The following is a 52395-nucleotide window of genomic DNA, read 5'->3' as shown; positions in this document are numbered from 1 at the left end:
ATGTGAGGAAGTTTTCCATAGCAGGAAGAATCACCTTGGCCCAATTAGTACTACTTTTCGTTCCTACTTATTTTATGCAGTCGATGTTGATATCAAAAGGAGTCTGTACAGAAATTGAAAGATTGGTCAGACAGTTTATTTGGGGTTGTGCTGATGGTCACCCAAAAATGTCGTTAGTGGGTTGGGACTCTATATGCCAGCCACGGTCTTGAGGTGGGCTTGGGTTTCGGCACTTGAGCGATCAAAACATGTCTTTTCTAATGATTATTGGATTCAATTTAGTCTCGAAGAGTAATGCCTACTGGGTTCACGTCCTTCGATCTAAGTATGGACGGAAAGAGTAGATCCTAGAGACTATTAATAGGAGTCAGTGCTCATATTCATGGTGGTCTCTTTCTGAGATATGACTGCTACTTCGTGAAAACTTAGCTTGGGCTATTGGAGATTGTGCAAGTGTTCATTGTTGGAAAGATTTTTGGATCCTAAGTATGGGCCCTTTACTCTAAAAAATTCCATCTTCTACTAACATTGATTCGGATTATTTTGTTAGGGAGTTGGTCAACTCTGATGGAAGCTGGAACTTGGATTTGTTTCGTGTCTGGCTGCCTGAAGATGTGATTAATAGAATTATCAGTATCCCTCCTCCTCATCTAGATTCAGGATCGGACAAGGTGATATTGGTTCGATCGACGTTAGACTCCTTTTTAGTTCGTAATGCTTTTTAGACTTTAAAAGAAGACACTAGGAGTTCTCAAGAGTAGAATTGGAAGACTATTTGGAAATATCAGGGTCCACAGAGAGTGAGATTTTTTCTTTGGCTTGCTTTTAAGTAGAGACTTCTTACTAATTCGGAGCGTACAAGGCAGGGGACTGGTCAAAGTAATTCTTGCATTGTGTGTGGACATGAGTTTGAGGATATGGTCCGTGTTCTTTGCGATTGTCCGACAATGAAAGATGTGTGGATGCATGTGCTTTCAAATCATCAAAAGCAAAGGTTCTTTTGTGACTCATTCCAGGTTTGGCTTTCATCTAACCTTTGTTGCCATGTGAGATTGTAGGATAGTGGAGTCACTTGGTCGTGCCTCTCTGGATTAATTGCTTGGTGTATCTAGAATAATAATAATCTTTTTATCTTTCAGAATATTTCTTGGTCAACAACTGAAGTGGTGAAAGTCTCTATTAGCTGGGCTCGCCAATTTGAATCATACTTTAGTGGATACAAAAGCAATGTTTCCAACTTGAACCCTATTAATATTTCTGATAATACATGGGTACTTTTGTCAACTGATGGTGTTGTGGTGAGAGAAACTGGTTATGCTGCAATAGGAGGCGTGGTACGAGATAGGGATGGAAATTTGATTATGGGATTCAGTCGCTATTTAGGTGTCTGTTCACCGTTTGAGGCTAAAGTTTGGGGTATCCTAGATGGGATCGTTATTTTACTTAATAAAGGATATAGAAGGACCATAATTCAGACTAATAACCTTGAAGTAGCCCACGCCTTGACCGATTTGGGATTGGAGGATCCAGGAATTACTGTGCTTAGAAAGACTCAACGTATCATGAAGTTTGAAGGACAGTGGAGGATCAATCACATACCGAGAGAGTAGAACTTGGTAGTAGATCGACTTGCTAAACTTAGCTTGAATTGGAAATCGACCTTGCAGGTCTTTGATGAAGCACCTAAAGAAATCTTAGAATTTTTACAAAAAGATAAAGTCAATGGTACTTTTATGTAATTGATGTAATTCATCTTATCTTTTCACCAAAAAAACGAAAATAATAACAGAAAAACCAAATCTTTGTGATTAAAAAGAGGGCTGCTGACTTCTGAGATGATAACTCCCACATCGCTAGGTGATGGCAGTGGAGCAAAATGCTGGAGTATAAATAAAAGGCAAGCTGCTACTTTACAACATACTTACCTGGACGGGGTTGATGGATGATCAGAAAGATCCATAGCCTAGGGTAGTGACCTCCATTGCACTTGGGAGGGGTGCTACCCTAAGGTCTCCCCAAGTTGGGAGAGCCTACGTCATAATTTGTGGCAGTGGGGGCCTGCGTTCGCGCGGCCCCTACCCAATTTCTAAGTATAAAGTTTTCATTGATGGCTCTGCTTAATGTCATTTGAGGGTATCTGTTTAAGAAGTTTGGTCTGGGTTTGTGGAATGATGTCCCAAATGTGCTGGATCTGCATGAGTTCGCAGTAGAAGCTGGAAAGATCCACCAATGTTCCAAATCTATAATATCCGAGTTGAGCACTTGCACCTAAAATATTACCAGGATTGAAGTAGGGATAAAGTGTACCATCTAGCAACAAAAGCTGCACTGCAGCATTATTGACCACTTAATAAATGTTGCAGTCGATTGAAAAGTCGTGCTTTGATTGTCTGGTATAGACCATTAAACCCTTCCAGGAAGCGTAACTGCTCCTACCCAATCATGTCTATCGTTTCGAGATCCTTCTTTTCCTTCCTTAACCTCCATAATGATGGCAGGTTCCTGTTGCAATCATGCTTATTTTCAACATGTTACTGTCCATATAAAAAAACAAGACAACTGGTAATTGATTCAACTGTATGTAACTACAATTCAAATTCATCGGTTCAACATGTTATTGTCAAAATTATAAACATGAATGCAATATGTGTATTGAACATCTCATGTTTAAACATAATATACAATATACTCGTTTCATTTTGGGCAGAATTAAATTGCAGATGGAATTTCTTTCCTTCTCTATTTCTAATTCTCTTCTTTCTTTTTCTCTTGCACAATATTGAGCCGCCACGCCACCCTCCCATTTTTTTCCTTTCTTTTATTTGTTCATTTCTTTTATTTAATTTTTGTTGAACCCTTTATACAAGTATCCATAATTTCATGAGTAGCTAAACTTCCCATCTAGCTTTAGGTCGATAGTCTATCTGGGAAAGAGTCATTAAAGATAGATACCGTCATTGATAGGCGTACAGTTGGAAGAGCTTTTTTTTTTTTTAAATCACAAAATTTCATCTTATTTGGCATATCTAAATTTGTAAATTGTTAATCCAATCACTTGAATTAGAACTCAACCCGAGTTGAACGCATGCTGTTAATGGACTTTTATTGTAACCTATTTTGCATCATGCGGATGAGCATCATCACTTTGATTAGGAGATTGAGCAGCTCAAGTGAAAGAAAATGTTAGTGGTTGTATTTCAACTATGCTTTATGATCAGTTTTCGTTTTCATTAATTCAGTCTAATTTTTCTTATGGACATTTTAGTGGTTGTATTTCAACTTCGGATACCTTCATTGCGTATTAGTAAAGGCTTCATTGATTTCATACATGGTTTGATACGTACTTGTATTATTAATGGCTCTCCTATAGAAAGATTTGGAATTAGCAAGGGATGAGTTTCACATAATAAATATTTTTAAAACCCAAACCAAATCCGTATTGATACACGCAAGTGTACGAGATTGTTGTACAGTGAAATGTCAAATATTCTTAACTAAAATCCCATTCCCATATACATAACAATTAGCTTGATCAATGCAAGCCCTTTTGTGACTACGCTGCAATAGAGGTTGGTGAGAGTGCAGAATGAGCTTTGATTGACACCCCAAATTAGCTTTCACTGCTTCCGATTCCATTACTAATAAATTACATTTCAATGCCAGTATTATGCACAACAAATTCTCTAGCTTCATTTGTTTTTGTTAAAATTATTTCTGATGTATTTTATAGTATTTCATATCTTTTTGTTAAAAATGGGATTAAAAATTTCAAGAAATACGTTTCTTATTCAATTTAAGAAAAAAAAATTATCCTTGAATTGGTAAAAATATGTCATAAGTCCCTGTACTTTTCAAGACTTTAGTCCCTCGACTTTTATTTCTAAGAATTTAGTCTCTACTTTTTAAATTTCAAAATTCAAATTCAATTGTTAACAATGTTAACTTTTTGTTGTTAAAATTGTTAGTGTGACATTTTGGAATAAAAAAAAATATCACTTGGTAGTTATGTAATTTTAAAAAATGATGATGTAATTAATCTGAATTTAACCAAAAAAAAACAGCATTAACAATTAGATCTAAATTCTTAAATCTGAAAAGGAAAGTGACTAAATTCCTAGAAATAAAAATATAGGGACTAAAATTTGAATTTTAGAACAGTACGAGGATTTATATAATGTAAAATCTTAACATGTTAATTATTTATATAAGTTGGCTACAACCATTGGCTACAGTCAAATCGAGTTGGATGCATCTCTAAGAGCTTGAAAAACGATCTCCCTCAGCGCTATGGCGTTCGATATAACCAGAAGGTTAACCTTAAAAATGCATAAGCAGAAAATCATTCATGTTTCGAAAACAAAGGGCATTGATGGGTGTTGAAACCAATAAAAATAATTCCTACAATAAAATAACTCTAAATAGTAGTAAAGAGTAGTAAGGTCGAGTCCACAAGGATTGGATATTATGATCAACTTCCGTGTTTTTCTTGTGAACAAAATTCGGGTCGAGCCGATAATCGTGACAATAATCATGCCCACGACTCCAAATAGACCTGCTGAAAAATAAATTAAATAAATTAAGGGAGTTAGAAATATCTAAAAATTAAATAATTGAGATAGTAAAAATAAGCAATTAAAGAAATCTAAAGTAAAATTAAACTAGAAAATGAATTTGGATTTTGTAAACAGAATTATAAAGCCTTAGCCCTAAACTCGGTGAAGTCCGGCCTCTAAATCAATCCTCGAAAATGAGTTCTCTCCTCCAAACAATAAGTTGGTTATAGTAGCTAAGAACGTCCTAACAACCAATTCTTTCAATCATAGTTGATCCTAGTACGCCCTGCAAACCAACCCTTACCGATTATCTAACCGCGATACAAGCGTTCGCGATTCAAGACTTCGGTAGCCTTGCATTCTGAAGAACCCAAATTGAATTAACGGCTTCAACTGCACAGGACGTTTTTATCTAATTAGTCTCCCTTCATGAAAATCCCACTAGTATGGACCCACCAGGATACTCCAATTTGTTCGTGAGAATCTAAATACAGCACATCTCGTCTTCCCAACTGTATGCTAAAACAACTCCAACCCAACGTGCACTTTGTGTTAAAATTGAGTCAACTTTAAGGGATGAATTTGTCAATCCAATATTCTGGAGAGATAATGAATACCACTATGAAAGATTTTTAGTGCGGATACATTTCTCACGATTCTTGACCTGAAAGAATACCGGCCTAAAGCTAAAGCATGATTTTATTGGTTTATGAAAATAGTTTAAATGAAAATGGTGGTAGATGAAAAGGGAAGGGACTTAGAAAGGAATTAAACAATTTTGTAAAGAAATAAGAAAATGGAATGGAATGACTGACGCATGAAATTGGAAGGGGAAAACATAATTTTATTCAATTTCAAGTGAATTTAAGGTGTTTTTTCAAGTCACCATACCACCTATTTATACATACACCATATACTAAATTTAGGCTAATCCCACCTACCCATTAATTACATGAAAAATATCAGATTTTATTTTCTAAATTTCGCTTTTACAAGGTCAAAAATCTGATTAGCCCTTAAATATCTCTAAATTTCTAATTTGACCCCTCTTCTATTGTTCATGCTCCACTTGAAACATTTCCTACTTGTTCTTTTTTTTTTTTTTTGCATTAAAGCATCCAAATTTTATTTCTGACAAGACTTAAACATAAAATTCATCAATTAGTAAGAATAATTCAAAAATAAATTGATTTGAGTACGTAAAATATACAAAATAAATATGCTATACCAGGCATATATACATTATTTGCATAAAATTTACATTTGCATGCCTCCAAACATCATTACTGCAACATTTCACAATCAAATCGAGCCCGGAGAAGGCGTTTTTAGCTATCATGACATGGTTGTCTTGAGTCCAATGCATGGAATTAAGTATGCATATATAGAGCCTAGAAAGGAGTCGAGCAGGTGTATGCGCTTTATGTGCTGAGCCACCATGCTCTGAAACAAGTTATCTCTTGGTTACCAGATAAGTAAGAAAAAATTGGTTGTCCGACGTTGAGTCAGCAACTAAAACTAATTTATTAATCTCATTGAATATATCTTTGCATTGATGATCAAATCCATGAATCAAACAAAATTTTACAATTGGCTAGAGATTTTCCCCATTAATTTTCTTTTCTTTTGTTTTATGATGTCTTTTTATTTTGTTATAATTATAATTTTAGTTTTTAAATTTAAACCCCTTTATTTTTATTTTTATTAAAGAAATAAAATTTTCAAGTTTTTATTTAAACCTCCATCAATTTGGAAAAGACATTACCAGTTGATAAAGTAATGGAAATTCCGAAAGAATAAAACATTGGTATGTTTATTTGATTTTATATGAATTTTGTTATTTAATTACTAACATTTCAATTTGTTATATATAGATACATTGGGTTTTGTTATTGATGTCAAACCTTGCATTAAAGGATATATTGGTAGGCGTCAAATTACAATTATGAACAACAAGTATTATACATTTTATATTAATATTTTCCTAATATAAGAAGATAGTCTATAGTAATATATGTACTTTTGCTCAAATTAAATATTTTTTTTATATAATTTTAGGATGACACCCCTGGTAGTAATGTTGTGGGAAAGCTTAGCAGAAATTGAAGGTCAATTACTTGAAGAAAAGAGAAAGGAAAGAGCAATTTAGCATTATTAGATTGCGAGGAAATACAAATCAAGGTAATTACTGACTTTTTCTATTTACTCTTACATAATAATGACTAAATTTTCTAAATCATTCTCTGTATTTCAGGACTATATCAACTAAATACATTGAGAATCTCATCCGTCATAATTGATCCTTCAATACATAAAGCAAAAAAATTAAGAAAATGAAGCAGCCATGGTGGAATTTATGTGAAGACAATCTTTCAAGGTGCTTTGGGCTACTTAATGAACTTGGACCATTGTGCTTGTAAATCTGGTAATGTTTATGGTATGGTTGAACATAATAATGGAATTCAATTAACTGCTGGGTTTTATCTCGTGCAATTGCAGTGCCAAATAATTGCATGGTTAAAGCTTAAAATAAAAGAAATGAACTGAGAACATGCTATTTGAAGCTTTTATCATGTTTGTTACTGTTGAATTCTATCTTGGGTAATTTCATTTCATGAAATAATGATACAATTCTTGAATTTCAAGTTGAGCATGAGTATACAAAAATGGAGGAAAGAATTAATATTTATTGTTCTAATGACTCTTAAAGTTCGTTTATTTTTGTTTGGTAAAGATATAAATCTAGATATATGGTCCAAAAACTTTGTTCACACAGTACAAAAACTTCCTATGTTTGCAAGGCTTTGTCCAGATAGTTTAATCCACTATACTTCAATGAGTACAAGCTCTGATATAAGCCTCGCACACTCACCAAATAGTAACCTCACTCTTATATTTTAAACTGAATCATCCTCCTAAAACTTTCCCATGAAAACTTAGATGTAACTAAGTGTCTCACAGTCAGTTTACTTACAATTTTGCATTCATTTAAACAGTTCTTATATGGACACCAAAAACTTTGTTCACGCAGTTCGGAATTTTCCTACTTCTGCGGGGCCTTACCCAAATAGTTAATCCACTATACTTCAACGAGTACAAGCTCTGATATAACTAAGTATCTCACATTCTATTTACTTACAATTTTGCATTCAATTAAATAGTTCCTATGAACAAATAAAGTGCTATCTAATCTCATATATTTTACCTAAAATAAGTTGTCCATCGCTTGTCAAATTACAATCACTTTCTCCTCACAAGTAGCCACATCAAAAGGTCTTCAATTACCTTCAGAATAGTAGCCACGTCAAGTAGCCAGCTATGCCTCAAGTTGCAACTTGCGTTGTAGCTGGGAGAAAAAACCAACACTAACAAACTGAATTAACCATACCTCACGAAGGAGTTTGTATAGCGCAATGAGACCGCCATAGCCATCAAGCTTGTGTTCTACATTCATGCTTCCTTTGGCAACAATTGTTGGAGATAATAACAATTTCTCAATTGTTGATGTTAATGGAGAATTCAATTCCTCGTCACTTGTATATGTTTTCCTCTGCCATCAAAGAGACCAAATAAGTAATGTTCTAATAGGTTATCATACTCCTTTATGATCGAATGGCCCATTAGCACGTCCTTTGGAAGCATTAGAAGATCACTAAGGGCATTAAGAAGAACGAAGGGTTCGTGATTTTAGGAATCGTCTTGATTGTTATGTCAGTTTTCTTTTAAAGCCTCGTACGTATCAGTCAGCCATCTTAGACCAATTTCCAACCTGCAAAAATAAGCATCCCTCTTTAAGACTTGAATATAAATGTTTTCCATTTAATATAACAAGTGCATGAATTATTGAGATTCACAACAGTGATCTCTTTTGGCAATAATACATACAGAGTCTTTTAGTTGAGCTTCATATCAGAAGCTAAGATCTCCGGCTGAAACTCAGGAGAACCTTGGAATCTACGATAGGATTGGATATGGGATCAGTTGGAATCTCGTTCTTCGACTCCCAAAGAATAGCATAGAACATTGCTACATCTAACCTTGCAACACACTGTTCCATTACCTGAAGAAGATACATCAATTAGCTCATCTCAATATAGTGTACATATATATAACCACATACCATACTTGCAATAACTGGCAAGCAACTACATTCATGGCTCCGGCTCTAACAGAGAAAGTTAGTTGAAAAGCATCTTCGAAAGCCATTTTTCGTAGATCAATCAAGAAGCTTTTTGTCGCCTGAGGCCGGCTCCAACAACTTTCCTAATGTTTTATCAGAACATGAACCCTCAACCTGAGGTTGCATATACATAGAAAGAGCCTGGAACAAGGGAAAAACACCAAATTGATTATCTTTTTTGTAATTTAGTGACAAGAAAACCAAAATTTATCAATTAGACCATCATTAGAAGGTTAACCTTGAAATTCACAAGTAGAAAATTACTTATATGTCAACAGCTAATGGCAACGTTATCTGTTTGTAGTTTACATACCTTGAAGCATCATTACAGCAGGATTTCGTAATCAAAATGAGCCCTGAGACAGTATTCTTAGTAATCATGGCTTGCTTGTCTCCACTCCAATGCTTGCAAGCATGTATATAGAGTCTAGAAAGGCACCAAGCATGTGTATGCACTTTATTTGCTGAACTAACCTGCTCCAGAATTACAGAATAAAGAGAAATCTCCAAGGCAGCCACTTCCCTCAGCTTGGCTTCAAGTTGCTCGATTCTTGCCGCCATCTCTTCTATCTTTTCACCTAAAGCTACCTCATCTTAAACTTGAAGTTCATCTTCATCATCCACAAGCTTATCGTTGCTTCCGGAACTTTGGGTTCCATTTGATGTCTCATCCAAAACATCAACTTTCAAGGAACTAATGGTAGCATCCTTAAAAGGTCCTCCATTAGAGTGTGCAGATTTCTATATGAGTACCGTTCACAGCTGAACTGTCGGAAGCTCCAGGAACAGTATCTTTCTTTGCATCCTCAGCTGCAAAACAGCATATAGTTTAAGCATATGAATTCAACATAGCATCACTAATAGAATCCCGAATATAAAAAGTTTGAGCATGGAGAAAAAAGGAAAGCAACATAAACACAGAGGAAACCAATAAAAATTGGCACAAGCATGCAATTCATTTGACAATACTGGGCATATAGCATCAGCCAAATTATTAGAGCTATAGTCTCTTTTGAATTCCAAAAGGTGTATGATGTGAATTGAAAGAGACAATTACACTCCTCCTTGTCATGAAACATCAGCATCACAAATTATAGCCATCAAGAAACTAACCTCAAGCCAAGCAACTAGTCCAATTATAAGTTAGATTTTTTGAACCTGAAACAAAGGAAAAAATGGTTAAAATTGTTGCAGTAATTAACTAACCAATTTACTAAATTAAAAAAGCTGAAGCAGATCTGTTGAAGTTCTTCACTACTTTTCGCCAATTTAGCCTTCAATGCATGCAAATTTTGAATACAATAAATATATAAGACTGATTTCTATTGCCATGTTGATCAGGAGGATAATCAGATACATCGTACAAAATAAAGCTATGAATGTGATAAATGTTTAAAATGCGTTTCACACCTGTGGTTTGACTGCAGAGAATCGATGCAAGATTTTGCTGCTCAAGTTTCACACTCGTTTGCCTTGAATAAACACAGAAGGTATGTGGGCAATCTTGGACCACTCTCGTCCTTTACCCCTACTGCACCCTTCTTCTAGCAACGGACAACCCCAGATATATAGACTATCAAGGGAGAGAAGCATATCTTTTTCCGGAAGAGATGTGAGCTTAGGACAAGCATAGAATCGCAATTTTCGAAGAGAGGTGAGGTGTTGAAAGCCCTTGGAGCACATGTATTCCAAATTCTTAAAATTTTCAATGCAGATAGATGTGAGAGAAGGAGGCAGCGTCATTCCTATCCCTTCTTCTGGAAACGACATGAGACTTGAGCAGCCTTCACCACTGATTTGGAGTTCTTGAAGAGAGGTGAATCTGTTTAATCCCCACTCAACAAGTGATGTATAAATTTTGGGTGCGTTTAAGATTTCAAGTGATGCGAGGTTGGTAGGGAAACCCTCTTCTGTAAAGGATAGGTCAGCCGAAGACTCCCGCACTTTTAATTCTCGAAGGGAGGTGAAGTTGTTGATGCACTTGGGAAGGGCTCTAAAATTTTCACAATGATCACTTAGGCACCCATCAACTTCAATCTCTTGAAGTAATGATTTAATATTTTCAGCATTAGAAATTCTAATACTTTCGAGATCAACAGTTTCATGGAAATTTTGGGCTATGCATTCCAACAACGGACAATCCAAAATAACTAGACGTTTAAGCATTACTGGTAACTTGGAATTTAAAAACAAGCTTCTCAGCTTTGAACCACTTTCAATTTCGAGATGCTGAAGCCGATTGCATATATCGCCCCTTGATGATAACCATATTAGAGATGGACAGTCTCGTATTTCCAAATGCTCGAGTAGACAAGTGTTGCTACTCATAATCTTATTATTTACGTTTTCATCAACCAAATATTGCAAATTCTCACATTCGCAAATCTCCAGCTCTTTTAAAGCAGGGGGAAAGTTCCTCTTTGCAAAACAAACCAAGCCTGGACAATTTTCAAGTTTTATTCTTGTAATGAATGGGAAAGCATGTAAGATTTCTGGTAGTCTATTGAGCCTTTCACAATCCCTTATTTCCAGAGATTCTACACCTGGAATCTTGTCAAGTTGCAAACTCTCCTCCTCCGTTTCCAAAGACACCAACTGGGGACAATCCGCAATCGCAATAAATCGATGCCCAACTAAGCTTTAACCCATTTTGCGATAAAGATTCCAACTCTTTCCAACCAGAGATGTCAAAAGCTTCCGAGTTTGCAAATCTCAGCATTGCCTTCTCTGCTGAAATATCGAACTTTGAAATATTTTTTAGAGTCACACTTTTCAAAGAGGTAACCTCTTGTACAGAAGATGAGCCTTCATCCACCAATTCTTCACACCCATAGATTCTTAAGTCACATAAGGACGAAAAACTTGAAATTGAAACTACCAGTCTCTTACACTCACAGATTATAAGTATCTGCAAGGATTGAAGAAGGGTTGGCAGCCTTCCCAACAATTTAGGACATTCTAGGATTGAAAGCTCACGAAGGCTGGGGAATTTCGAAGTTTGCTCATCACATTCACATGGGTCCCACTCCTCCCAATTTGGCAGATCGCAAAAATACAGAGTCTCTAATGATGCAAATGCATTCGATTGATTTGCTCCAAACAACTCAACACCGATTTTATGTACCTCGTCCAAACCACAAATTGAAAGATCTTTTAAAAATGATAACCTTGCAATCGATGGTAGAGATTTGCAATTTTTACAGTTGTGAAGCCCCAATGACACCATATTCTTGAAGGAAGAATCTGCAATCCAAGTAGAGAATTTTGCACCACCATAATTCTCAATGACGAGTTGCTCAAGCTTGATTGGAGGACAAAGAGAGTCCAACACCCGTTCTTCATCTTCTTTATTCCTTGAATCCTTCTCAAACTTTTTACTCCAATGCAATACCAATCTATCAATCCCCTTCTTCTCATTTAACTTGGCTTCCCTTGCATCTTGACAATTAACATTCTCCAAACCAGAAAGACGGAAATCACCTTTGAGATTTGACAAATATTTCAAATCTCTCATGTGACAACTATCACCTTCCCTTATGATAAAATCAGATAACCTTTGAAGATTAGTTAGTTTATCAAATCCAAAAGGCATCCTTTCTATTGAGTTAGCACCTCTGATATCAAGATCATGCAAGTTGACAAGATTTCCCATCTTTGAAGGTAACTTTTGAAGTTTGAAACACCCTTTTAATAGTAAAGTTTCCAAATGGTAAAGAGTGCACAGAGAATCAGGTAGGCATTTGATATCGGTGTTAGAAAAATTTAAGTAGCGAAGATGTTTTAAATTTTCAAAAACATCAGGCAACTCAAAGATCTCATACCCACTCAAAGAAAGCACCCTTAAGTAGCCAAGTCTTGGCAATAAATCAACCAAAAGAACATCGGTTAAATAAGGCCACCGAAAACATGACAACTGTAAAGGTAGAAAAGTACGTAATGATTTCACTTGATTAAATGCTTCAAATATGCCAAATCTGCCGACAATATAAGAAGAATGTCGAGTGCGATTTGAGAACCGTTGTTGCTTATCACCTTCCAATTTAGAGCATATATCTCCTGCAACTACTTGAGCTAAATCATTGATAAGGTCATGCATTACGAATCGAGACTTATCTTTACTGGATATCTGAAAAAATGACCTCGACACTAGATCTTGAAAATATTGATTTCCAATATCTTTAATTTGAGGCATAGCTTTTTGTTGCAAGAGACCTTCTGCTCTCCATAACAAGATTATTTCTTCTTCCTCAAATTCATAATCTTTAGGAAGTATGGAGCAATATGCAAAACATCGTTTCAAGTATGACGGAAGATGATGGTAGCTTAATCGCAATGCTGGAATTATGCCACACTGCTCTTCTGGTAAGTTCCATATCTCACTCTCATATATTCTTTCCCATTCTGCATAGTCTTTAACTGTGCGTAGCAAGCTTCCAATGGCTTTTGCAGCCAAAGGTAAGCCATTGCACCTTCTAACTGTTGATAAGTTAAATTAAAAAGGGGTTGAAAAGTCAAAAATGGTGGGAGGTGCAATTGGCACCGAAAGAAAAAAAATAGTTGGCAAGTTGTTTAAAGTTGAAAGGAATAATTACAATTTTGGTCCCTAATTTTTAGGCCATTTGCAAGTTAGTCCCTGAACCTCAACTATAAATAGGCCTAACCATTTCTCATTTCAACCATCCCAACCAATCTTTCTCTCTTAGTTTTCTCTCTTCTCCCATTTGAGAATTCTTAAGGAATTCTATTTGTTTGTAATATTTTGGAGATAGTAAAGTTATCATCTGGTGTTAGTGCCCGAGGACGTAGGTATAATTTACCGAACCTCGTTAAATCTCTTGTGTTCTTTCTTGTCCTATTTTTCTTTCATTATTTGAGGGTATAATAGTAGTATTTAATTGTGCTATTAAATTACTATAGAAGGGATATTTTGTCTAAGGAAAGACTTGGTATTTAAGAGATCCTTGTGATCCACCTCTCTTCCCTGGGAATTGAACTTTGTGTGATTTTTTAGTACAATAATTTACACGCTTCCGACCCTATTGGAATAACAAATGGTATCAAGAGCCGAAGGTTAATCGTAGTATGCTCTGTGGTTGCAGTTTAAACTGATCTTCCACATCAGAAAAGATTTCCTTAGGTATATTGAAAGATTATGGAGAAAACGGTCGGTGTAGGAGCTTCAACATCGTCCATGTGGACAAGACCGACAATTGCAAATGCAAGATTGGCCGTGGAGATCTTTGATGGCACGGGCCATTTTGGTATGTGGCAAAGTGAGGTTCTAGATGCCCTTTTTCAGCAGGGTCTAGACATTGCCATTGATGAAGAGAAACCAGATGATGTACAGGAGAAAGATTGGAAGGCGATCAATCGGTTGGCATGTGGCACAATTCGATCATGCCTTTCTCGAGAGCAGAGGTATGCTTTTTCAAAGGAGACTTCTGCAAATAAGTTGTGGGTGGCACTTGAAGAAAAATTTTTGAAGAAAAACAGTCAAAATAAGCTCCACTTGAAGAAAAGACTGTTTCGCTTCACATACGTCCCAAGTACCACAATGAATGATCACATCACCAAATTTAATCAGTTAGTCACTGATTTGCTGAATATGGATGAGACATTCAAAGATGAAGATTTGGCTTTGATGCTGTTGGGGTCACTTCCTGAGGAGTTTGAGTTCCTAGAAACTACTCTACTTCATGGCAGGAGTGATATATCTCTGAGCGAAGTCTGTGCGGCCTTATACAGTTATGAACAGAGAAAGAAGGACAAACAGAAAAACTCAATCAGAGATACAGAAGCTTTAGTAGTCCGAGGTCGTTCATACACTCGGAAGAAAACTCAAAAGGGGAGATCAAAGTCAAAGTCCAGACTCGGGAAAGATGAATGTGCTTTTTGTCATGAGAAAGGCCACTGGAAGAAAAATTGTCCAAAGCTGAAGAATAAGGGAAAAGCTGCTGTAGATGCTTGTGTTGCAAAGCATGATACTAGTGACTCTGAACTATCACTGGTTGCATCATCATCGTCGTTCCATTCAGATGAGTGGATATTGGATTCGGGTTGTACCTATCATATGTCCCCTAACCGGGAGTGGTTCTCTGATTTAGTAGAACTAAATGGAGGAGTTGTTTATATGGGCAATGACAATGCCTGTAAAACTGTTGGGATAGGTTCAATCCAATTAAAGAATAAAGATGGATCAACCAGAGTTCTGACTGATGTTCGGTACGTGCCCAGTTTGAAGAAAAATCTCATCTCATTGGGAGCCTTGGAATCCAATGGTTCAGTTGTTACTATGAGAGATGGGGTTTTGAAAGTGACATCTGGCGCACTTGTGATATTGAAGGGCATCAGGAAAAATAACTTGTATTACTACCAAGGTAGTACAGTTATTGGAGCAGTCGCTGCAGCTTCCGGTAACAAAGACTTGGACTCAATGCAGTTGTGGCATATGAAGTTGGGACATGCCAGCGAAAAATCCTTGCAAATTCTGGCAAAGCAAGGATTGCTGAAAGGTGCAAAGGCTTGCAAATTAAAATTTTGTGAGCATTGTGTTCTGGGAAAGCAAAAGAGAGTGAAATTCGGCACTGCTATCCATAATACAAAAGGTATTTTGGAATATATTCACTCAAATGTGTGGGGGCCTTCCAAAACACCTTCGTTGGGAGGAAAACACTACTTTGTTACTTTTGTTGATGACTTTTCCAGAAGAGTTTGGGTGTATACCATGAAAACTAAAGATGAAGTGCTTGGAGTTTTTCTTAAATGGAAAACTATGATCGAAAACCAGACTGGCAAGAAAATCAAGCGGCTTAGGACGGACAATGGAGGGGAATATAAAAGTGATCCGTTCTTCGATGTGTGCCAAGAGTATGGTATTGTTCGACACTTCACAGTTAGGGATACACCACAACAGAATGGAGTGGCAGAGCGTATGAATCGAACATTGCTGGAGAAAGTTCGATGTATGTTGTCCAATGCTGGGTTGGGCAAGCAATTTTGGGCTGAGGCTGTGACATACGCTGGCCATCTTGTTAATCGTTTGCCGTCATCTGCATTAGAAAGAAAAACTCCTATGGAGGTATGGTCTGGAAAACTGGCTACAGATTATGATTCCTTACATGTGTTTGGATCCACTGCATATTACCATGTGAAGGAGTCAAAGTTAGATCCGAGGGCAAAGAAAGCTCTCTTTATGGGAATCACTTCTGGAGTGAAGGGATTTCGTCTTTGGTGCTTAAGCACAAAGAAAATGATCTGTAGCAGAGATGTTACCTTTGATGAATCTGCCACATTGAAAAAGGTAGCAGATAAAGATATTCAGACGAGCAATACTCCACAGCAGGTGGAGTGTACTCCAAAACAGGTGGAGTTTGAGCAGATGGGGATTTGCCCAGTTAATAAGTCTAATTCTCCAGCCACAATGGAGGAATTAGAGGTTGAAGAGGTTCTGACCCAAGAACCACTAAGTACACCAGAACCAGTTGCAGTTGCAAGGCCACGGAGAGAAATTCGTAAACCTGCTCGATTTACTGATATGGTGGCCTACGCCCTTCCCATTGTTGATGATATTCCTATCACTTATCAAGAAGCAATGCAAAGCTTAGAAAGTGATAAATGGAAAAGCGCCATGGATGAAGAAATACAGTCTCTCCGGAAGAACAATACTTGGGAGTTGGCGCAATTACCGAAAGGTAAAAGGGCAATCGGATGCAAGTGGGTATTCGCAAAGAAAGATGGATCTCCTAGCAAGAAGGATATTCGCTACAAGGTAAGATTGGTAGCTAAAGGCTACGCTCAGAAGGAGGGAATTGACTACAATGATGTATTTTCCCCTGTTGTGAAGCATTCCTCCATTAGAATTTTGTTGGCCTTGGTAGCACAGTTGAATTTGGAGCTAGCTCAACTTGATGTTAAGACGGCTTTCTTGCATGGTGAGTTAGAAGAGGAGATCTATATGACTCAGCCAGAAGGATACACAGATGCTGGTGGTAGAAATTGGGTTTGTAAGCTGAACAAATCGCTATATGGATTGAAGCAATCCCCGAGGCAGTGGTACAAGCGATTTGATAGCTTTATGAGAAGGCAGAAGTACACAAGAAGCAAATATGACAATTGTGTATATTTGCAGAAGCTGCATGACGGATCTTTCATTTATCTACTCTTGTATGTTGATGATATGTTAATCGCTTCGAAGAGCCAAAATGAGATAGATAAGCTGAAGGCTCAGTTGAATCAAGAGTTCGAGATGAAAGATCTAGGTGAGGCCAAGAAGATTCTCGGCATGGAGATAAGTAGAGATAGACAGAGAGGCAAGCTTTGTTTGAATCAGAAGCAATATCTGAAAAAGGTATTACAATGTTTTGGTGTAAATGAAAACACAAAACATGTAAGTACCCCACTTGCTTCTCATTTGAAACTTAGTGCTCAATTATCTCCGAAAACTGAAGAAGAAAGAGAATATATGGCGAAAGTCCCATATGCTAATGCAGTTGGGAGTTTGATGTATGCGATGGTGTGTACGAGGCCTGACATTTCACAAGCTGTTGGAGTTGTGAGCAGGTATATGCATGATCCTGGAAAAGGACATTGGCAAGCTGTGAAATGGATTCTACGGTATCTTCGAAAAACCGTAGATGTTGGTTTAATTTTTGAACAGGATGAAGCACTTGGTCAGTTTGTAGTTGGATATGTTGATTCTGACTTTGCTGGTGATTTAGATAAACGTCGTTCAACTACGGGGTATTTGTTTACTCTTGCGAAAGCCCCAGTGAGTTGGAAGTCTACCTTACAGTCTACAGTAGCTGTGTCTACTACAGAGGCAGAATATATGGCAGTTACAGAAGCTGTTAAGGAGGCTATTTGGCTTAATGGATTATTGAAAGACTTGGGAGTTGTTCAAAGTCACATTAGTCTATATTGTGACAGTCAGAGTGCTATTCATTTAGCGAAAAATCAAGTCTATCATTCAAGAACCAAGCATATCGACGTAAGATATCACTTTGTGCGGGAAGTCTTTGAAAAAGGAAAAATTCTACTTCAGAAGATTCCGACAGCAGATAATCCCGCAGATATGATGACCAAGGTGGTAACAACAATCAAGTTTAATCATTGTTTGAACTTGATTAACATCCTGAGAATTTGAGCACCTTTAGGTGTATGGCGCTCGAGAGCGCATTTGGAGGCACTACAAAAGATAGCTTTATCGAATTTGGGGAGTTGAAGGAAGTGTGTGAAGATGTGATTATCCTAATCAAATCTTCAAGGTGGAGATTGTTGATAAGTTAAATTAAAAAGGGGTTGAAAAGTCAAAAATAGTGGGAGGTGCAATTGGCACCGAAAGAAAAAAAATAGTTGGCAAGTTGTTTAAAGTTGAAAGGGATAATTACAATTTTGGTCCCTAATTTTTAGGCCATTTGCAAGTTAGTCCCTGAACCTCAACTATAAATAGGCCTAACCATTTCTCATTTCAACCATCCCAACCAATCTTTCTCTCTTAGTTTTCTCTCTTCTCCCATTTGAGAATTCTTAAGGAATTCTATTTGTTTGTAATATTTTGGAGATAGTAAAGTTATCATCTGGTGTTAGTGCCCGAGGACGTAGGTATAATTTACCGAACCTCGTTAAATCTCTTGTGTTCTTTCTTGTCCTATTTTTCTTTCATTATTTGAGGGTATAATAGTAGTATTTAATTGTGCTATTAAATTACTATAGAAGGGATATTCTGTCTAAGGAAAGACTTGGTATTTAAGAGATCCTTGTGATCCACCTCTCTTCCCTGGGAATTGAACTTTGTGTGATTTTTTAGTACAATAATTTACACGCTTCCGACCCTATTGGAACAACACTAACAATTTTCTCTCCAATCTTTTTAAACTGGATATGTCCATCGAAATTTCTTGCTTTTAGTGCATGGTGTGTAAATATGGATAAACAATCATCATCCGATAGTTTATCCAAATGAAAAACTTTGAGTGAATCCACAATAGATGAAACAATTTGAAGACGAGTGGTTACAATGATTTTGGTCCTTGCTCCAAACGGAGACCGTAAGATGGTCCAATCATCGTAATTCTCGTTCCAAATGTCATCTAAAACAAGCAAGAATCTTTTCCCAGACAACTTCTCCTTCAATTTAACTTGAAGTAAATTCAAGTCATTATCATCAGGAGAGTCACGATCGATGGATTTTAAAATTGTCCTTGTTATATTAACTGCATCAAAATTATCAGAAACGCAGACCCAGGCTTTGTGGTCAAAAGACTCGTTGATGGTGGCATCATTGTAAACAAGCTGAGCAAGAGTTGTTTTACCCATCCCTCCCATGCCGACTATGGAAAGGACTGAAACTCCATTGGAGTTATCACCTTTGAGCAACTCAACCATTTCGTGCTTCTCCTTGTGTCTACCAACATACTCTACAGCTTCATCCATTACGGAAGTTGGTTGCAGCCTGGGCTGCTTTCCCTTGGAGGTTGGAGCTTGAGACAAGATCTCACTCAACCCCAAACTACTTCTTCGAGTAGTCAAACTATTCAGTCTATCAGTGATCTCTTTCACCTTTGGAATCATGGAATTCTTAAACTGGAAAGAATTGGGAGTGAAATTACAAGAAGTAAAGCAGGAAGGAATGAGTTTCCGTACCTTGCTTGTGCTGGCTTGAGTATGAGGTTTGTGGAGCTTGAGACGTAACTGTTCATAAGCGAACTCGTCCAAGATGTCATCCACATCGTAAGCCAAGTCCTGGAGATCATTCAACCATTTCTTCACACCCTCGATCTTGATCTGCTTCTCCTCTGCATCATCCAACACTGCTTGGATATCGGGCAATATGGACTGCCACTGCTTGAGTTGCGGGTGGAGTTGCTTATGGTCAGCAACAAAGTTGAGCGCAGAGTCGAGCAACTTGCCCCCCAACAGCTCCAAAAACGCAGACAGAGCAGCCTCTCCAGTGACAGACATAGTGAGATTATGAGAAGGAAGCAGAAGCTAGAAATGAAGAAGCCAAAATGGAAATTCAGGGAACAAATATGAAAGGAACGGAGATGGAGATGGAGATTGTGTATAATCAGTGAAAGTTGAATACTTCACAGTACGAGGCAGTAAGCTGGAATTCTGATAAATGCCTTAGTGATCGTTGGGAAAAAGACAAAGGCTGAGCCACCTACCCATATTGTTTATGAATTTTGATGCTCTTCTTTTCTCTTGCTTTTCTCCGTTATCCCATTTTCCAAGTAAATGAACGTTGAGCTCCATGCCAATGGCATCTAATGCCCATATTTGTAATTTAATTTAAGATCAATAATATTATTTCCATTTAAATATAGCAAGCACATGTCAGTGTTTGCTTTTGGAAATGAAAACAAATTCATCCTAATTTTTTTTTAAAAATTCCAAATTTTCATCAAATAATTTGGTATATCTAAATTTGTCAGTTCGGATGCAAATTTGAAAACAAATTTCTAATTCACTTCAATCTATTTTGATTTAAATAATAAAAAAACCCAATAAAACAAAATTTAAATGATTAATTATTGATTCATAGAATATTTAAATATATATATAATAATAAGTAGAAAATAGGTAGACATGAGCACTTTAACGTTAAAGCTTAAGCTGAAGCCTGGCTCATTTTAATTAAGTTCGATTTTTTTGCTTAAGTTTCATTTTTTTATACAAACACTCTCATATTTCAAGTATATTTTTAGATTTAGACGGATAGTCTACTTTTGAATAGGTCTACATAAGAAAATTATGAAAAAATACATAATTAGTAACTAGAATTTATCGCACATGTGAAAGTATAATATATTATATTTAAATTTAAATTTTAAAAATAATATTTCATATATAAATTTTATATTTTAAAAAAGATGGATAGACTTTCTTCTAATAATTAGAAGTTAATGAATAATAATGGATAGATTAGTTTTTGAGAAAAAAACAAGTAAATAGTTTTAATTGAGAAAATGATTTTTTTAGTTGGTTTAAAATTACTGAAATTTTTAATTTAACTAATATAAGGGATAATTTTTAAAGCTACACACTATTTATGATTTAATGTGCAATTGTATACATGAATTTTGATTTTATGTAATTTTATGCATGAAAATTTGATTTGATCCAATTCTTGTAATTTATTAACACAATTATCGATATAACAATATTTTATGTTTATATATTACATAAATAAATAATTATATTTATTCAATATAAAAATAAATTGATGTATTTATTTCCTTAGATGTGTATGATTAAATCAAAATTAAAGTTTTAAGTATACATTTGAACCACAATTAGAGTTTCACGTGTGTAATTGCATCAAATTAAAATTCATGTATACAATTGCACATTAAATCAAAGTTCATGTATAATTTTGAAATTTATCCTTTTATAAAATGTTTAAATAATATAATTATTTCTATATTTAACAAAACAATAACTATAGATTTTTTTCGTGTTTTTACCAATTGAGTTGGTGTCACTAGACTTAATATACCAAACTTAATCAGACATTTTATTATAGAATAAATAATTTTCTTGTGATTATATATATACGAATTAACTTAATTTTTAGGGTGAACTATAAAAATAGTCACTTTGTTTGCCTCAACTTATATTTTAGTCATTTATGTTTGAAATGTTACGTTTTAATCACTTACACTAAAGTTTTATTACAAAATGGTCACTCTACCGTTAATCTCTATTACCTTACAAAATAAGAAGACATATTTAGAAGCACAAAATGACGAGACATTCAGAGAAAAAGAGAATGACAATGAATTAACATTGAATGGTCCATTAGCATGCCCTTTGGAAGCATTAGAAGATCACTAAGAGCATTAAGAAAAACGAAGGCTGTTGAAGCTTTTGTCACTCCATATCATAAACATTTTATAACATCACTGTTGAAGCTTTTTTCACTCCAATCCTTTTGTCAAGATCCGCCTCAATTTGAACAAAAGGTATGTGGGCAATCTTGGACCACTCTCGTCCTTTACCCCTACTGCACCCTTCTTCTAGCAACGGGCAATTGGAAATATATAGCCACTCTAGCGAGAGAAGCATATCTTTTTCTGGAAGAGATGTGAGCTTAGGACAATTGACAATGAACAATTTTTGAAGAGAAGTGAGATGTTGAAAGCCCTTGGAGCACATGTATTCCAAATTTTCAAATTGATGAATGCTGATATAGGTGAGAGAAGGAGGCAGCATCCTTCCTATTCTTTCTTCTGGAAACGACACCACATTTGAGCATCCTTCACCGCTGATTTTGAGTTCTTGAAGAAATGTGAGTCTGTTAAATCCCCATTCAACAAGTGATGTGTAAATTCTAGGTGCGTTTGAGATTTCAAGTGATGTGAGGCTGGTAGGAAAACCCTCTTCCTGAAAGGATATGTCATCCGAACAATAAACCACCTTTATTCTCGAAGGGAGGTGAAGTTGTTGATGCACTTGGGAAGGGCACTAAAATTTTCACAATGATGAATTGAGAAAACTCTGAGATTTGTTGTGGGCAACGCACTTTCTTCAAATGAAACCAGACTTGGGCACCCATGAACTTCAATCTCTTCAAGATGGCTGAGCTTGTCCAATCCTCTTGGTAATGATTTAATATTTTCAGCACAAAAAATTTTTATACTTTTGAGATCAAGAGTTTCATGGAAATCTTGGGCTATGCATTCCAACACTGGACAATCCCAAATAACTAGTTGTTGAAGCATTGCGGGTAACTTGGCGTTCACAAATAAGATACTTAGCTTTGAACAACTTCCAATTTCGAGATGTTGAAGTCGATTGCATATATCGCCCCTTGATGATAACCATATTAGCGATGGACAATCCATTATTTCCAAGTGCTCGAGTAGACAAGTGTTGCTACTCTTATTATTTACATTTTCATCAACCAAATATAGTAAATTCTCACATTTTGAAATCTCAAGCTTTTTTAAAGCAGGGGGAAAGTTCCTCATTTCCAAACAAACCAAGCCTGGACACCCATTAAGTCTCATTCCAGTAAGGAACGTGAAAGCATGTAAGACTTCTGGTAGTCTATTCAGCCTTTCACAATACCATATTTCCAGAGATTCAACAGCCGGAATCTTGTCAACTGGCAATCTCTCCTCCTCTGTTTCCAAAGAGACCAATTGTGGACAATCCTCAATCGTAATAAAACGATGCCCAACTAAGCTTAACCCATTTTGAGATAAAGACTCCAACTCTTTCCAACCAGAGATGTCAAAAACTTCCGAGTTTGCAAATCTCAACATTGCCTTCTCTGCTGAAATATCAAACTTTGAAATATTTTTAAGAGACATTTTTCAAAGAGGTAACCTCCTCTGGAGAAGAAGAGCCTTCATACACCAATTGTTCACACCCTTCAATGCTTAATTCACATAGAGACAAAAAACTGGAAATTGAAACTACTAGCCTCCTACACTTGTAGATTTCAAGTTTCTGCAATGATTGAAGAAAGGTTGGCAACCTTCCCAACAATTGAGGACATTCTCTGATTGAAAGCTCAAGAAGGCTGGGGAATTTCGAAGCTTGTTCATCACCTTCACATGAGTCCCATTCCTCCCAGTTTGGCATAATCTCAAAATGTAGAGTCTCTAATGATGCAAATGCATTCGATTGATTTGCTCCGAACAACTCAACACCAATCTTATGTACCTCATCCAAACCACCAATTGAAAGGTCTTTTAACAATGGTAACCTTGCAATTGAAGGTAGAGATTTGCAATTTTTACAGTTGCGAAGTTCCAATGACAACATATGCTTGAAGGAAGAATCTGCAATCCAAGTAGAGAATTTTGCACCACCATAATTCTCAATGACGAGTTGCTGAAGCTTTTTTGGAGGACAAAGAGAGTCCAACACCCATTCTTCATCTTCTGTATTCCCTGACTCCTCAAACTTTTTACTCCAATGCAATACCAATCGATCAATCATTTCCTTCTCATCTAACCTGGCTTCCCTTGCATCTTGACCGTTAATATTCTCCAACCCAGAGAGACAAATATCACCTTTGAGGTTTGATAAATATTTCAATTCTCTCATACGATGTCCATCACCTTCCCCTATGATAAAATCAGATAACCTTTGAAGATTGGTTAGTTTATCAATTCCAAAAGGCATCCTTTCTATTGACTTCACACCTCTGATATCAAGATCATGCAAGTTGACAAGATTTCCCATCTTTGAAGGCAACTTTTGAAGTTTGAAACACCCTTTTAATAACAAAGTTTCCAAATGGTAAAGAGTGCACAAAGAATCAGGTAGGCATTTGATATTGGTGTCAGAAAAATTTAAATAGCGAACATGTCTTAAATTTTCAAAAACATCAGGCAGCTCAAAGATCTCATACCCACACAAAGAAAGCACCCTGAAGTAGCCAAGTCTAGGCAACAAATCAACCAAAACAACATTAGTTAAAAAAGCCCTCTGATAACGCGACAACCGTAAAGGTAGAAAAGTACGTAATGATTTCACTTGATTAAATGCTTCAAACTTCTTCATTCTGTCATATTTGCTGACAATATAAGAAGAATGTCGAGTGCGATTTGAGAACTTCTGTTGCTTATCACTCTCCAATTTTGAGAATATTTCTCCTGCAACTACTTGAGCTAAATCATTGATAAGGTCATGCATTACGAATCGGAACTCATCTTTACTGGATATCTGAAAGAATGACCTCGACACTAAATCTTGGAAATATTGATGTCCAAGATCTTTAATTTGAGGTATAGCTTTTTGTTGCAGGAGACCTTCTGCTCTCCATAACAAGATTATTTCTTCTTCCTCAAATTCATAATCTTTAGGAAGTATGGAGCAATATGCAAAACATCGTTTCAAGTATGACGGAAGATGATGGTAGCTTAATCGCAAAGCTGGAATTATGCCACACTGCTCTTCTGGTAAGTTCCATATCTCACTCTCATATATTCTTTCCCATTCTTGATGATACTTAACTGTGCGTAGCAAGCTTCCAATGGCTTTTGCGGCCAAAGGTAAGCCATTGCACCTTCTAACAATTTTCTCTCCAGTTTCTTTAAATCGGAGATGTCCACCGAAATTTCTTGCTTTTAATGCATGTAAAGAAATTAGCGATGCAACAAATTATCAAAAATTGAAGATTCAAATTCATATGTTTACCAACAACTAGATTAACTTCCCAATTTTCATAATGTATAAGGATCAAATTTTGACAAATTAAAATAGAATGCCTATTTTTTAATTTCAAAAAGTAGAGGGATGAAATTTATAATTAAATCCCAATTTTAATTTATGGCAGATTTGTAATTAAAGCCTGAATTTGTAATTTCAGATTTGAGCTTGGGCCTGCCCATTAAAGCCGAAGTGTACCGAAGGGTATCTTCGTAATTGCGCAGAAATACCCATATTTTTTGACATAAATATTTTCGGTATTTATTTCGAAAAAAAAAAACTTGGCCTTTTTTAGGGTTCTTGTTTCCTTGACGAAGCGTTCTTCGAAAATTTATCTGTGAAATTTTCTGCAGTTTTCTTCTTACAATAGAAGATCTAAAACAACCTATACGGCGCCATGTACGGATCCAGAGGGTAAGTTCGTCAAATCTCTGAATTTTTTATTTTTATTTTTATTTTTAATTTCTGGTTCGTGTTCTTGAATGGAATTAGGGTTTTCTGTGTGGTGATTTTGTATTGGGATTTGATAAAATAATTGAAGATAAAATGGGAGAATACATCACCCGAAACTAAGTTTCGGTTTGGATTCTAATTTTCTCTTCGAAGTTTATGCTAAGAGCTAATTTCAAGTTCGAATTTGATTTTGTTTCTCGTTTTTGAATCAATTTAGGGTTTTCCCTGTTCTGTTTTTGTATTGGGCTTTGGCGAAATAAGTAAATAAATTGAACATAGAACGGGAGAATGCATGCCCCAAATAAAATTTCGGATTTGATTCCATTTTTCCCCCAATGGGTGAATTTGATTTTTGTTTGCTTTTTTGAATGGGAGTGGGGTTTTCTCTGCGTTGATTTTGTATTCGGATTTGACAAAATAAGTGAAATGAAATGAAGATGGAACTGGAGAATGCATACCCCAAATTAAATTTTGGATTGAATTCCATTTTGTTCTTCCAAAGTTTTATACTGAAAGCTAATTTCAAGGGTGAATTTGATGATACTCTCGTTTTTGAATGATGAATTTTATTTATTTTTTATGAAATTAAACAGAAGAATATGATGAATACTTAAATTAGTTTATAGCATGATCTGAATCTTTATGCCGGTAATGGAATTATTTGGGTAACATTAAAAAAAATAGAATTTGGTTTCGACCTATTTGTATGATTTATTTCTTTATGTTTATTGTTTGAAGGAGGGTATATGAATATGGAAAATGTTTTTAGGATATATATATAAATTTAGGAATATAAGAAATTAGGTATTTGGGGAGTGTGGGTTGGGTTTGGTTTTATTAACAGGTTTAGTGGGGGATTTTCTTTTTCTTTTTGGGTATGGATAATTGAAGGGCAATGTTGGGAAGCGGGGGGGTTTCGGACGGGTACGAGGTCGGCTCAAAGAGACAAAGAATGATGGAATCAACTCCCTACTTCGCAGTGAACAGCGGTATGGGCGGCTATCAACCTTACGGGTATGGTGGTGGCTACCAACCTCCTTCCTTTCCGGTAGTACGTCTTAGGGGGCTTCCTTTCAACTGCACTGATATCGACATTTTCAAGTTCTTTGCCGGATTGGACATTGTCGACGTTTTGCTAGTCAACAAGAATGGAAGGTTCTCCGGAGAAGCCTTTGTTCTCTTTGCCGGGTCAATGCAGGTTGAGTTTGCTTTGCAAAGGGATCGACAAAACATGGGACGCCGCTATGTAGAAGTTTTTCGGTGTAAGAGGCAAGACTATTACCATGCCGTAGCCGCAGAGGTGAATTACGAAGGAATCTATGATAATGATTTCCACGGAAGCCCCCCACCCTCTCGAGCAAAGAGATTCAACGATAAGGATCAAATGGAATACACCGAAATACTCAAGTTGCGTGGTCTTCCTTTCTCGGTGAAGAAGCCTGAAATCGTTGAATTCTTTGCAGATTTCAAGATCGTTGAAGACAGGATACACATTGCATGCCGCCCCGATGGGAAAGCCACTGGAGAGGCATACGTGGAGTTTACTTCCGTCGAGGAGGCTAAAAGAGCAATGTGCAAGGATAAGATGATGATAGGGTCTCGGTATGTGGAATTGTTTCCTTCAACACCAGACGAAGCTCGACGAGCCGAATCAAGATCGAGGCAGTGAAGAGGTCCTGTTATCTGGGTTTTTGATATGTAGTCTTTGGTTTGTATGTTTGTCATTCTAGCCTGAAGAAATGCATGTCAACCCATATTTAATGGGTTAATCTTCTTCCTATGTGTGTCTCTGCTCTCAAAATATAATATCCTAATCCTATTAGGTTAAATATGATTAGTATGTTGTTGATGTACTCTTTTTGCGTTTTTTTAGATATTCGAATTTTGGTTTTAAGGATATAAAATATATTTTAGATAAATATGTAGACCTTTTACCTTTCAAATTCATGCTCATGATTGCCTTTTTTTTTGGGGGGGGGGGGTCATTGTCATGGCATTAAATGGAGTACTTCTTGATCGAAGATTTTAAAGATTATTATGTGGCACATTGGGTGGTTTTAATTCCACAAGTTCTATATTACAACCCATACAATTTATTAAGTTTTTGAATGCAATTTAAGGATAAAAAAATCCAAAGGGTCGATGGGTTGGGTTTCAATCGGATACATAAATATATAATTGTTTTCAAGTTCGGTTTAGTACAACATATAAGCCTATACAATGGTGAAAGTAGAGATGAGTCACCATCATACATAAATGCATTAAGTTCAATTTCATTAAAATTTAAAGCTTCATGTGATAGCCATGATGGTAAAGGACGTTCATTAAGTTTACTTAAGTTATTTTTATGTAATATTGAAAATGAGAACAAAGATAACACAATTTGAACCAGTATTTAAATGAAGATAAATTCACTTAAAGTTCATTTATATTCTTTTATATTTTATATTTACTTATTTTAAACATTAATATTCAAACATATTCTAATTAGGTATTACATGGTATATAAAAATAAAAATAGATATTTTAAAACTAGAAAATAAGTTCAGCCTCTAAAATTGTTTGAAAATATACTCTTTTTTGAAAGATTTAAATAACTCTTTATGGTAGCACTTTTTTAAAAGATATAATAAAAATAATAATATTCTTGAAAAAATACCATAATAAATTTTTTACGTGCATGCAAATTCCAATTATATTATTAAATCTACCGATAAATTTGTTAAAATATATTTTAAAAAAATATTCTCAAGAAATCAAATAAAAAATTTACCACCATTGAGTATAACCGATTAGCTATTACATTTTGAAAACTCTGCTAATAAAAACTGGTCAAATTATATAAGGTTATGGCTACAAAGGGAGATGAGTTCTCATCATTAACCTCTCTTTTTTCCCCTTCTACCACCATGCCTCGGATTCCATCAAATTTTCCGGGCATTTCACACCATCGTTGGATATTTGCTTCACAAGCTTTTGGCGACCTTCTCGTATAAATCACGAGGCCAATTCTGACGCATATTATTTGCAAGGAAGGTTGCAATCTGCAAAGACCAACAGACACAAATTATATTGCCTATCACGAACCACACCGTTCGCCCAACCCCAGTTCTTTTTTTTCCTCGGTCATGTAAGTAATTTATTACTTCAACTAAAATATGGGTAGAATTAAGCACCCGGTTCTTCCGATAATTTATGATAGCGAGTTGAAAATGTTGGCATACCTTTGATCTCATGGCTCGAAGTGATCCATCTGTATCGGATACATTGTCCAAACAAGTTATAGCAACCTTTAGCAAATCAGGCAAACAAGCTTGGACATGAGGAGATAAATTTTGGAACACATCAGCAGATGTATCAGGTGCTCGTGGATCGAATGGAAGGAATGGGATCTTGGCAACTTCTCGTAGAGCATCAAGATACTGGCCTAGTCTCATCAATTTATGGATCGATAATATAGTCTCGAGCTGTCTTAATATGGTTTGTTGCTCCGAAACATGTTCCCTCTCTTGGAAACTACAAAATAAACCATGTCGGGAGAAAGAAGAAAGAATAGTATTAGCAGAAGATATATAGGATTGAAAACAGATAATTATAAGGCAAGTTCACGCTGAATAGATCAAACACTAACAATTGAAGCATTGCCAATTCCCCAAAAGATTTTGACACTAAATTTACAATTGATTAAGGTAAATCAATAACAATTGAAATATTAACAGTACTGTTAGCACTTAATCTCTTTCTTTTGGGTTATAAAGTCTCACTCTTATATTTTTTTCAAGTCATAATTGAGTAAAATGTACTTATATAAAATTATGATAGATTAATAATTATAGTATGTTAGAGGTTAAAATATGCCATAAGTCTCTGTACTCTTTACGAATTTGAAATTTAATCCCTGTACTTTTATGTCCAAGAGTTTAATCCCTCTACTTTTCAGATTTCAAAATTCAAATCTAACTGTTAACACTATTAAATTTTTTTTTTGGTTAAATTTGGTGTTAAATTTTGAAATAAAAATAATACTCACTTAGCAACAAAGCAACTAAAAAAATTATATTGTAATGAACCTGAATTTAACAAAATAATTTTAATAGCATTAACAGTTGGACTTGAATTTTAAAATCTGAAAAGTAGAAAGGCTAAATTCTTAGCAATAGAAGTACATGGACTAAGTTCCAAATTTAGAAAGAATACAGAGACTTATAGCATATTTTAACCTATTATAGATCTCAAGACAGATATATTCATACATGTTCATGTTATTCTTTTGTTTGATGTCGTGTTTGAGTTATTTTTTGTATAGTGTCTAATGTTGCCGCATCTAGTTTAAAATGATTTCTACAAGCATTTATCAGAAAATAGGGCAATATTAAAAGTGGGACACCAGCAAAATTGTGATATCAAGTATATGCTAGAATTTTAAATAGCTAAATTTTGATAAAGAACAAGAGAATGAATAGAATTGGAACAACCTGACTTCAGGATAATATTTGAAAGTCTCCAAGATCTCGTTCCCGGAGTGAATGAGGCCAGCAGTTTGACTCTCACCATCCAATCTACCACGTGATAAGGCACAAATTGCTTCAGAGAGGCACTTATTTATCGTATCCAATGCCATCGAAAATGCTCCAATTCTCTTCTGAATCTCTATAGACTGAATTTGGACAAAGAAATTACAGAAAAGAACATGAAGATATAAATATTAAGCAACACCCAGAAAAAGTAGTCCGAGAGGAAGTTGTATGACTACTGCAACTGTGCAAGTATCAAGGGCAATGGAAGTTTGGAATTGCTGATATTTATAAAAATTTCAGCTTCAATTAAAATGAAGTTCATGCTTTTAAATATTATAACAAAAAACATTAAGATTGGTGAAGCAAAGAGGTAGAGAGAATTACCTTGTCGTACAGCCCAGAATCTTGGCATTGGCGGGCAGCTTCTAGCAGAAACTGTTGTCTTGCTTTATGATCAGTCAAAAATCGTCTCAGTTCACCTTCCTCTCCAGCACCTCTCGAACCAAGTAAAAGATAAACCCCACCATCTCGAAACAATATCTCAGTGAGAAGCTGCTTCAGCATCAAGTTCATCTGCCTTTGCTGATCCACACTACCTCTCCCAGTCCATGATACATGTCCACCACCTACTGCAGCAGCAGCTTGTGCGTAATATTCTAGAGCCATTTGAAGGTTACCAAGCCGTAGATACATAGAGCCATACTGCCTAATAATGCTAGAAGCTTCTGCGTAAGCATCCATAACTCCCAGCTTTTGTCCGGCTCCAGAAACTTCAGAAAGGACCCCATTGTCAGCTAGCACAATTGCTATGTGAGCAGCATCAATATGGTATTCTTCCTCTCCTGCTTCTTTAGACAGGTATGAAATAGCTGGTAGCAACTGGATACTTAAAAGCAAGATATACGGATATACTAGAGGATCCTTTCCATTTTTTGTGTAATATGATGGCTCAAATTTGTTTAGGTAAGCTTGCAAATCGTCAAGACTGTATGGTACTAAACCCTCATTAGACGAGGTTCCACCAGGAAAATCCTGTACTGCAGACAATATGAACCACAGGAAATCCTCTATGGTACTGAAAAGTGATGGTATATCTCTGAGAAGACGGTCAATTTGCCTACGAGACCCCGATATGATAGCATAGAGCAACAGTTTTTTCTTGTCATATGAAGCTCGACCAACCCGATCACCCATTCTGAACATTTTTTCGCACTCTTCTGCAGCAGCAGCTGCAGCGTGTGCTGGCACCATGCCTCCACCATTAATCCACTCTGCAAGCTGTCAAAAAGAAGTATAGAGTATGGCGCATGGTCAAACACAATGGATTCAACAGTAAACAATTAGTACCAGTGGTGCAAATTGGTGAGAAGCACGGGATGACAGGGCAACTTGTCTTGCTTCATCATAATAACCAGTCCTCAAGCAAAAATAAATCTGTTAACACAAAAAGATGGGATTCTTAGAGAAACAAGGATACAGAACAAATTAATCAAATTTAGTTGGGGAAAGAAATCAGAAAAAAAAAACACTTTCATCATCTGTTAAGACTCATTTGTTCTTTAGAATGGTGCATTGTTTCCTAAAACCACATACTGAATTAACACTTCAGCATGGTAAAACCAAAAGCATCCCCATCTTGTCTCCCAACTATGTAAAAGATGGCTTCAACAAAAAGAGCATACAAGTCATTTTAACAAAGACAAGCAAACTGAAGTGAAAGAGTAGTTTAACATTAGACTAACGCAGTTTGAAAAAGTAAGTGACATGTTAAAACCAGACGACATACGTCTATCACAGATGTTCATCGATAATTAGAAAGTAATAAAGTGAGTAAAGTTAAATAAACCTGCTGCCAAGTGGTATCAATGGGAGGCTGCCTTCGAGCATCACCTGCATCAAAATCCAGAAGTCCATAATCCCTCAAACGAATCTGCACAGACAAAGAAACAAACTTTACAAAAATGATTACTGCAATAAAGTTGAACAAGCAACTTGAAGCTAAATAGAAACAAGCAGACCCGAAGAAAGGCGCGAACTCTATGCAAATTTCCAACAGCTCCACCAAGAGCAGCCTACATTAAGATCAAAGAATGAAATATCAACTCTGGAAGAATATGAAACAACATATAACACTACTAAATTCATCCTTGTTAGAAAGTCATTCAGAGAAGCTACAATGAACAAGGAACACAGGGAACAAAATTAGAGGCATTCAAAAGGAAAGTTGCTAGCCTAAATATTTATTTCTACATTTTGTTAACAGAAGAATAACAAAAAGATGCTAGAGAACTTTCTTACTTGTGCAGGATGGCTTTGTATTATATCCATAATGTATTTCTCATGTCCCCATTCTAAGTGACGTCTAGCACCAATTACTAATGACATCTTTCTAGAAACACTTTGCCGCATCATCGAATCCTCACCCATTAATTTCTGCCAAAATATTTCACTTATCAACAAACAATTATCTGGTAGCATGAAGCATGATAACACTAGCATGTATCATACCAGAATAAGATGCCACATTTTCTGCATGTTAACTGATTTGCCACCAGATGCTTCAGTACCCAAACTCTCATAAGCAACTTTAAAAGCTGTGGCAGGCTACACAAATGTGTACAATCAACAATCATGAGTAAATAATAATATAAAATTTTATATAAAAAAATCAAAGGTTGAGTAAATAATAATATGCTAGAGACCAAACAAATTCACTGGGCAGAAGATTTGAGCAAATACTTAACCGGAATGTAGAATAGCCATATAAGACAATAAGACAAGCATGCACATACAAATATAGCAAATTATCATTCAAGAAACTATTAAACAACTTGCAAGAGGATATTTCAGTGCTCGTGATTTTGGAAAATTGCTCAACCAATTTTTATAACTTGAAAGGGAAAAATCATCCTTACTTTAAATGGCAAGCCTTGTTGTCTTGCATTGTTCAGATTTCTAACAACTTCAGCATATACCGACACTTTTTTCTCAACAAGTCGCTTGTCAGCTAAAGGTAGAAGCCCAATGGCAGAAGGACCAGATGAAACCTGAGAACTAGAAGCCATGGGAACCATTTGACCTGAACAAACACCACCACTGCTTTTATCAATCATGTTTGTCTTAGGCAATGTTGAAATTCTGCTCAAACTCTGTAAGAAGTCCCGTTTTTCCTTTTGCCAATCTTCCTGCAAGGCATTAGACACCACCAATCAAACATGTAAAAGCAGAAAGCCTACAAACTTAGTCATCATCAATTTGTTAAATTTTAGGTATGTATCGAAAAAGTTCGTCGTCAATTTTGATGATGTTGAACACTGCATCAAAGTACTATTTTTTTACCCTCAAAAGTAGGTGATACTAACCTCCAACACTTTCATCATATAATCATTAAAACTTCTGAGGTTATCCTTCTGAGCTTCTTGGATGGCTGAAACCATTGCCATTTCATGAACCTGAGATCAAAACATTGTACAAATAATCATATATCAATCATCTTCAAAATTGAGAAGCAGAAGCCTGTGTTGAATGGCTGAATTAACTAAAAGATAGCCGGGGCCATGACAATAGCACAAACAATTGTGAAAAAAGAAAAAAGATCAGAAAAGAAAATTACTCAAACAACATTAGCTAACACTCAAACGCCACCTTAGTTTTTTTTATGATGACCATATAGATAAGGAATAACACTGAAATAATCCCTTGATATTTTATTGTATGAAAATAAGGCTATGAACTCTTATTTCACCATCATTATCCCCATAAAATCTTGAAAATGGATGGATAAAGTCAAATTGTCAAATTTTTAAGATAGCATTTCACCAAATATCTGTGATCCTACCCATCCAAATAAATCACACCATCCAACTAAAAGGATTCAAGAACATTCTTTTGAATATTTACAGTGTTAATGTTCTAAATACAATTAAATAGAAGTACATAGCCAAAGCCATTCAATAAAAGACCAAGGACTTATTTTTATAGTAGAATAAAGTTTGAGAGTTTATTTGGGCATCATCCCAAGAAATCATACTGAATATCCCAATGATTATAACAGGGAAAAAAAGACATGAAACCACCGCACATATGCACAATTATCCTCTGTAATTTCACCCATCAAAAACTCAAGTATCTTTATAACCGCATTCATAATAGTTTAGCCAATACATATAGTTCAATCTTTTAGAAAACCAAGCTTCCTTTCACCAAGCACCAAGTAATGAATGAGAATCTATAGTTATGCCACCATGCTCTTATTATTTCAACTGTAAAAGTGATTCCAAGTTATTTGCAATGCACCAAAATCTAAGAGGAACAAAATGTATAATAGAGATTACCAGCCATCTCAGATAATATCAGAAACTAAACAAATACACACATATAAACAAGAAATAGAGTGGGGCCTATGACATAGCTTGTAAGTAAGAAATCTCCTTTTTATCTGGTTAGTGGATTAAAGGAGAGTGAATCAGTAACTGGGTTAAAACCTTAGTCATGAAGCACACGTCCTTGTGGCATAGGTTTGAAGAAGAATCAATTTGGTATGCAAAAGAACATTCAAATGTGCAAGTAGTTTAACTACAAATGCCCTTTATTTTATTTCACAGTGTGTTGAACAGCCAAATTGCTATAATTCACACATTATGCGACAACCAGTTAGTAAATAGCAATTGGATCTGAATACATGCTCTAACCCAAATGAATGTGATTAGCCAGCGGAAATGAGCCATTAGTCATTATCCATCGAACTTATATTAAAAGTATGCAATCCATAGAGCAAATAGTACCTGCTGCAGATACTCCTCAACGCTTGTGGCTTCAGCAGGGAAAACATCCTCAAATGTTGTCTTGCAGAAAGACGATCAAGGAGAGGAAAACATGGTTTGTGAGATTGCAGTAAAGAGAAAACTATGAAAAGGGGGAGGGGGACCTTGAAGCAAGATTGTGAAGCAATCAATAGCAAAGCCCTCTAAAGTTGACTATACGCATGCATTTTAGGACCAAAGTAGCATTTAAACAGTAAAAATACAAAAGCTGAAATCAAATATCATTTAATCATAGCAGATAAAGTTTGGGGGAAGGGGGAAAATGTTCTTATCTTGACATATCATTATCAATATCCATTCCCCTCAGAATATCTATTAAATAGCCTTATACGCCAAAGAAAAACAAGTAACAAATTTTATGGTAGGTTTAGGGGGTTCTTGAGTTAGAAGCCAGAAAAGCTGATTTAACATAAATGAAAATGTGGAAAATAATACTTACCTTCAATTCAAAAGACTTCAGATCGCGTGTAAGTTGTTCAGCGTTAATTCCCTCCCGTGCAAGTAGCCTTAAAACACAACAAAGACCATTTTTATATATTCCGCATGGTAAATAAATAATCTGGGAGAAATAAAAAAAAGATAACCCTTCAAATTGTTGCTTAAAGCCAAGTTTGCAACCTAAACAATGTTCGAAGCTAACAACTTCCTCTTACTTTCTCAGCTAACATTCTGTCTGTTTTAACAGACTGTGAATACAAGAATCACAAGAGTAATGAATTAAATTTATAAAGTATAAAGTTACCTTGTGGCAGCAATGGATTGAGAAGGAGCCTCAGTTCTTAAGGTTTTTGCCTTGAGCTTCTTTGATAGTGCTTCTAACTGATCTAAGTTTCTCTGAATAAAATTATTGTAAGCAGATTGTCAGTGAAAACCTCATGTATGGGATCTATATCACTGAAATTTCCTTTTTTAAACAATAATCTCAGCTGAGATACATTCCAACTGAAGATTCAATCACTGAAAAGAAATGAACAAAATTTTTAAACATTTTTCAATTTGTTTGGATCAACAAATAGATAACCCACCAACCAAGGTTTTTAACTCTAAGCTAATAACATCAAACATTAACTTGAATTACCGATATATTGATGAATGTTACTATAATTTATTGACATTATCAAGGAGATGGTACATTCACTTAATATCATTGTAGTAACAACTAATATCCATAATATGAATTGATAATAAATATTAACGGAAATATAGATAAATATGATGAACATTATGGGTATCATAGTCCATGTCTCCAACAGAAACATTCAAAAGAAGATGAACTAAGGAAAAGTATTAACTAGTTATTCTCATTATAATACAACATAATGGATGAAGAAAAGTTCATAGTTAAATTTCATAAAACCACTACATCATTTCATTGTGTTGTGTTCCTAATTTATTGTTGGCTAAATTGTCTACATAAGCCATTTCTTACCCTCCATAATAGATCTCTAAAAACCAATTTTCTGCTGAAGTTGAAGAAAATGAATCCCCATTAATGACTGATTATTTAGTGGAAAACAATATTAAGTCATTTCTCATCCAATCAGTTTATTAGTTAAAGGAATTAACAGAACTTGACAAAGACATGGCCTCCATTTAGCTAAATTTCTCTCATCTAAAACATTAATAGATATTTTAAGTTAAAAATTATTGATTTTTCATACTATAATTTAATTCAGCAGCACTATAATAAAGCATTAGCTGAATTAACCTTCAGAAGCAAACATTAACACAATTGGAGCTTAGAAATACATGAAAATGAAGTGGTTCCTTTGCCTATTACTAAAACTTCCTCAATCATTACATTAAAGCCGAGAGATAAACCAGATATTACTACTGGACTACAGTTCAGCAGAACCTTCTGTTCTCTGCTCCCTTGAACAATCTCACTTAAAAACACACAACTTTGAACGAGGCATGAGAAATTTCCAGAAATTTTCTACCTCACGAAATATATGAACCATAGAATGGCTTCCGCATTTCAATATCTCCTAATCTACCTCCTTTCCCTCATTTTCTAGGCATCCAAACATAGCACAACCAGAAGCAAAAGCAAAAAAAATTCACAAAAACCTAATCACTTTCCCCTTTTCTTTAACAACGTTTGTCTCGATTCATTACAAACTCGAGCATTGTGTAAATTGATATTGAGAGAGAGAGAGAGAGAGAAACGGGACCTGAAGAGGAGGAAACTGAGCAGAAGGAGCAGCTTGCTCAAGAAGCTTGGTGGATGAGTGGAGAAGATCGGTCCAACTACTCATGCCTTGCTCACTCGCCATAGCTCTCATGTGAATCACTGATGCGAGGGAAAGTTCAAGAATTTTACTCTTTAATTTATATTTTCTAAAACCCTAATTTTCAAAAGGAAAAAAGAAGAAAACCCTCTTCTTTTCCCCCTTATGATCTGAATATTTTACAATTTAATTTTCAAATATTTAAATTTATTCAACATTTTAGATTTTTAAAAAACTTTTGTTTTTCTTATTTAAAGAAACTAATAAAAAAATTTGTAAATGTTTGAATTTTATTATACACTGTTTCTCTCAAATTATAAAATGATATTATCATGATAAATAATTAGAATACATTTACTATTATTAATTTGAGATATTTATTGATTTAAATTTTATTTTACTCACAATTTAAATTATTTTTTTAATTTTAATTTTTTTATATATTAATATCTGTTATTATTATTAGTTTCAAGTCTTACATTTTATTACTTATATATTATTTTTAAAAATACATTTATGTTATAATTGTATAGCTTTCACACGCATATGCATGAGGGGCGAAACCATAAACTCTTTTTAGGGATTAAAATTAAATTGTAATTTTTACCATAAAAAATATAATTTTACTATTTTAATAATATATATTTTTATAAATTTTAAAAGATTAAATTAATTTTTTATCTTTTTAAGGAGACTAAAATATAATTTTACTTTTACTTATTTAAAATTTTAAAAATTTTAAAGGGGTCATATAAAAATTTTATTATATATATTTGAAAGTTATAATATTTGAATCACAAAAAAAATCAAATAATATTAGATATTATATTTTTATTATATATATTTGAAAGTTCCACTAATACAAGTACAAGTGTATATTTGATCAACGATAATGGTATATAGAATCTATTAAAAAAATTGGTTTAAAAAACAGTATTTTTAAGCATAGTGTAATTTTTTTTTTTAAATTGATGTTTGTTTTATTAAACTTTTATTTGAAGTTATATTTATACTTTGTACGAGACAGTCTAGATTATTTTTTGGTTTTCAATCGATCAATCTTTTTTGTTATCATTAAACTTCCAATTGTTTTGAATGTAAGCTCAACTAAAACGAATTAAGTGCACATAATAAAATTTTTTTTCTTTTAACTTTCAATAGAAAAATTATTTCTCTTGATATAACCGAAAACTATAAATTTCCCTCATAAAATAGAATTTATTCTAAAAGTAAATTCTCCCCTACCTTTTCGCTAAAATAGCAATGCTCAATACTGCATGTAAATAGGTTAGTTGTATTGGAAAATCGGTTTACAAAATCGTATTTAGGTACCCTCAATCTCATTACCCATTCAATAAAATATATTTTTTTAATCGGGGTTCCAAGAATTATGTAAGAATTCCTTCTCAAGATAAGCTAGCTTTCATCTTCTTCCAGGAAAGTTGAAAATTTGAACTGAAAACAGGTTACTCGAACAACAAAAACTGCTGGGATTAAAACGTAGGCTAAAAGATATAGTGCCTATTTTTTTTATGGGGGCATCAAGGAGAGCCTTAGGCGCCTATTTTTTGGGATTGCCGCTTGAGAGGGGTGGAGGCTTCGGTTTCTTTTTTGAATGTATGATATCTATAACAAAAATTATATATTAAATAAATTTAAATATTTTTTAAACTAATAACAAATATAATTAATATTTGTTTAAAATCATAACTTAAAATGTAAAAAACTGAAATTTAAAATTATTTAAACAGATATTTAAATTATTTTATAAATACTAATAGATAATTTACTATTGTTTGAGAATAGAAATAAAATATTTTAAATACTATTAAAATTATAAAAAAAAAGCTTTCCATCAAATTTTTAATATATTGTAAAAATCCACTATAATGCTACTATTTAAACAATATAAAATAAATTAATATTAAAAACTATTACAATATTAAATTCACTTAATTAATTAGTTAATTTGAATATATTTGATTAATAGCATTATTATTTGGTTTTAAATTAGAAAACAATAAAATGCTAAAATAATTTTCAAAAATAAAATTATAAATTTGAAACATTAATTTTAAAAATTAATAGTTAATGCGATAATTTTAATACATAAAAATAATAATTAATTTTTATTTATGGTTGGTGTGCACGTGCATATTAAATCAAACTCTAATCTTAATTCTCAAAATACTATTTTAATATTTTAATGAGATATTTACATATATTTTTAAGATAGCCGTTTTTACATTTATTCAAACTCATAATAAGGGCACGTTTGGTTCGCTGTATTGGATTAGAGGCGTATTGGATTAGAGGTGTATTGGGATTAGAGGTGTATTGGATTAGAGGTGTAATAGCTAATCCACTGTTTGGTTGAATGTAATGGAATAGAGGCGTAATAGTAATCTTGTGTTTGGTTGAATGGAATAGAGGTGTAATAGCATAATGGAAAAAACTAAAATGACTAGAATACCCTTAACATAAATTTGTTTTGGTAAATGATTATTGTTATTGTTATTTAAATTATAATAAGATTATTATTATCAATAATAAATAATTTAATCATATTTAAACATAATTATTATTAAATATATATTTAATTAAAATATATAATTTAATAAAATTCTTAATAATTAATATTCTTATATTAATTTACTGAAATCATAATATATAATACTGTAAAATATAAATTAACATAATTATTATTAAATATATTATAATTAAAATATATAATTTAATAAAATTCTTAATAATTAATATTCTTATATGAATTTACTCAAATCATCATATAAAATCGTGTTGAGAGGTTCAAATCTTATAATTACAAAAGAAATTGTGGAAAATTAAAAATATAAAACTAGTTTATTTATTAGTTGTGATTTTATATCGATTCAATTGAAATATAATACAAATGACAATCTAAAATAAATGTATTATTTTCAACCTAAAACATTAACTTGAAGCTTCAATTTTATTATGTCAATCAAACCTTCATTTTGTTCTTATATAAGTTATTAATAAATATAATTATTTTGGGATGTAACATAATCTAATAGATTATAAAACCTGTAGGCTTTATCATTATGTAGTTTTTGTATCAATACAATCATGAAATTTACAGACTACATCGTGGGAAGTTAGCCATATCAATGGTATCATCATCCCCGCCTCACTCACTTATCACCCCAGCACTGCTGGAAACAGTTCACATAGAAAGTACATGTTTTCCTAATCCCCCGACCCACCGTTTCATCGAGTCGCGATAATCAACTTCAAGCTGGATTTCTCTGCATGTTTGGATTAACAGGTGCAAGATCAGAGCTAAAGTACCTTCACCTTGACAAATTTCACTGTGTTACATTAGCAAGATGTCCTTGGCGTGCTGAAATCATTCGCCATGAGAATGTTGTATGCCAAAAACGACTTCTGCTTGCTCCTTTCGGCTAACCCACATCCTGATACCAGCCAAAACAGAACTGTTGGTTTAGATTCGAACATCTATATATGAAATATGATGTATCTTTATTCTTCTCTAGACTGATAGCAAGACTTGTGATTATTTAGCATGGGTGCATATTAAAATGATGAAGATATCGGTATTAAATATCAACTGATGCATTTTGTGTTTGCTAGTAATGACTCGAAGTCGAAGATTACTTTTACGACATAGCAGGAAAAAAAGGAAAAAGGAAAAGCTTCAACATGTTTTATCTCCTACCTTTCAAAGACATATTCTCTAATAGGTTTCATTTGAAAAAAAAAATCGTCAAGAAACAGAGATAGTGAGACTACTCCTCACCCAATGGGTGTATGTATGCTGGAACAACAATAAAGAAAATGGCACAAGTGGCAAAACAGAGAAACCATGTATAAGGCAAATCAACTAATCTGGTGGCACAGTGAATAAAGAACAGATGGCTCAAATATATATATATATATATACATCTAATGAATATTGACAAACTACTGAAAGAGAGTATGTGTTTGTTCTTACAATGAACAGGAGCTTGGGTGATCGTTGGTGCCTCACGAGTAACAGTTTGAGTTTGTCCTGATGCACTGCAAGTTGCATTCTGCTGGAAAAAAGGAAAAATCGAGTATAAGCATGCGCAAAGCACACACAAAGCACACACAAAGCCCTAACATACGTGCACGCATGTAATGATTTGTTTCACTAAATCTAATATCAGGATTTAATACCGTTTACATTGACAAAAAGATTCCATTGGCAACATAATTCCAAAATCTATAAACAGGCATTTAAAAACTTTTAGATCAAACATCAAATTTACTGGCAATGCTACAAGAAAGCTGCTTCACCGCTTCAAAGTTGTTATCGTCGAGGGAGAAACTGCTCAGTCTATCAACCATGGCATCCTCAGTAACTTGATCAAATTGGTACCTATTCCTGAACAACAAGTAGCCCCCACATTCCCACACAGAGCATCTTTAAATAACAAAACATGGATGTTACAATTGTAAATAGATGATGCATGCAATGCATTACGTTAAGAGCAACTGATGTAGAAGCAGAATTGATCAGACCAATACCACAAATCTGTTTGATCTTTCAACGTTTTTTAGTGGACAGGAAAACTAGAATAAATGTTGCTATATGCTACAGAAGAGAGGGGGTGAGGGAATAAATGTTGTTTCAATAGATGGTGACTTACGACCGAGATTCAAATCTCCAATAACTATAATCAAATGACTCAACATAGTCATATAGGGAGGAAGAATACAAAAACAGCAAAAAGCAAAGCTAGCATGCAAATGATCCAAATGGCTATCTATACAAAGGCACAGAAAATATTATTTGTGATGCAGAAAAGCAAAGGGCTATTATCGAATGTTTGAATAAACTGTATCAAGTCGAGTGGTTCAACAGAAAATCCCATATTCCCCTTACTGACTCTTCATTTTTCTTATAATATAATCCTACAAAGTTATGGAAAAACATAAAAGAAAATATTGAATAAATTCGTATCAAACACATTCGAAATCACTCCTAAGTTCAGAAAACATAGCCTTTATTATAAACAAAAAAAAATATTCAGAAATTAGTTGAAAGTAGCAAATAATGAAGGATTTATGGTAAAAAGTTTGGTGAGAAAAGGTCCTGAAATGGTTAGAGAAGTATTCATTACTACTTCAACAACCAGCCACCAAATTTCATTATTATTATTATTTTACAAACAGAGCCCTGTTAGATGCTAATTTTAATTGCAAAATTGGATTAAAAGCTTGTTAGCTTTACATTTCATTTGGTAAACTATGTTACATTGTGTTCTAATGTTTGATTTTGTATGGATTGAGGTTCAGTATATAATTATTCCACTAACCCCCCAACCTACCCATGGAAACGAAGATAAAAAAAATTAAACTTACAAAAGCAGCAAATTCTGAAAATAGAATAAATAATTTAAAGAAAATGGAAGGAAAAAAAACTGCAAAATTCAGTAAAAAAATAGAACAGATTAGAAATCCCAGGAAGAAGAGAAACCAGGCAATTTAAGTCTATCAAAGTTACTAATACCATGAAAGAGTCTATAAAGATGGAGTACTAACCAGGAAATAAGGCAGGGAAATGATTTGTTTGATAACAAGCCATTGAAGAGCATAGCCAAAAAACCCAAAGAAAGCAGCCATGAACATCACAACCCACAACGGGAAATACAGTAAAAACACCCCAGAACACTTACCGAAAAAAGAGGATGGAAAGATACAGTGAAAAAGCACTTACCGAAACAATGGGGCCGGAGACCTGAGACGGTGGAGTCGGGTGGAGGTGACTTCGCTCGCAGCTGCTGTTTGATGTTGGGAGGGAGAGGCTGGAGGTGGATTTCGAGTTGGGAGGGCAAATCAGGGCGTGAGATGTAAAACGGATGTAATCTGAGGAGGAGGCAGGGATTACAAAACAAAGAATTTCGGGGATTAGGGGCGTAACGTAATAGGCCTGTATTAGGCAATACTATGAACCAAACATAGGAATGAGGGGGGATTGGGTGGGGCCACCGATTAGGGATGTATTGGATTAGCCAATACACCCAACCAAACATAGCGTAAGTGTTTAAGTGTGATAATTACACTTTTCATTATAATTTAAACTAATCAATAAGCAATATTGTAAAGTCAGAAAATTATAAATCTATAGTGTATATAAAGGCACAACTTTTAAAAAATAGTTTGAATTGACTAATATAAATATTTGTTGTCGATTATATTACTAATTTTTGATATTTTAAATATTTTATTATTTATAATATTTATAAATAATAATTTTAATTTTATTAAAATATTTGGTCAAGTAAGAATTTTGGTTCACTTGTTAAAATGAATTTACATAATAAATAAAAATTTTATAATTTATACTTAATAAGTGGCAAAAAGCATGAGCTCAAAGAAGTTTTAAACTGACTAAAATATATTTTACTATTTATTACATTATTAAATTAAAAAATAAATACCTAAAATTACGTACAACACATTTGACATTAAAAAATTAATTTAGAAACAATGCAAACCCTCACTCTCCTTTAGAGACAACTGAGAATATAATATTAAACAGAAATAGAATGAGGCGCCTATATCACTGGATGAAGGGTCTCTCAATTCACAGCAACACAGAATTCAACTCAAAAGAATTATATATCACTCTGAACTACGCCTTAGAAGAGTTTTCAAGCATTTGTAATGCCCGCGAGAAAGGTTTCAGTTCATTGCATCATAATCATCCAACTTCTCATTGTATTCCAACACCTTCCTCCGTATTTTCGACGTGTTTACCCATGTAATGAAGTCTTCAATGTTCCTTGTTACACGGAATGCAGGGTCTGTCACCGTCTCTGGACCAACACGAATGTGTCCCTGCTTAACATAAGTGACTGCTTCTTTCAAGTGTTCTGCAAACTTTAGGTGCACTAACACAGTTGATAGCCTACGCCTGCAAGCAAAGAATATAATAAACAGAGTAAACATACCAAAGAAGCAATCCACATGAAACACTTCCATGTTTGCTTTAATTATGTAAACAAAACATAAACCATTCTATGCATTCATATGAGCTATGCATTTGAACAAGTATTTGCTTACCTACAAAAAGATGACACTGATAACCGATCGCATAGAGCCAGGAAAATAAGAGAGAGAAAAGGGTGAGAGGAGAGAAATTTGGCCTAAAAAATTTTAGTTGAAAATTTAATATCTTCCTTAACAACTGAACCTTGGCCCGGTGAAGAAGGGATTCAAAAATATCCCAATGGAAGTGTCAAATATAAGACTTGAACACAGGTGCCAACAACATAGTAAAACAAAATGCAGTCACAGATGACCCTGAGCAGCAAAGGGAAAAAGAAATCAAAGAATAAATTCCATGCTACCTCCAGACAAGTTCTACTAAAAAAGGAAATTGAAATGAAAACCTAACTGAACTCAAGCATTACGGGACTTTGTTCCTTGACCTCCATAAGATGTCTCTAACGGTTTATTGCACATATAATATGCCATATATTTTGCAAGTCATGCTATATACTTCTTGATTCATTACAGACAACTTATACATTTGAACATTTCAAGATAAGAAACCACAAAGTAAAGTTCCTCACCAATATCCTCCAAGGTCGAAGGTTCTATCTCTGTACTCCTACTCTTATCTCCATGGGATTTACCTTTAATCCCATCATCCTTCTTATAATCGTTTGGTCTAAGATCAGGACCAATATCCCTTACCCAACTTGCAGTATAAAGCCTGGAGGCCTCCTTCAAGACCTAAAGAAGGATGACAAGTTTTTACTAATTATATACTAAAAATAAATGAATCTTATTCCCTAATGCATAGGCAAATAATAGGCTCCTGAGCATTATTTGACATTCAAGTGGTTAAGTTAACCATCAACTAAGCAGAACAGTACATAATAGTCATTTGATCATTTCAATATCCCAATGATCTAATTTCCACCCTGATCACCAGCTAGCATCTGTGAGATTTCAAATTTCCATTATGCTTCTTTAAAATTTGTTAAATGGAACAAAAGCAAAAAAAAAAAAAATTATAGAAAGGAAGTGGCAAAATCATCATATTTGAGTAGAAATTGCTAATAGTTCAAACGTAAAGTACTTCCAAACATATGTTCTTGATTTAAAGTAAAAAACCATGCATTTTTTCTTCCAAAAAAAGGCTTCAGAATTCTAAAATGTTTTGCTTACAGCAATACCGACGACGCAAATAAAAAATAAAAAAAATAAGAACTAAGCTCACTATAATGTTTTATTATGATGGAGAAATGAAAGAGCCATGCTTTTTAAACTGGAAGTAATATCTAAACTACAATCCAGTTCTAAATTCTAATATAGCTTCTCCATCACATAAACCATCAAAAAATACAATTATATAAAGGAAGTGGGGGGACCCAAAATCTAACAGCATTCATCATTAAAACCCAGAAATCAATAAGCAAACAAAACTCTTACTGCGGAAGAGAAGTTGGAAAAGAGAAGTACCAAGAAGCGCTCGTGCCAAGTCAATTTGCGGCACTTTTTTATGTGGGGAGGATCAGGCAATGAAGAAGGGAAAGCTATTTCTTTGAGATCGTATCGGATGTAGTCATACAGCTTCCTGCACACAACTTTTACCTTCATTTTAGGTTGATATAAGAGATACCCAATTTGATTAAGCCAATGAATTATCTTTGCTGTTCCACGGTCTAAATATTTTGGGGAAGCAGGCTATTAACAGGGTTCGGCGGTACTGAGGCCTGAGGGCTTTTGATTTATTTGATTTTCTTTTTTTAACCTTTTCAAGGTTTTCAGGCGCTAGCTCGGATTTGGGAAGGCAAGCTGTTTGGTCCTGCTTAGATCAAAGATAAAGAAACCAAAATTAAAGCATAGAAAATAAACAAAATTCAAACAAAGAAGAAAAAGTGGTAATGCTTTCTTCAATATCAAAAGACGATCACAAAATAAATAGATGAGGATTTTGATTCATCACAGCCAGAAAAACTTGAGTTACTAAACTAAACTTTAGGAACGAAGAAAATGAAAAACAAAGTAAAAGAACTGCAGACAGTTGGTGAGGGGCAATGGTGTTTAGGGTTTTGTAAATGGAGAACGTAGTGAACATGGAGGCTGTAGTTGAAACTGCAGAAAGGAGATGACGATGAAACAATGAGGGCAAAAATGAAAAAAAAAATCTTTCAGCATTCCTACCGTGCTCTGAATGGCAATTCAGAGGGTGAGGCAAAGAATGCTATTCAGCCTCTATTCAATGTTTAGTGGGAATAGAAAACTAAACAGCAACATCCGTACTAGACATTTCATTCAACCAAACAAGGGTTTATGGTGGGCCCATGGAATTGAATTGTAATGGCTATGCCATTACATTGAACCAAACAAGCTCTTAGCTTCCTCATCCCTCTTAAATAAGATGGCTACCAAATTATCACTTTCAGCTAAACACTTCAAACCTAAGCATTTCGGGGGAAAAAAAAACAAATCAACATCAAATTTCCATCAACAGTGCATGCAGTACAATCATTAAGCTAAAAGTACCAAAAAGAAATCCTAAAATCAACCCAAAAAAAAAATTAGAAAACAAACAAAGGAACTTCAATCAGACCATACAAAAGCTAAACAAGGCCAAAATCAATGAAATTTAGATCGACAAAGAGCTTACAAAGAGGAGATTCGCAATCTGGCGAAGTCATGAGACGAAATGTGGAATCGAGCAAAAACAGATCGAAGAAAACCCTAAAACTGGGCTGTAAAGTGAGAAAAGCGAAGATGCGGAGAGAGAGAAACAGTGAGAAAAGTCAACTGGACAAATTGTTTAACCGTCTAATCACAAACCATATTGCCATTTCTAAGTGTGAACTGAAAAGAAAAACACAGCCATTAAAATAAGAATAAAGGAGAAAATATCTAGCATGATCGCAGAGGATTCTCAAAGGGTTATCCTAGTTCCGACTCAGAGTATAAATACATAACTTATTTTCATATTTGCCGCTGTGTGTGATAAATTGGAGCCGACATAGCCTTTTGGGTAGCATTTAGCATTTATACGGGAACCTAAATTTGATTATACCCCCGCAAAGAAAAAAAAAAACACTAAGGAGCTAATGAAAATATCATAAAGGAGCTCTTTTTTGAATTTTCACTCAATAAGATTAGATTTGGTAGGTAAATAAGTATGTGTGTGCAGATATTGTTCCCTAAGCTAGAGAAGTTGAAACTATCCTCAATTGGCACTGAAAGAATATGGCTTTCCCAAGCATTTTGTTCTACTCAAGATTTGACAAGCGCCAACATAAAGCATGTGGTATCCGACTCCATGATTAAATATTTGCAGCAGCTCTACAATCTAATTATATCAACTATATTAATTCTATTAAATTCACCATCTTTAAACAACATAAATTCAATGATTAACTAAACACAACAATAAAAAGAACTCAAAATCCCAAAAAGAACAAATCTTGCAGAGACCCAAAATCGAAAACACAAAAAAGAAATGGAAACATAATTACATATAAATGAATCCCAAATCATTCGAATTGAAAACCAGGAAACATAGAAGAAATCAAAGGTTTAGCTGACCTGGAATGGAATTGGATTTCCTTCGAAAAAAATAGAAGCCTCGATGGAGGTTGAGTGGAGCCTGGAAAGAAGCAGAGATGGCGATAACTAGGCGCAGGCAAGGCAACCAAGAAGAGGAATAAATTAGGAGGAATGGAAAGCTTAAAAACCCAAAATCCTTTTGATTTTGAGTGAGTTACGAGTTTTGTACATTCAAGATTGGGGTTTTGATTAAAAAGACTCTCTTTTCGTCTCAAATTGCAGGCTTGCAAACCCAATATGGCTTGCAATTGTAAATGGGTTATTGGATTAATTGGTCTCAAACCAATAATCCCCTTATAATTTCAACAAAACTATATAACCTTCTAATTTTTTTATATTTTTATTTTTTAATTAAAAAGGCTAAGGGATTTATTAGAAAATACATAATATTTCAAAAATAGGGTTTTGAATTCCTTTATTGTTATTTTTCCATTTTCTTTTTCGATTTTATAAAAGGATAAATTACAAAAATAACTAATTTTGTTTGTCACAGATTACATTTTAGTTACTTATGTTTGAAATGTTACGTTTTTGTCACTTATGTTATCGTTTTGTTACGAAGTGGTCATTTTACCGTTAAACTCCATTACCTCCCTAATGACAATCCTACATGGTAGTTTCTTTTAGAAATTTCTTCGCATTACTAGCTACTTTGATGAATCAAGTATTTTTCCTATTCATTTCCTTCGAAGGTTTTACAATTTAGAAAGCTTTGAGCTGGGTTTTTGCGATTTCAAAGAGTTGTCTTCCTTTGAAAGCAATGCATGTGAGAATAAAGACATGGTCATCATGCTCCCAAAATCAAGAAGTTTAAATTATATGTGGTTAACAACCTAAGACATCTATGGTACGTAGCAAGACTCCCTGTTGGATCATATTTGTGCAAGTCTTGAATGTCTTGGAAGTGTTAATTCATATAGTATCATAGAGCAATATAAATAGTTGTTCTATTAGCTCTAAAACCTATCATAGAGCACAATAACTATAGAAGAAGGTAATTAGAGGTTTGAAAGAGTGAAAATCAAGTATGAATTCAGAATTTCTGATTTCTATTAGCTTTAATTCTCAATCTATAGGTTGGAAAAATGGATAGATATAGGCTTCCCCCACAGTTTCAAGGTTGATACTTCTCAGGCTTTCAGCTCTACCATTCGATGTGCTGAGGTTCTCGTAAACTATTGCGACCCTTTCGATGAGAGGAACCATAGCAGTCCGGGTCAACATACGAAAGCAACACAGACTAGCCCCTTTCTTTCACAAAATCTGGCTTCGGATTCGTGCAATGGAAACACCCATGCCTGACAGATTAGCAAGAAGAGGGCCGTGTCTAATAACTTCCTTTTATTTGCTAACATGCTTAAATTGTGTTGCTCAGTATATGTCAATATTAAGCTCTACATCTTTTTACTATGTTTAGAAGATAGATGAAAAGTAGGGTAGGCTGTTAAACATGTTTTATCGTTTTCTCCATTATATAATATATATCACAAACCATTGACTAACTCAACAACAGCACCTTTCTTTTTGCCCACTTTTTTATTCAATGTTCTCTCTTTTTGACCTTTGTTAATTATCATTTTTTGTTTGTTTTTATCCCTGATTTTCCATGCTACTTCTATAAAGCCATTCACGCGGCTCCTTTAACTTCTCTTCATGGTGATGTGTAAAACAATGTATTGAGAAGACGACAAGAGAAACGGGAAGTGAGACTAATTTCTCCGGCATAGTTAACACAAGCAATCATTTCTTCCTTTTCCTTTTGAGGTGTGAAATGCTTGAAAATTTTACAAGTTTGGGATTCCGATTTTGATGACCCAAAAATTCATTATTGGGGTCAAAATAAAATTTTAAAGGTTGGGAATTAAACTTAAAAATTTTGTTAAAAAAATTAAACTTAAATTCAATACCTCCTAACAAAAAGAGATGTTATACTTGTTACGTAGGGGGAGGCAAGGCCATTCCCTACCCCCTCCAAAACACCTTGGCCGCTTCTAAAGTTAAAACCCAAATCTTCCATTAAGCCCTATTAATATAGTTTCATCCCTTTTCATTAAGACAAAAAAAATTGTTGTATTAACATTTATTATTTATATATAAAAAAGGTATTTCAGTAGTTTTTCAATTAAGTTAGTGTCTGTTAATTCGTGATGCCACTTTTTTACGGGTTTAATATAAGTATAAAATTTTTAGATTGTCGCACACTCACAATGTAGGTGAAAACAATTATATAACAAATTTTAGAAAAAAAATAATATAAAAAATCAAGAGTAAACTATATCGCAGGTCACTTTAAAATAGCGTTATTCTTACTTTGGTTATTTTAAATTTTTTTGTTAGTTTAGTCACTCTAATTAAGATAATTATTCGAATTGGTCACTAGCATTAAAAATTCTATTAATTCACTAACGGATTGCTAATGTGACATTTTTTAACTTTTGACTAAAGCTAGGGACCTCTTAATAATTAGCTCAAAACGCTTTTTTTAGTTTATTTACAATATAAGAACTCATTATCCTCATCACCGCTCAACACTCACCATAAGAACCATCAATCCTCATCACTACCCAACACGCAACATTGTCCCTTCTCTATTGCTCCTCACTTTACTGCCCCACACCATAAGATTCCTGCAACTAAGAACTTATTTGAGGGACTAGTTTCAGCTTTGTTTTATATTTCTTCCTATAATTTCTAAAATCTGCTTATAAAATTGGAAAGTAATCCTCTAAATTTCAAAACTAATTGAAAGCATAAGTTCATTTTTCATGTTTTGAGTTTGATTGAATTTTATAATACTAAGTCATATACTCTCATGAACAAAATGAAATGAAACTTAAGGATAAAATAAGCTATTCAATTTATATTTTGGGTATAAAAATTGAACTCTATTAAAAGAAAAAAGGCAAATTTTGTTGCTAAGTAAGAGAAAGTATTTCAGTTTTTGTTGAGAAAGACCAATTAGCTCTTTTTTAAAATCGACAGGGACCAAAAAGGTGTTTATACCAATATGTTATTTGAGTTATTCGAATTATTTGAGTTATTCAAATTGTAAAATTCAACTCGACTCGAATTTGAATTACTTATTCGAGTTGACTCGAAAAAATCGAATAACTCAAAATTCTATATATTTTTTTTGAGTCGAATCAAGTTTTGCTCGCTCCTAATATCAAGGTTGATACTTCTCAAGCTTTCAGCTCTACCATTTGAAGCATTGAAAACCATGAAGCCGATTGCTGAGGTTCTCGTAAGTTATTGCTAGAACTATCTATAATCTCTTATTAATCTTTAAACAGGAGGATATACACACTTTAGTGCATTCAAATTTATCGTCTTACGTTAGTAACAATACTAATATCAATTGAGTCAAGACTCAATCGACCCAAATACAATTATTATTATAGCATATAAAAAACGAAATAAGAACTTTTAAATTTGATAGATGAAACAGTATTGAGAATTCTGAAAAAATAAAAAAGAAGAAATGTTTAAAACAATGCAGTGGGGAGACAAAAAGGGTAAAGGGAAAAGGGAAGCGAGACTAATTTTTGCGAAATAGTTAAAACACAAAGCAATAATTTCTTCCTTTTTCTTTTAAACGCCATTTCAGGTGTGAAATGCTTGAAAATTTTAGACGTTAGGGGTTCGTGGCTCCTCTTTCGAACAATGTCAAGGATGAAGCCAACAATTCATTATTGGAGGGCTAAAATAAAATTTTAAAAATTTGAGGGATTAAAGTTAAAAATTTTGTTAAAAAAAAAGCTTAAATTTAATACCTCCAAACTAAATGAGATACTTATACCCCTTAGTTAAGGGGTGAGGCAAGGCCACTACGTACCTACCCCTCTGGCTATGCCCATGGTATCTTCCATTACGTGTACAATCTTCCATTGGGACCCCATCAATGTAGTTTCATCCTGCTCATTGTAGTATTATTTTATTAAAAACATGAAAAGACAAAAAAAATTATTGTATTGATATTTGCTATTTAATATAAAAAAAAGGTATTTTAGTAGTTTTTCATTTAAGTTGGTGTTTGTTTAACTTCTGAGGTTACCTCAGTTAGGAGTTTATAAGTATAGAAATTTTAGATTATGGCACACCCATGATCTGGATTACAATAATTATGTAACAAGTTTATGAAAAAATAATATAAAATCAAGGGTAAACTACACCACAGGTCATTCTAAAATAGCATCATTCTTATTTTGGTCACTTTAATTTTTTTGTCAATTTAGTCACTCTAATTAAGATAATTGCTCGAATTGGTCACTGTCATTAAAAATTATATTAATTCACTAATAAATTATTAATGTGACATTTTTTTTAACTTTTGACTAAAATCAGAGACCTCTTAATAATTAGCACAAAACACTTTTTTTAGTTTATTTACAACATAAGAACCCCGGTTCTCATCATCACCCAACACCCACCGTTACTCCCATCTCAATTGCTCCTCACTTCGCTGCACCCACACCATAAAATTAATTAGAATGTTGTAAACTTTAGGAACTAGTTTCAAATTTGAGAAATAATTTAGAGAATTAAACCTGAATATTTAGTGCACCCTTTGTTTCCGAGCTATGTTTTATATTTCTTCTTATAATTTCTAAAAATCTGCTTATAAAATTGGAAACTAATCATCTAATTTTCAAAAATAATTGAAAGCATAATTTCATTTTCCATGTTTTGGGTTTGATTGAATCTTATAATACTAAGCCATTATACTATCTTGAACAAAATAAAATGAAATAAAACTTAATGATAAAATACCATATCCAATTTATATTATGGGTATAAAAATTGAACTCCATTAAAAAAAAAGGGCAAAATTTGCTGTTAAGTGAGAGAAAGTATTTCAGTTTC

At 34.2% G+C, this 52395-nt stretch overlaps 7 protein-coding genes, 2 long non-coding RNA genes and 1 other non-coding gene across 12 annotated transcripts; 2 read left to right on the top strand and 8 right to left on the bottom strand.

The window, feature by feature from the left end:
• The first annotated feature begins 1917 nt into the window (after window positions 1–1917).
• Window positions 1918–2079, top strand: LOC121224051 (U1 spliceosomal RNA). The gene has a single exon (XR_005921514.1). It is a non-coding gene; the product is annotated as a U1 spliceosomal RNA (small nuclear RNA).
• Window positions 2080–4259: 2180 nt separating this feature from the next.
• On the bottom strand, window positions 4260–5405 carry LOC121223527 (uncharacterized). 2 transcript variants are annotated; one of them, XR_005920834.1, is made up of 2 exons: window positions 4858–5405; window positions 4260–4555 (listed from the first exon to the last, which is right to left on the bottom strand). It is a non-coding gene; the product is annotated as an uncharacterized lncRNA (long non-coding RNA). The 2 variants fall into 2 exon arrangements; XR_005920833.1 differs by lacking the exon at window positions 4858–5405 and adding an exon at window positions 4713–4838.
• Window positions 5406–7654: 2249 nt separating this feature from the next.
• LOC121223526 (uncharacterized) lies at window positions 7655–8864 on the bottom strand. Its single transcript, XR_005920832.1, has 2 exons — window positions 8439–8864; window positions 7655–8322 (listed from the first exon to the last, which is right to left on the bottom strand). It is a non-coding gene; the product is annotated as an uncharacterized lncRNA (long non-coding RNA).
• Window positions 8865–10140: 1276 nt separating this feature from the next.
• Window positions 10141–11071, bottom strand: LOC107925804 (putative disease resistance protein RGA4). Its single transcript, XM_016856522.2, has one exon. It carries the CDS (start codon window positions 11059–11061, stop codon window positions 10192–10194), a length of 870 nt encoding a protein of 289 aa, XP_016712011.2. The 5' UTR covers window positions 11062–11071; the 3' UTR covers window positions 10141–10191.
• A 216-nt stretch (window positions 11072–11287) lies between these two features.
• On the bottom strand, window positions 11288–19756 carry LOC121223303 (putative disease resistance RPP13-like protein 1). Its single transcript, XM_041104472.1, has 3 exons — window positions 18946–19756; window positions 18579–18858; window positions 11288–13209 (listed from the first exon to the last, which is right to left on the bottom strand). The coding sequence occupies exons 1-3, from the start codon at window positions 19690–19692 to the stop codon at window positions 11288–11290; spliced, it is 2949 nt and encodes a 982-aa protein (XP_040960406.1). The 5' UTR covers window positions 19693–19756.
• A 1868-nt stretch (window positions 19757–21624) lies between these two features.
• Window positions 21625–23000, bottom strand: LOC107925803 (putative disease resistance protein RGA1). Its single transcript, XM_016856521.2, has 2 exons — window positions 22230–23000; window positions 21625–22116 (listed from the first exon to the last, which is right to left on the bottom strand). Exons 1-2 carry the CDS (start codon window positions 22998–23000, stop codon window positions 21625–21627), a joined length of 1263 nt encoding a protein of 420 aa, XP_016712010.2.
• A 37-nt stretch (window positions 23001–23037) lies between these two features.
• On the bottom strand, window positions 23038–25131 carry LOC107925802 (putative disease resistance RPP13-like protein 1). The gene is made up of 2 exons (XM_016856520.1): window positions 25128–25131; window positions 23038–24812 (listed from the first exon to the last, which is right to left on the bottom strand). Exons 1-2 carry the CDS (start codon window positions 25129–25131, stop codon window positions 23038–23040), a joined length of 1779 nt encoding a protein of 592 aa, XP_016712009.1.
• A 30-nt stretch (window positions 25132–25161) lies between these two features.
• Window positions 25162–27269, top strand: LOC107925925 (heterogeneous nuclear ribonucleoprotein F). 2 transcript variants are annotated; one of them, XM_016856683.2, is made up of 2 exons: window positions 25162–25311; window positions 26331–27269. In XM_016856683.2, the coding sequence occupies exon 2, from the start codon at window positions 26342–26344 to the stop codon at window positions 27017–27019; it is 678 nt and encodes a 225-aa protein (XP_016712172.1). In that variant the 5' UTR covers window positions 25162–25311; window positions 26331–26341; the 3' UTR covers window positions 27020–27269. The 2 variants fall into 2 exon arrangements, with proteins under 2 accessions (XP_016712172.1, XP_016712170.1); XM_016856681.2 differs by having other exon boundaries at window positions 25163–25311; window positions 26242–27269.
• Window positions 27270–28111: 842 nt separating this feature from the next.
• On the bottom strand, window positions 28112–37115 carry LOC107925888 (nuclear pore complex protein NUP93A). The gene is made up of 15 exons (XM_016856623.2): window positions 36865–37115; window positions 35433–35524; window positions 35130–35196; window positions 34652–34711; window positions 33230–33319; window positions 32783–33052; window positions 32376–32471; window positions 32166–32300; window positions 31886–31939; window positions 31714–31797; window positions 31215–31301; window positions 30252–31145; window positions 29826–30007; window positions 28575–28866; window positions 28112–28394 (listed from the first exon to the last, which is right to left on the bottom strand). Exons 1-15 carry the CDS (start codon window positions 36973–36975, stop codon window positions 28317–28319), a joined length of 2592 nt encoding a protein of 863 aa, XP_016712112.1. The 5' UTR covers window positions 36976–37115; the 3' UTR covers window positions 28112–28316.
• Window positions 37116–43632: 6517 nt separating this feature from the next.
• On the bottom strand, window positions 43633–48738 carry LOC107925956 (uncharacterized). Its single transcript, XM_041104471.1, has 3 exons — window positions 48643–48738; window positions 47512–47825; window positions 43633–43864 (listed from the first exon to the last, which is right to left on the bottom strand). Exons 1-3 carry the CDS (start codon window positions 48736–48738, stop codon window positions 43633–43635), a joined length of 642 nt encoding a protein of 213 aa, XP_040960405.1.
• Between the last annotated feature and the right edge of the window lie 3657 nt (window positions 48739–52395).

Source organism: Gossypium hirsutum, chromosome D11 (genome assembly GCF_007990345.1).
Source record: "Gossypium hirsutum isolate 1008001.06 chromosome D11, Gossypium_hirsutum_v2.1, whole genome shotgun sequence".
In the NCBI taxonomy this organism is placed as follows: domain Eukaryota; kingdom Viridiplantae; phylum Streptophyta; class Magnoliopsida; order Malvales; family Malvaceae; genus Gossypium; species Gossypium hirsutum.
This window is presented reverse-complemented; position numbering and strand designations above follow the sequence as displayed.

Coding starts and splice junctions, on each gene's coding strand:
- LOC107925956 (XM_041104471.1), bottom strand. CDS start 48,738: ATGGTTCCTCTCATCGAAAGGGTCGCAATAGTTTACGAGAACCTCAGC. Junction 47,826..48,642: donor GAAGTATCAACCTTGAAACT/GTGGGGGAAGCC, acceptor TGAAATTATAAG/GGGATTATTGGTTTGAGACC. Junction 43,865..47,511: donor GAAATCCAATTCCATTCCAG/GTCAGCTAAACC, acceptor CTTTGCTTGCAG/GCGTAGGCTATCAACTGTGT.
- LOC107925804 (XM_016856522.2), bottom strand. CDS start 11,061: ATGAGTAGCAACACTTGTCTACTCGAGCATTTGGAAATACGAGACTGT.
- LOC107925888 (XM_016856623.2), bottom strand. CDS start 36,975: ATGAGAGCTATGGCGAGTGAGCAAGGCATGAGTAGTTGGACCGATCTT. Junction 34,712..35,129: donor TGAAGTCTTTTGAATTGAAG/GTAAGTATTATT, acceptor TCTTTCTGCAAG/ACAACATTTGAGGATGTTTT. Junction 31,798..31,885: donor GAGTTCGCGCCTTTCTTCGG/GTCTGCTTGTTT, acceptor TTGTCTGTGCAG/ATTCGTTTGAGGGATTATGG.
- LOC107925803 (XM_016856521.2), bottom strand. CDS start 23,000: ATGTTGAGATTTGCAAACTCGGAAGTTTTTGACATCTCTGGTTGGAAA. Junction 22,117..22,229: donor TGCCCACAACAAATCTCAGA/GTTTTCTCAATT, acceptor ATATCCTTTCAG/GAAGAGGGTTTTCCTACCAG.
- LOC121223303 (XM_041104472.1), bottom strand. CDS start 19,692: ATGTCTGTCACTGGAGAGGCTGCTCTGTCTGCGTTTTTGGAGCTGTTG. Junction 18,859..18,945: donor TTTCTGATAATTTTGATGCA/GTTAATATAACA, acceptor GTTAAATTGAAG/GAGAAGTTGTCTGGGAAAAG. Junction 13,210..18,578: donor GATTGGAGAGAAAATTGTTA/GTGTTGTTCCAA, acceptor ACTTATCAACAG/TTAGAAGGTGCAATGGCTTA.